The sequence below is a fragment of the Myiozetetes cayanensis genome, unplaced genomic scaffold, assembly GCF_022539395.1.
Source record: "Myiozetetes cayanensis isolate MyiCay16 unplaced genomic scaffold, myiCay2020 scf5-8, whole genome shotgun sequence".
Lineage (NCBI taxonomy): Eukaryota > Metazoa > Chordata > Aves > Passeriformes > Tyrannidae > Myiozetetes > Myiozetetes cayanensis.
This window is the reverse complement of record NW_026087742.1, coordinates 11,307,165-11,379,253: the sequence shown is the minus strand read 5'-3', so window position 1 is coordinate 11,379,253 and position 72,089 is coordinate 11,307,165. Positions and strand designations below refer to the sequence as shown.

Here is a 72,089-nt window from a genome sequence, read left to right as displayed (position 1 = left end):
CCAGGTTGAAGGTCTGGCCTGCGATTATCCAGACTGTTCACTGTCTGTGTGCTCCCCAGCCCAGCCTTCGCCTGCATCAGCCAACACACTTCCAGACAGTGCAGGGAGATGTGTGGGGAAACACACACCCCAAGGGCTATTTCCAATACAAAGCATCAGGTCTACCTGATTTGGGTCCCTCCTTCCACTAAAATCCTCCACCATGATCCCATTAGGCTTTGCACCCTTGGCTTGCCCTTATGTTTTATCCCAGGGTGAACAAATTTTATTAGCATTGTGCAACAGCACAGCCCTCTTGTTATTCCAGATACTTCAGACTGAAAAACTGTATTCTGTACTATATTATTCTGTAGTCAAGGGGTCTGCTGTAGCATAAATCTTACTGTCTCAAGATCATTCATTAAGCAGTTATACAATGATTTCAACATAATACATCTGAGTTCAATCCCCTTAGTTTCATCTTTAATTTATATTAATACCAAGCTGACATTTCCATCTTTAACATTTATACAATTATTTGCTCTCTCATTGTGAACCTAACTGAAGAGTGTGAGGCCCAAAAAAAGATTGCAGTGCTCACTTACATCTTCACACAAGCAAAGTAAGAGTTTTCTTACAGGAAAGGATCCAGCAGCCTCTGACATTTCTAACCTCATGTGTCTGAAAGTGAAGGCTCTGTCTCTCTGCCCCATCTGGAAGAGTCCCAGTGAGGTTCTTCCTGCAGCTCAGCAGTGGTCACTCTTCCAGCCCACCACACCATTTCTATTACAGGGAAATATTTTTCAGATATCTTTCACTGGTCAGGCAACACTCCAAAGGCAAGTAAATGGCTTTATTTAGCTCATACTTTAGTTGAAAACCAGAGGACATCACATTACCTGTCACTGTTCTCACATGAAATTTTTAATGGAAAGCCTGGGCACCAAGAACCTTGCTGCTCATTTTGTGCCATACAAGTGGCACACTTTTAATAGGTCCTAAGTATTATCTCCGATCTTAATTTTTATTGTAGGGAATTTGTAAGGTACAAATATAATTTCAAATCCAAGCTCAATAAAATGTTGCATTGTAAAAGTCAGTATATCTAGAGTGGCAGGAAGGAAGCAAAGAATAAAAGTAATAACAGTAAGTTTCTTAAGTTAAATCATATCTTATGCTTTCCAGATGGAAGCAGAACAGAAATTCCCACCTGGTTATAATTTTCATCTATTCAATATAATTGAAAAGAGTATGAAGATAATGTATATTTCTCCAGACACGTGATGAAATGGAACTGTTTTATAATTCTTGCTTCTCAACAAGAAACTGCCTCCTTTTCTAAAATCTATTCCAACAGAAGTATTTTTAGGCTAAAGCATACACATATATATATATACATAATATTGCTGAACTAAGAATTAAAGTGGGCTGAAAATTGCCTTTTATATTGTAATCATAAATAAAAGATCAACATTATGCTTCCACACAGTCCATAATTATACTCATGTACTCATGAGAGTCAGATCATTTATGACTTGCAAACCTGCTGCAGTCAAGTTACCTGCAATTTAAAATTAATTCTGTATACAGTTAGTAAATATTGACAAAGATTTGGATTAATTATCTTAATTATGCCTTTTCTATTCTTTAGTTAAAAAAAAAAAAAAAACCACAAAGCAAACTCAGATCTCAAAAAGAGGTCAAAATTTTACAGTAAATATAACATCTCCAAAATTCTGATCCTTCCAAAGGAAAGCCAACATCACATTATAAAATACAAAAAATTAAAAAAAAAATAAAATTTAAAATTTCTTCCAAAGGATGAAAATGAGCAATAGCAGTGCAGGAAGTTATGAGGCCAGTTCTGTGCAGAAGAGACTTGTGGTCTTTGGGGAAGTTCAGACAGCTGTCCTCTAAGCAGGCATCCTGCCAAATCCCAAGTTTCCATTTACAGTTTCATTTTTGGGCACTATGCTGGTGACACATACCAGTTCTCAGCTCTTCTAACTGGTCAGCTGAGATTTCCCCCAATATGCCAGTCATGATCCACACCTGAACTGAATTCTCATTGAGCCTTTTGGAGGTAATGAAGTCACCAAAGCCTTGGGCATTTATGTGATCCCCCAGGTGCACTAGATATCAGGTGGATAGGGACTTTGGGAGGTGGAATGATGTGGTAAATTGAATCAAGCTGTGTCAGTGCTGTACATAGCGGAGTGTTGTACAAAAGAGGATGCCAACTACCCAGGCACATTTAAAAGAAATTTTTCTTGCCATATTTTGAGGGGATGGAAAAAGAGACCTATCAAGCCAAGAGTTTGCAACTGTAAATTGCAACTAGAGGCACGCCTGTTCATCCAGAGTTAGACAGGTAGGTTAAGAGAAAGAGAAAGGCTCACTAATCTGAGCATCCCTAACCAGGGCAGGTTAATCTTCCCAGGCCTTTTAAAGATTAATCAAATTTTGTCTCACAGCCATGGATTTTTTTGAGGGCATCAGAACAGCAAGATGTTGTAACACCGAGCATCACAACCCCAAAATCTTTTTGCAGTACTTACTCTCTGTGATTATAATAACAGTGAGCAAGTAAAACTGACAATCAAAACTGAAAAAAAACCCACAACAACATAATAAAAAGGAGCATGGGGAAATTAATAAATGAAACAGATGGCTGTAATGTATATCAAAGTGAGTGACTTAAAGTAAATAATAAAGGCAATAAAATCACCAGCACGATTTTTCCATTAAAGTTATAATTAAAATAAGGGAATGGTTCATGATACTTAATCTTAAATGTAATTAACATCAGTTGGCAAGGGCTGGCTGAATGATTACTATTTATCAATGTGCCTCTACTGTAAAAATAGAAGTGACAGAAAAATGAGTCTTTGTGGGGCTGGTGGTCTGTCTTTGAGCGTTAGTGTGCATAAATGGGCCCCATATTATGTCAGGTTCTCTGTGGCCAGGGAGCAGCTTTGATGAAAGGGCCCTGGGGATCCTGGTACACAGCAAGCTGACGTGCTGACGGTGACTCGTGCAGCAACACGGGTGGATCATATCCTGGGCTACATCCACAGGGGCATTGCTGACTGAGATAGAGACCTGATCATCCCACTCTACTTGGCACACGTCAGGTCACACCTGGAGCTCCCTGTCCAGTTCCAATCCCCACAATTACACAAACACCAGGACAGACTGGAGCAGGTTCAAAGGAGTGAAGGTGATTGAAGGGCTGCCCCATGGGGAAGGACTGAAGGCATTAGAGGAGCTCATCACAGAATTCCAGTACTTAAATTGTGGCTACACAGAGGATGGAGGCTTCCTCTTCACGAGGACCCGCATGGAGGGGACAAAGGGCAACAGGGAGAGGTTTTATTCTGATATAAGAATTTTTTTATACATTGAGAACAGTCACTGGAACAACCTCCCCAGGGAAGTGGTAGAGTCCCCATTACTACAGGTTTTAAAGATGTGACAGGACAGGGTACTAAATAATCTCATGTAGGCTCCCTTTCCTGGGAAAGGTTGTACCAGAGGAATATTTAGGGTCTCTTCCAACCTGGGCAGTTCTATCATAGAATTAACTGGGTTGCAAGAGATCTCTGAGATCATCAAGTCCAACCCTTGATCCTATGATTTTCTGTTATTTGAAAGTCTAACCCAAAATCTCAAAAATGTTTTCAGATAAATCATGTACCTTAATTACACTGTGAAAATCATGCTGCAAAGCAACGATAAAAATAATCCTGCTGCGATAAGAGCATAGTATTTACCAATATTTGCCAAAAAAAAATTATCAAATTTGATGTGAGAATGTGAATTGCGTAGGGGTACACTGGTCCTAGACAAAAAGTAACATATAGAATGTTACTCATCATGCCTCTCAGTGGCAATTTTTTTCTGGGGTTTATGTTTTTGGAGAATCATTTAAATAGCTGACAGCTGAATCTTTTGAAACATCTGTGCACTGTTCTGAAGGACAAGTGTTTCTATAATCTAGCATGAGCAATATGAATATATTTAAAGGTATCACAGTGTTCACTTGATGAATATTGAATATTAAATGGATTTTCATTTTTTAAATATCCTGCTGTTCTTTTTACAGTTCTGAGTAGGCTGAGGTCTCTTTGTTTATCTTTATCTCACAGAAAAAGATTATCCTTTCCCTATTTTCTGCCAACTAAAAGTAGAAAGAATATGAAGAAAATTACGCTTTGGGGTAAAAGTGACCCTTTTTTGACCAAATCTTCCTTCATTGCTCATAGAATTTTGCTGATGCCAAGTCTGATGTGATGGTGTTTGTAGCACAAAGCTATTTTTAAAGCTAGAGGGAATCTGGGGAAGCGATTTCATGCTATTGCTAAGAAAAGATTTGTCTTTTCTCATTCGTATGACAAATGCCTAGCAGATGCGAGAGGATTTTTCCCTTAGATTAAAACTGACGATGCTCCCTCGTAACTCATAAAATAATAAGATGGCTGAATGAAACCCAAAATACATCTGTGTCGCAAATCTCCCCCGTTCTGGTGCCGGCATGTCAGGCAGGAGGCTCACAGTCAATTAGCACCTCAGCACAGCACCCAGCCCCTGGCAGGTGGGTGGGGAGGGAGGGGTTCCATGCTTCATTTGCAATTCCTTTTTTCTTGCTCCTCAGTTACACTTCAGAACTTGTCATGCACAGGCCTAGCAGAACATTTTCTGGCATTTCCTTCCCGGGAATCCTCTGCAGTGTGTGACCACGGTTTTCGAGGACCCTCCTACTATTTTTTTTAGGAGTGCCATCCATTTATATAAAAGCACAGGCAGGGTTGTATAGCTTTATATGCAGTTTTTTAAACTTGCATTAACCCAGACATGAATTGGCTTTTAAGATATTTCTTTTCTGATCTTAAGGGAATAAGAATTTGGCAACAAGTGCAGAAAACTGGCCTTTACCATTAAAAACAAAACAAAACAGAGAAAAGATGAAGAAAGCTGGCACTTCAGATAAATGGCAATTCAAACCCAATTTTTTTTCAGGGTTATCGTTCTCAAATACTATTTCACATAATAAAACTCCTAACCACAACTCATTATAATATCAACTTTCCCCCAGTGCCATGTATGAAATGTCTCTTCCTTACATGTTTCCTCCTATTTTCATTCTTTTTCATGTTGCCTTGTCAACAAAGCTCGGAAAAATGTTAGTTTTAATAGATCAGTTTTAAGGATGAGCTAATAACATGCATAAGCATAAATAAATCTGGTTTGGAGAGCTGGGAGTCAGATGCCTGTCCACTTAATAATCAAATAAAACATACAATGCCTATGTAAAAACATAGTAAAACGTAAGTTCTGGGTAGACAAACAGAACTTTGGCCATTCCTGTTTTAACTAAGAACACTGATCTCAAAGGTGTCTGTTACAATGTGCTATCAGTTCTCTAACCAAGGCTTTTGTAAGTTCTTCTATCATGATAAGCTGCCCTGTGTGGGTGTGCAGTCCATAAAGCAGCAGCAAGAATACAATATCTCCCACTTAAAAATCCTTTATTCTGCATTAAAAACACCTCAATAACATGATGCGAAACTCTGATCCCGTGTAAGCTCACCCTGATGATTCAAGTTTATTCAAAATATTTGTGGAAGTTTGGTATGCCATGAGGCTTCACAGCTACCTGTAGTAGCTCTACAGCTACCTGGAAGGAGGGTGTAGCCAGGTGGGGGTCAGTCTCTTCTCCCAGGTAACGAGGACAAGAGGACACAGCCTCAAGCTCCACCAGGGGAGGTTCAGGTTGGACGTCGGGAAGATGTAACCCCCCCTTTGCACACTGAAGGAAGATGTCTGACAAAAGGAAGGAGCATGGAGCCTGAAGGACGGCAGGCATTGAGAAAGCAGCTCTTCTCCCTTTCAGCCACACCTCACCTGACTGATTGATTCCATTAGATGATTCCCAATTACCTACCTAAAAAGGCTGGTTCATAATGAAAGAAAGAGAACGGTGCTGTAATGGCAGAAGTTTTTACCACAAGTGGGAATTGAATTGTAAAGCAATAAGGCTAAAATCAGGATGCCCAAAGTTGGACTCAAGGATCCATCTACATAATGCAATGGAGATATATAACTGGAGCACAGAAAAAAAGTGTCTCTGAACCCTGAGGTGGCATTTACCTGCAAGGGTACTTCCACACAGGGTGTACCCCACACAAAGCCAGATAGATGTATCACGCTGGCTTGCAAGCTATTTAATTGCAACCATTAGGGCAAGTATTAAGTCTAATGAACTCATCCAGATTGTTTCCTGTTTCGAGATTAGCTTGATCATTACCAGTTTGATGATCTGTGCACAGCTCTTAAATTTTGTGCAGATACACCTTAGAAGCTAGATTCTGAAAGGCATTTAGGGACTTAATTCCTATTTGGTAACATTGTGCAACTAAAGTTTTTGGGGTTTGTTTTTTGGGTTTTTTGGGGGTTTTTTGGCTTTTTTTGGTTTTGGTTTGGTTTGGTTTGGTTTGGTTTTTTGGGGGGTTTTTTTGTTTGTTTGGTTGGTTTGGGTTTTTTTTGGTTGGTTGGTTTTTTTGGGGTTTTTTTGTGGGTTGTTTTTTTTTTTTTAGTTGGATGAATTAATACTACTGAGAAGTTCATCTGAAGGGTTAAAGTCAGGATCTGTAGCTGATTTCCAGTATCAGAGGCTGAAGGGGGAGCAGCCGGGAATACTAAGTGCAATGTACTTGTTGGAAAAGCTCACGATTTTTTTTTCCTGGTAAACACATTAAATGTGGCAATAACATGAAATATAGTCCAGTGTATTTGCACTCAAAAAAACCCAACCCAACCCAAACCAAAAAACAAAACAAACAAACAAACAAACAAACAAACAAAAAAAAAAAAAAAAAAAAAAAAAAGGGTGGAGAGAGGAATAGTGGATCATTTTTCAAATATGATTTTTGTTTCAAAGCACAGCATTTTACTGGAATTACTGGAAATTACTACAATTCCAGCAAGGATGACCCAGGAGTTCAAAATGGAGGAAGTGAATGTGAACAGAAGAAGAAAAGCCCCACAGCTTCTCTCCATGTGGTCACTCCTGCCCAGGCAGAAACAATCTCAGCATCCTGGAATATGACCCATTCTCTAGGGATGTCTTTCCTTTAGCTGGCACAGGTATAACACTATCTAGAAACTCCAGGCTGACTCAGCCTGATTCCTATGGACTGTCTCACTTCTGTAAGCTACAGCAACATCTTAAATCAGTTTATAAAACAGGTGTGGGAACAGCAAGGCTGAATTTACCCCAGTGAATCAGATCCCACATCTGTATGCTCAAGAATCAAATTCTTGACAGTCATCAGTATCAGTCATTTTGGAGGAAAGCAAAAATCACTTGTAGGTCAGTTCTCGTGACCTGATGTGCATATCATCACCTCATATGTATATCATCTCAGTTTCTGCAGATTCAATATTAGTTTGATTGCTGAAGCACAAGATTTAACATGCTTTTGAATTTGTTATTCAATACTACAGTTGCAATTACAATATATTGCAACATGGGAAGAGTTTCCCTCGAAGTCCTTTTAAAGCCACCCAAACAGCAGATTTTGCAGAAACGTGTTGGCTTTCTGTGTGAGAAACCCCACATCCAAACATGCCCAAATCACGGATGCAAACTGAGCTAAATCCATTGAGTCCGTCACCAACCAGGACTATCACACGCTGCGTTTCCGATCCACGCACAAAAGCTGTTCCACCCAGCAGAATTTATAAAAGGGCCTGGAAACACCCCCTAAACCGCAAGATTTTCCAAATGCTTGGGAGCAGGGAGCCTTTTCCTGCCTGGAGGCTGGTGCCGCAGCCGCATCCAAACGCGGTGTCCTGCTGCCCTCCTGCGGGACGAGCCTCCCGCTGCCGACGGAGGGGCAGCCCCGCTCCATCACCGCGGGGCGACGGGAAGGGACGGGACGGGAAGGGACGGGTCCCTGGTTTAGGGCCCCGGGAAAACCATGCAGGAAGGCAGATTTTCACGTGAAAGCTTTCCGTGCAGAATATATCCAATCTTGGGAAGCACTCTCTCTGCTCTGCAGTGGCTGTGCTGTGCTTAGTAACATCTGGGTACAACAAGTGAGTTCCTTGTGACAAACAAACAACAACCAAACAAACGCGTTTCAACTGTTTCCCCATCTCAGAAACGTTCAAGGTCTCTTCTGTTATTGATAACAAGAAGCTATTCATTTTGCTTTCACACCTCTTAGTAACTCAACAGCGTCTTTTAAACTATAAAATCCTAGTAATGTAGAATCATTTCGGTTGGAAAAGACACTGAAGATCATCAGGTTCAACCATTAACATAACACCGGCAAGTTCACCACCAAACCATGTCCCTGAGTGCCACATCTACCTGAGTATGAAGTTCTTCAAACTATAATGAACTTTAGTCTCTCACTTTTTATAAGAAAGACAGGAGAAGCAAGGGGGAAAGAGTGAGGCCTACATGTCTTTAAAGTACCTCCAGGAATGATGACTCCACCACTACCCTGGGCAGCCTGTTCCAGTGCTTGGCAACCCTTTGGTTGAAGAAAACATTCCTGATATCCAATCTAAACATTCCTTGGTGCAACTTGAGGCCATTTCCTCTTGTCCTGTCACTTGTTGCCTGGAAGAAGAGGCCAACCCCCACCTGGTTACACCCTCATGTCAGGAAGATGTAGAGAGTGATAAGGTCTCCCCTGATCCCCCTTTTCTCCAGGTTAAACACCCCCAGCTGCCCTAGTTGCTCCTCATCAGACTTGTGCTCTGTTGCCCTTCTCTGGACACACTCCAGCTCCTCAGTGTCTTTCTTGGAGTGAGGGACCCAGACCTGGACACAGCACTCGAGGTGTGGCCTCACCAGTGCCTGTTGCAGGGGGACAGTCACCGCCCTTCATGTTAGGGTTGGAAGGTTCATGTTCAGCTGCTGTTGGACCAGCACCCCAGGTCCTTTTCCCCTGGGCAGCTTTCCAGCCACTCTGCACTCAGCCTGTAGTGCTGCAAGGAATTCTTCTGACCCAAGTGCAGGACCCAGCACTTGGCCTTGCTGAACCTCATTCAACAGCCTTGGCCCATTGATCCAGTCCAATGTTGCATCTTTCTGCAAATTTTGTTCAAAGGGGCAGAAATGCCCAGATTTTCCATAGGCACCTGACCTGTAAAGATGCCAGAAATGGATTGTAGTGCAGACATCTCATCCCAAAATATTTTATCTGATTTTCACTCTGGGAACTTCTACACCTTTATACCTCTAACTACTTCAGCTAAGTTAAGAATCATTTGTGGAAACTCAAAAAAGTTTTCTTTTGTTTTCTCTCAGTTTTCTTACGTGTTTATGTTTCTTGTTCTTGAGAAATATCAGATGTAAAATAGTATGGGAAGCTTTCCCTGGCCTGACCAACATACAGTTTCACTGGAAACAGAGCAATCTTGGATTTGAGTTGTTTGTAGGCCAAAGCTGTCTGGATAAGCAACCAGTTTGTTCCAAGCCCACCTTGATTTTTAACTTCATGCAAATAAACCACTGCCAGACTCTTGATGAACCAGATACAGGAGCTCCACATATATTCATATATTTGAGAACCCACCTGGCATTTTACAGCTGGGATGCCTTGAGGAAGTGAACCACTTGATAAAAGCAGAAAGACCAAAGAATCTGCAAACAGAGCAGATTTAATCAGTCCAAACTGGACTGAAAAGAAAGATGTGTAATGGTTGGAGGATTAGCCTACAGCCTCACTCTTAGTAGACAAATGTCTGGCAAAATTGATCCATTCCACATCTCTGTTTCTGGGTGTGAAACAATAAGGTTTCCTCAGTTCATAGGGATATTGCAATATAAAGAATGTTAGAGAGCATGACATTTTCAGCACAGTTCACTTACACACGTACCAACATAGGTTACTTACATAGGTACCAACGGTGTGAATTTGCAAGAAATGCCTTCCTTCTGTGTAAAATGCTCCAGCTGGGAGCAGGAATACATCCTGCTTGGAACATAGTGCTCCTGAATACTACTGAGGAAGAAATAATGAGCAGTATTAAATTTTATTGGTCATTAATATATAATGATAAGTATTTCTTCAATTATTCTGTTCACTGAGTAAACTGAGTGAACCCTCTACATTAATTTAAATTAGCAGAAGTGTGTTGCTATAGTGCCAAAGAACTACTTAAATGCAATCTATTCTCTTACTGCAATGAAATAAGTAACTAGTCTTCCTATCCCTATAATCAGCAGAGGGCAGAGCACATCTTGCAAAGCACAGAAGAGGACTAAGAGTCAATAAAATTACTTGAATATTGCAGGATTCAGGAGTTACTATTGAGGATTAAAGTTCTACTTTGTTTTTTCTTTTGCTTTCAACGTTGTCATTTTATTAACAAAATCACAATCTTGTTATGATTCAGTACTGAATGAACATAACCTGCATGTGTTTAAATGGATCAAAATTCATTAAATGAAGGAGGAAGCTTGATATTGATTTGGCTGAAGAAGCATTGATCTGATTAGATGCTAAACAGTGGATTAATTAAGCTCTAGTGACTATTTAATTGCTGAGTTAATTTTTGGTTAGGGTTTTTTTTTTTTCTGGCAGGACTTGTGACCCCACAGGGGACCCAGCTGGAGCAGTCTGCTCCTGAAGGACTGCACCCCATGGAAGGGACCCATCCTGGAGCAGTTCACGAAGAACTGCAGCCCATGGCAAGGGCAAATGCTGGAGAAGCTTGTGGAGAACTGTCTCCCGTGGGAGGGACCCCACACTGGAGCAAGGGAAGAGTTTGAGGAGGAAGGAGTGGCAGAGACTGTGACGAGGTGACTGCAACCCCCACTCCCCACCCCCCTGCACCACTCAAGCAGAGGAGGTAGGGAAATCTGGAGTGAAGTTAAGCCTGGGAAGACAGGAGGGGAGAAAGGAAGTTTTCTTAAGTTTGGGTTGGTTTTGGATTTTGTTTGTTTGTTTGTTTGTTTGTTTAATTGTTTCTCAGTGTCCTACTTTGATCTTGGATTTGGCAATAAATTAAACTAATTTCCCTCAGTCAAGTCTGCTTTGAAGAACTTTACCCTGTTTCATAGGCGCTGTTTAGAATTACGACGTGAGATGCTCAGGCAGCTCCTGCCATTGTGCAAAGTCCTGTCTTTTTACTCACTGGTGTCATGAGCAATGCTGCCTCTCAAGATTTCTTGGACTGGAAAAAACAAATGAAGAACTAATATTCTCTTAGGAGAGGGGACTTAAGTGGTTAACAGATAGAAACAGAAAGCAGCTGCTATTTTTCACAGACAGGTTAGTTGCCTGGGGTAAAAACCTGGTTTGGTTTTGCTTTTTTTTTTTTTTTAATCTCTGTTGGTAATTTTACATATAATTTCTTAAGTCATTCCTCTTCATCTTCTTGTGACGAAGCAATCTGTCAGGAGCTCTAAATCCAGGAATTCCCTGGATCTAAGGTTCAAGACGGCTTTCTAATCGACCCATCCATCCTCCTTTATGGTGACAGAAAAGGAGAACAGGAAATTATTCAACATCCTTTATGGCAGCCCTACTCTGTACAGCAGTTTCGTTTTAGGGGCAGTTTAGTTTAAGCCCCATGTTTTCTGTCATCCTGGAACATGTTGGTTGACCACAAGCATCGATAAATATGCTCCATAAAAATGTTTTGCACTTCTCTCTGGCTTTCTTCTAAGGATTTTAATACACTTTATCAATTTTATCTTCAGAGCCAACAGTTGCCAACATTAAACAGAAAAGTGTGGCAGAGATTAAACCTGATTTGCATGATTTCAACAGTTTTCTTGAGGAGGGGAATCCACATTTGGGTCCCAAGACAAACAATCTTATTAATTGATGTAGAATTTACCTTCCACTAAGTCAGTTATTTCCCTGATTTGTTTTTTCCACACGTCGTTGCTGAAGTAATTGTTCATTTCATCCACAGGAGGGCAGCAAGAAGTTTAAAATCCCATATTTTATATACTTCTGTTATTGCAGAGAGCTAGTCAAATTTTCATTATAGATTACAAGGAAAATTCCACCAAAAACTCTTCATCCCAAAACATCATGAGAAATTAAAGCATCACTTTTCTTTTTTCCTGAAAGGATAATTTTTTTGAGAAAACTGATTTTTTAAATGTTGAAATGTTTCATTCCAGTCTTGGTCCAACAGTTTCTCTTCGAGCACATCACAGTTTAAGGGCTTGGAGTCAGTCTTCCATATAGAATAGATATTCTGAGTTTTCCTTCCATGGTGTTTTAAGAAGAAAAGAGATGTAAACAGATTGCAATTAAGACCATTCGACACCTAGACCATAAAGCCCAATAGAAACACAGGAACCCAGGCCTACCTTTCACATGGCATTTCATCAGGTAGCACAGAATAGATCATTTAAAACTCTCTGAGAATTAAAAATACCTTAGCTCACTCTGTTCTAATCCATCATTAAATACTTTCTGGAGAGCCAATTTAAAAATGGAAGAAAGATTAAAATGTTCCTTAAAGAAGGCTTCAATCAGTGAAAAGTTCCCTGCCCATTGAAAAATGCAATTATATGAAATTCCTAAAAATATTCAATATAGATGATTTTCACCGGAGTTCAGTTAACTCCATTTTGCAAAGGTTGTGAGATCCCGTGACCACCAATGTACAGGTTTATTTTAATACATGTACATTAAAAATTCCTATTCATACTGTTGTACTAATGTAAAGGAAGAAATTGAGACATTATGGCATGCTGAGATAAAATGTTTAATCCAATCAGGATTATAAAACATCCTTAGTTATACATACATGCTTTTTAAAGAAAATTAGACTGACAGGAGATTCTTCAAATGGCTTAGACTACAATTTTTATTTGCATCTAATTACTTTGGGTTTATGTGGTATTTTTAATGAAAGAATATTTGCTTTACTGATTCTAGTAAATCAGAAATTATAGATCTTGATATAGCTCAGTCAAGACATTGAGCAGTCTAGCTCAGCTTCTTACAATTGGTGTCTCTCGTTTCTGTCAGTAAGTTGAGGCAAAATAACGTAAGAAACTTAAAGGAACATTGATTTCAGAACTAAAATTGACAACATAAATATTTCAGAGTGCTATCAAATCACTTATTCTGTCAATAAGTACATGAGTTAGAAAGGGCTATGGCTTATACAGTCTTCCATATTATGCAAACAAATACTCTGTGAATTGCAATGGAAATGAGACCACTCCTCAAAGAAGGGTGATAGAAACTGAGCTGCATTTGCTATATCTCTTTAAAAATCTGCTTTTCTGTTTGGTTACTGAGCTTCAGAAAAGTCACAAACTGTATTGATTCATCTGCTTGAACAGGAGGACCTTTTTTTATTTCTTATGGATCTTTCTTTCATATAACGTGTCTTAAAGCCCTCACACCAGTTCTCTTCTGGAGTGTGGTCAACATAGCAGAGACCTCAGCATGTATTCCAAAATATTACATGTCCAAGTGTGTTCATATGAATCTAGTCCCTTAACATTTCAGCTACACTTTGAACTGCCTCTTCATCACCTCTACTCAGATACAGGGAAAACATTTCCATCTATTCATCACCTTCTTTGTTCACAGTAGAAGGCTGTGGTTTGGCCTTCAGCTTGGGCTGACAGCACAGACTTGGTAGAAGGGTTCTGAAACAAAATGACATTGTTTAGGAGTTAGTCTCTCACTGTGAATTGCTTAACCTGTGGTGTCTGAGGCCATCCTACAGGACAACACGGTGGCTGTGTGCTTTGTTTTCACTGAAGTAATATGCCAGTTCCTCACTCTGCCTCATTGCACATCTTCCTTTGATGGAAAAACATCTTCTAGCATTTGGGATCAAAGGTTAAAAACTCAGTGATAAGATCTGGCTTTGGGAACCCATCAGAATAAAAGCTGTGGTGTGCATCAGCATCACTTCAAGAAGGACATTGAGGTGCTGGAGCGTGTCCAGAGAAGGGCCACAGAGCTGGTGAAGGGTCTAGAGAGTATATTATGAGAAGCAGCTGACGGAGCTGAGGGTGTTTAGCCTGGACAAAAGGAGGCTCAGGGGACACCTTATCACTTTCTACAACTACCTGAAGGGAGGTTGTGGCCAGGTGTGAGTTGGCCTCTACTCCCAGGTAACAAGTTACAGGACAAGAAGATTTGGCCTAAAGCTCTGCCAGGGGAGGCTCAGGCTGGACATCAGGAAGAATTTCTTCATGGAAAGGATGGTTAAGCTTTGGAACAGGCTACCCAGGGAGCTGGTGGAGTCCCCATCCCTGGAGGTGTTCAGGAAATGACTGGACATGTCACTTAGTGCTGTGGTCTAATTGACAGTCAAAGGTTGGATTTGATCATCTCAGAGGTCTTTCCAAACATAACTGATTCTGTGATCCTGTGATCACCTTGGTTTCCCTTGTTATTTTTACTAAATTGACATAGAGTCACTGAAGGGTCACAGTTTATTTCTTAGGAACATGAGTATTGCTCGAATTAATTTTGCAGATGTTGGCACAGAAATATCACTCTGGCAAGCATTGCTGGATGTTTTACATCTGACCAACCACCTTATTCACCTCTGGGTTCCATCACCCTGTAGTGTTAGATTTCTCTTTTCTATGTTCCTATACCCAAACAAATACATAAGATGACCTTTAAGAAGTTTGCCTGCAAATTAGAAGAAAAACAGCAATAGACATGTTAAACTGTATTTTTTTTCTGATTGGTAGTGATTTAGCCTGGATCCCCAAATCACTGCCAAGAAATGAGAGAGCACATATTTGCCACGCTTGGATTGGTATTTCTCAGTTTAGACAGCAGCACTTGAAGCTGCACTGTCAGTGGCAAATACAAAAAGCTTAACTCGAAAAGCACTGAGCCCTTTTAACGAGCCCTCAAGCATGTCAAACATTGTTTGTCCAGTTCCCAAGAGCACACTCTGACATATCTAAAAACTGGGACTTTTGTCAAAACAGCCAACTAATGTCCCCATGGGCCTTTCAGATCATAGTGTCAGTGCTTAGCTCCAAGTGTGCAGGAGCTGCCACAACACATCAAACACAGGGTCCATCTGGTCCAACAGCCTGTCCCTGACACTACCTGGCAGTGGAGGCTTCAGAGGAGTCTCTGCAACCTCAGTCACCAGTAACCTGTCCAGCAAGGCCTTGTTCTGACCATCAGGCAGCCAGTGACCACTTGTGCATGAGTGACTATTTGTGTGTGAGTCCATATGTCCCAGGCACAGAAGAAGTTTGAGCTTTGCTTTTTCTTTCAATCTCCTTTAATGCAACTCATGGATCTATTTGTTTTGTTACCTTTCCTCTTATTTTTAAGTAAGTTGTATAAGTGCCTGCATACCACTATATCTTTTGGCAAAAGTTCCATGTAAAGATACTGCGTGAGTTTTAAACTATTACTTCTTATTTTTGGGGACAGGAAGTTTCTATACCCTTTGTATATCCTACATGCAATTCTTTACTATACATTATGCCTTTGTCCAGCCTTCTCACATTTGGTGTGCAGTGTAAAGCATCTGACCTACTCATTCTCTCCCTGTAAAAAATTAAGTCATTCTGTAATGAAGTGTCTTGATCAAGTTTGCTGTAATTCTCTATATTTTTTATTTTGAACATTTCATTTCCTATTTTTCTTTGGATTTTAAAAATGCAACTAGATGTCAGAAGACTACTTGGGACAGCTTTAGCAGAAATTATAAAGCCCATGGATCTATACATAGAGCTAACTTACAGATGGAGATAAATTTTATAATTTAGCTGTTCTGAAAGAAGAAAAGGCCTAATCTGTCTTCACTGCTGCTCATATTCTTGTGCCTCAAAGTGATTGCCATTCTTTCTTACTCTCTAGTCCTCATTCTTTCTGCTTTAGAGATAAATTCTCAGCCCTATTAAAACCAAGGGAATTTTGCAATTCAGCAGAGCCAGGATTTGACACTTCAGCTGAAGATGCTGAAGAAAGTGGAACATCAACTGTGTCTCAAGAGATGATACAAGTAGGTATGTTGACACCTAAGAGAATATAAATAAAATTTACATTCTCTGCTCAATAGCCTTTTGAAGCACCAGGGTACCTGATTCCAAAGGTGCCTAAACCATACCAGTAGAGGGCCACAAAGATGATGAGGGATCTGGAGCATTTCTCTTATGAGCAGAGACTGCAGGAGCTGGGCCTGTTTAGTCTTGAGAAGAGAAAACTGAGAGGGGATCTCATTAATGCATATAAATATCTCAAAGGTGGGTGCCAAGAGACTGGTGTCAGACTGTTTCCAGTGGTGCCCAGTGACAGGATGGGGAGTAATGTCCAGAAACTAAAAGGCAAGAAGTTCCTTCTCAACATAAGGAAAAACTTCTTTACACTGAGGGTAGCAGAGCCCTGGAACTGCCCAGGGAGAGTGTGGAGTCTCCCTCTTTGAAGACAATCCAAACCCACCTGGACATGTTCCTGTGTCACCTGCTCTGGATGACCCTGCCTTGGCAGGGGGGTTGGACTGGATGATCTGCAGAGGTTCCTTTCCAACCCCAACTATTCTGTCATTCTGTGATGTGGTTTTCCACTCCTTCCTGCAGCTGCCAAACGTAAAGTGATGATCTCACAGCACACAAAGCACATCAGTTTCAGGCACAGTTTAATTTACAATTTATATGGTTTATATCAAAGAGGTATCACACAGAATACTGAAGAACAGAAATTCAGGTATCTTCTTCCATGCAGGAAAGTGTTCTGAAACTGTCCCCTTCTATTCGAACAAATACATTTCCTACATTTGTTCTAATTTCCTGCAAATTGAAGCCTTTTCAAGGAGAGGCAGGAAGGGTCCTCTGTTCTGAACAGGTCTGATTGTTAAATAGTTTGCAAGAGGTGAAACTTACAGATCTACAACCTCTCAGGCAGAGGAAGAAAATTATTCTTTTTTTTTTTTTTTTTTGTTAGCTTGGTGAAAACTCTAAATATTGGGTTACTAAATGAAAGAAACTGAACTGTATCTATCTCCTTATGTGCACTTTATATAATAGGCTCTTCTTCATAAAGTAGAGACCTTGCAGAGAGCTTGAAGAGGAAGAATCAGACCCATGAAACACAGAATAAATTGTTTAAGGCCAAGACAAGAGCAGATCCACTTATTTTCCAGTGTTTTCTGTGTCCATTTCCTGCTCTGCACACAACGGTATCATCTTGTGTATCTAATTCTTCTCATGCATCACAGAGGAAGCCTAAGATCCCAGCTCTGGATTGTGATTTTTCTGGGAGAGAACAGGTGCCCTCAAGGCTATATGTTGCACTACTACATGTTGTACAATCAGATGCACTTTTATGTTTCTACTTTTTAACTTCTTTGAAGTAGTAATAATAATAATAATAATAATAATAATAATAATAATGACACAAAGAAGAAGCCGGGTTTTATCAGATGTACTGATATGGCTAGGGGAAAAAAAGGCCTAAATCCCACACCTATAAGCTCTCCAGGTCTAATGTATTCCTTCTCCTCATAAATCTTGCCCAAGATACTCTTGGAATAGTGCATTCATATCAGGATATTTTGAATGGTTCTAAAAAAGAGATTTATCATTGTTTTTTAAGCAATTTGGTCACAGACAGGTTCTCCCTTAGCATGTAGCTTTATCACAGCTCTTGGCCATTCCTGGATGCCGTAACATATTCCCTTTTATGAGATCTGATAGTGGAGAAAGAGCACTTTGCTTTTGTTGTCAGGTACACCACAGTTAATCCTTTTTACAGAGGTCCTGCGTTTCTCTCCAGATTAATCACAGCTGCAGTATACTGGAAGGTAACTCACAGTGCAGAAATAATGTACCTGAATGGCCAAAATGTAATTTAGTTATGTCAACAGCAAGTGAGCAATGTTCAACCCCGAGAGCAGTAATGCTCCAAATGTACTAATAATAATAATGGCCAGTCTTCGCGAGCGAAGATCCGGGGAAGGTCTTTCCACCTTCCAGCCTGCGCATTGGATTTTTTAGGTGAGACACAGTGTGCGCGGAACTGAGCCCACCCTTTAATCCTAAGGTTCATCTGCTGGGGCCAAGCGAGCTTGGACGGTGGCAGCGAGGTCCTTAGGACGTAGGTGGGTTGCCTTTAAGGGCTAACGAGCCCCACCTGCCCGGGAGTGGCCCTGACCGGGAATCGAACCCAGGTCTAGGTGGTGATAGCGCGGCACCTTTACCACTAGACCACCAGGGGCTCCACCAAATGTACTACACGGTCCAAAACAATTCCAGGGATAGTTTGGATCAAGCCCTGCTTGCATTTGCATCATTTTTGCTATGGTGACATCCTTGCATGAGAATAAGTCAAAACAGATTTGTATATCTTCTGCTGGATGATTAGTAATAAACACACTAACGAAGGCCGTGTGTGCAGCGTTGTGCCTTCATTCATCGAATGCCTCTGAAGGAACATTTGCATTCAAGCCAAGATCTTTGCTTGAATGAAAAATTATCCCCACAGGAATCAAATGAGGCTATTTGACATGAGCACAGAAATCAATTTAGTATCTCTCTCTGCCAAGGGACTCTGGGCCTAGGCCTGCTGCTGTTGAACTCATCCGATAGATAGGGCTCATTATCCTGTCCTTGTAGGAGATTAAGGACTACTCCTACAGTCCTGCAGAAGGCTTCTCATTGGCACTAAGACCTAAATTCCTGATAAGTGACTTTCATTTCTACACAGGCATAATATTGCAAACACTTCTAATGGTATTTCCAACACCAGAGCAAAATCCTGCCCTCAGAATTTCAGGCTCTGGGATCATGCTGTGGCTGTGTGAAGAGAGTTTATCCTCAATGTGAAATTTTTCTCTTCCCACTGTTTCAGTGAGGAGAAATTGCAATTAATCTACTTCAATATCAAAAGAGAAAAAAAGTAATTACAAAAATTACAGTAATTGGGGCATTCAGCTAAACTTCAAAGGACATTCTTTTCTTTACCATCCTTGCTGAAATGTACTTTCAGGTTTCCTAAGGAAATGCCCTCATCACATTATTAGTCTTCTTAAAAAAATGAATCCCAAACAATATTATGGCATGAGTATAAAGTCACTGAAATCAAAGGATACAAGTCAATGACTCTGTTATATTCAAAAGTTCTTGATCTTAAGAAAAAAACAACAAAGGGTTACATAAAATAAAATCCATATAGTTGATGTTGTAAATTAAAGTATCTTTGAGCTTCCTGCAAATCCAGGGCCTGAACTGAAATTTCACTGAAATTGAAGGAATTTTTTATTAAGTTAAATGACTCAATGTGATGTAATGCAATATCCAAAAGTGTCATGAGAATAGTGCTTCCATGACCAAGAGAACTTTCAATCCGAGGTTCCTACAGAAATATGTCTCTTTTTTTAAATAATCTCTCCTTACTATTACAGCCCTGGTGTCTCTCCCATTTCTTTCCAGTTCCCTGTGCCAGTCCAGGTGTGCTGCAGCAGTGCACTGACTGCTGTCAAAAGAAACAGATTACACCTCTGTTCTCTTATATTTTCCTCAGTGGGAGAATTAAGGTCTCCCTTCTGCTTGAGCACTGGTTTTCACCAAGCATCATGTATTTGAGACTTCAACACTATTCTTCATTTTGATCTCAGTTAGTAATTACTTGATGATGATAACAATAATAATGTAATACAGTTAAAAATCCTATAAACACACTTTTTAAATCTACTTTTTTTTTTTTTTCTGGTGTTTTCTCCCCTGTCACTGCCCCTCTGATTCACAAGGTCAGTGGTTTCAGTCTGGGTGGAGGGGTATATTGAGCCATCAGTGTTCTGACTCCTTTGTCAGGAAGAGTTGGATGTTGATGGTGTCTTTTTCCTCCCCTTAGGATCAGCTCAGGGTCATTTTATATGTTCGCTAACACTTTCAAACTTGGTTTTTCTTCACTGGTCTGCGCCTCATGACACATTTCAATTTACTATATACGCTGTGCTTTATATAGTTTTACCTTTGTGCTTATCGCTATCCTAAAATCAGTTTAGTTTAGCTCTGAATCTGCTGGGTGAGATGTGCACGATCTTGGGGTCTCCATGGCCACCCTGTGCCCCAGCTCTGACCACCACAGGCTTGTGCAGCTCTAAGCAGTGTCCTCTTTTCTACTTCTCAAGGTCTCTGCTGTTCTATCATTTCTTTGTGTTAGTCTTAAATACTTTGTTTTTTGCAGAATCACTGCTTTTGACTACTATCTCAGTAAAATTACAGTCAAACCATACAAAGATAACCAAGGACAAAATGCATAGGCTATAGCTGACTGGTCATTTGAAAGATTGCTGCTATGTTTATAACATGTAAAGACAAAGTTCCAGGCAGGCCAAGACAAGTTTAAACAAAATCTGACACACCTTCATCCTGAGTCTTGCAAAATCAGTACAAACCCTGTTGCTGAGGCCAGTTACTAGTAACAGTGTTTTTATGAAGCTACTACACTGCGGTACAGTCACTGAAATCTTTTGTCTTTAGAAAACAAGGTAACGTGGAGAAAGGGAAGTAGTTCATTTCCTTTGTGAATTGCCTGTTTTCTTTACCATAGTTCTTTATTTATATATATATATATATATATATATATAAAAATTTGTAAGTGAATTTCTGGGGTGGGGGGAAAGGCATTTAAAAGGCTGGCACAATTAGGAAGCCAGCCTGAGTACGAAACAGAAAGCAAAGGGAATGGCCTGAACTTGTGTCAGGGGAGGTTTAGGTCGGATATTGGACAGTTGTTCTTCACCCAAAGAGTGACGCTGCTGGAACAGGCTCCCCAGGGAAGTGATCACAGCACCAAGCCTGACAGAGTTTAAGAAGCATTTGGACAGTGCTCTCAGGCACTGGTGACTCTTGGGGATGGTCCTGTGCAGGGCTGGGAGTTGGACTCAGTGATCCTTGTGGATCCCTTCAAACTCAGGATGTTCTGTGATTCTGTGGTTCTGTTTTTTCACCTGTTTGGTTATAACCCAGACCACACAGGTCAGGTTTGAGCCTGACAAAGGGCCTAAAGTACAAAGGGATGTAGGATGCCCAGGGAAGAAACAGCAGTAAAAGCCTTGAGCTGTCCCCAGATTGCTTCAGGACCGTGGGCAGGCTACTAATAATAAATAATGGCCAGTCTTCACGAGCGAAGATCCTGGGAAGGTCTTTCCACCTTCCAGCCTGCGCATTGGATTTTTTAGGTGAGACACAGTGTGCGTGGAACTGAGCCCACCCTTTAATCCTAAGGTTCATCTGCCGGGGCCAAGCGAGCTTGGACGGTGGCAGCGAGGTCCTTAGGACGTAGGTGGGTTGCCTTTAAGGGCTAACGAGCCCCACCTGCCCGGGAGTGGCCCTGACCGGGAATGAACCCAGGCCTCGGAGGTGACAGCGCCACGCCCTTAACCACTAGACCACCAGGGGCTCCTACTAAAGCCCAGAAAAGACTCAGGAGGCTCAGGTGTGGCCAGAGGTGTCTTGAAACACAGGGAAGCACTGCAGTATGTAAGAGCTTGTGTATCCAGTATGATCACACTCTAAGGAGTCAATGATCAGATGATGATCAGAGCAACTGATCTTCCTCTCCCAGTGCTCCTATACCCGTAACCTCCTCTGCCATCAGCCCAGCCAGCAAACCTGTCTTTTTTTTCACACCCAGACACCTAAGGCACACCTCCCATAAGCTCAACCTCCCATTGCCTGAGCTGCTTTTAGCCGTTCTGTGGCTGACCCACTGCACTCACTGGCTGTTTGCTGCTCCCTATCAGGCAGTGGGATCTTCTCTTTGACACACAGAATCCTAGAATGGCCTGGGTTGGAAGGCACGTTAAAGCTCAATTATTTACAACCTCACTGCCATGTAAAAGGGACACCCTCCACTAGACCAGGTTGCTCAGGACTCCATCCAACCTGGCCTTGAACACTTCCAGGGATGGGACATCCACAGCTTCTTTGGGCAACCTGTTCAAGTGCCTCACCATTCCCACAGTAAAGAATTTTTCCCTAGTATCTAATCTAACACTCTCTTTCAGTTTGAAGCCATTCCCCCTTGTCCTGTTACTACATGACCTTGGAAAAAGTCCTTTTCCATGTCATGGCACAGTACCTAGGGTACTGCCAGGGGAGTATTCCGATGGGAGGCACCACCAAGCATCAGTCATCTGGGAAGAGCCATGGGCAAAAAGCTCACCAAAGGCTCCGCCCTTCAAGAGACCTCTGAATCAGGAGGGCCTTGCAACTGCATCCTACTGATCCCATTTCCATAATTGAAAGACAGATCTGTTGTCCCTTAATACGGATTTTTATGTTAATCCTTCGCAGAAACTAAGGCAGCTGTACAAACACTTAAGGAAGACGAGGGCAAAGGAACTGGTCTGGGAGAGATCCCTGGAAGAAAAAAGCTGAGTGTTTCCTTGGCACTTAATTTCCTATCTGGAATGTACTTAAGGACTAATAGGAAATAAACATAGTTATGGGAAAGAGCAGTTGACTGTGAAGCTGTTTAAAAGTAATAGACACTGCTTTTCATGGCCTTTTGTGAGATGTGAGTAACACGTTGAGCCTTCCCATATCCTCAGAAGGTCCATTTAGACTAAGAGTGAGCTCCCTGTGGTTTTATAGGCTCTAAAACCTCATCTCCAAAACTAGTGAATTACCAATTAAAAGCCGTAATGGCAGCTGCGGCAAAGAAGCCATGATAGGTAGTAATAAGATCTTTCCTGTTTAAAAAAGGAAATGAAAAGCACATTTGATTTCAAGAAACAGTGATGCTCGTAAGACATTAGGAATAGCTTACCTCAAGCTCCGTGTGGAGCAGATGGAAAGAAAAATAGTACTTCAGCTTTGGGAATGAGCCCGCTGTGGGGCTGGTCTTCTGGCAAGATCTACTTCATTATCTGTGGAAATGTAAAGGTTATGTCACCACTACAGGGGAAAAAAAAATTGAGTGAACTTCAATTTTAAAAGACAGAGCCTCTCATTTTCTTTAATTCAGCTGCAGTAAAATTAGCTGCAAACTTAATTCCCTCTTATAAAAGGGTGCTCAAAAATCTAAGCTTTTATCTAAAACAGATTATGTTTCCGCACCTCTGCTGTGAAGAAAGTTGTCCAAATGTCACCTTGGTCTAAACCAATAGAATATCGCTCCCTTTGAGCAGCAAATACAGTTTGAAAAAGCAGACCCGATTTTCAGTTTTACTGATTTTTTTTTCACACTGCTGAGGTGTTGCAAAGGTTTCTCAGAGGGCAAGGACGTGGCCCATGCACAGAAGAGTTCCTCTTTTGAGCTCTGCTGTTTTCTGCTGCCTTTCCCTCCATCATCTGTGTCTGATGCAGAACTAAAGTAGGTTGCACAACAACAAAGCTGCTTCCAGGGGTCCACGAGAATTTCTTTTGCAAACAGGTATCACCAACCACATCACTGTTAACGTTTCCTGTACACAAAACATTAATTGAAAAAAAAGATTTGTAGGTTCTTGTCTCTTGCTGCAGTTCTTTGCCCCAAAATCATTTACCACAGTCTGCACTTCACCAGCTTCAAAAAAAAAAAAAATTAACAGTTGTGTTGGTCTATCTACTCTTGTAACTTACACTACCAATTAACTGGACAGTTAACTGGAAGTTAATGACCAATTTTGAAAAGCAAAATCGCTTCTGTGTTCTTAATTTTATTCACTACATCATGTAGAAAATCTTCCTTGCTGAAATTTTTACAGCACTTTCTCATGCAATTTGATGTAAAGTTATCACTTTAAAATAGAATAATAAATAAATTAATAAATAAAATGTAATGTTATATTAAAATTCGTCTCAGAGTTTCCTGATGCTGTAATCATTAACTTTAACTTTCCTTCATAATAAGCTTTTTTTGTTTGTTTAGTTCCATGTGATGCTGTTTAGGCAATTAATTTTCATTTCACCCAGAAGGCCATACTCATAAAAGGATGTTTATTATGCCCCCATCCTGGTGTCATGCAGAATTGGAGGAAGACAGTGTGAGTGACAATTGCAGTGTTATGCACACAGGAAAACACTATAAATAGAGCTGCTAAACTTAGGGACACACCTGCTGTGCTCTCAGAATTTAATCCTCATACAAGGTGCTGAGTACCGTGAAGCAGAAAGCTTATAGAAATCACTAAGCAGTGAGATGATCCAAGCCCTGTTGCAGAGTGAGGAATGGGTGAGGGTAATGCCAGTGTTGCTGCAAAACCCCTGTAAAGGTGTTATTTCAAATCCTACTGAAACACTGTGTGCCGAACTCCATGCATGGATTACAGTGCTTCCTTCTCCATGCTAAAAAAATAGAAGACCAGAAGGTGACTAGTGAACCACACCACCACCTCCAGCACAATGTGAGAGATGAATAATGTGAATTTCTCACCAAGTGTTTCCAAAAGCACCAGCCCTTCCCCAGAGTAAGTTCCTTTTGGTAACTGCCAGAGCAGAAATTCCCTCAAAACCAATATTTTAAGCCAGTATGTAGATCTACAGAGAAAAATCCCCTTCTAGGTACAGTCAAAAGTTCTTTTTCTTTTTCTTGACTGTCAGTTTTTCAACTAGTGAAGTGCATTTGTGCTTTTCATTAGGATTTTGTGAGTCTGCCCTTTGGCTAAAAGTAAAAACAATGTCACATACATCCCAGAAACTGAGAATTAAATAAAAATGTCTGGTGGCGTGAGAAAAACAGGGCTGAAATGAGAAAAACTGGTGAAAGGGAAACACATATTGCCAGTACCGTAGCTTCATCTCCATTTGTGTGTTTTATGTATGTATGACACAATCACAGAATCACAGAATAGCCTGGGTTGTGAAGGAACCTGAGAGATCATCTCGTTCCAACCCCTCTGCATCATGGCATGCAAATATTCCATAAATAACAATGACAGCTTTCCAAATCTAGTTTTCACTTCTCATAGTTCCTCTGGCCTTTATTGCAGTAATGGAGATTGTCACCAGGAACTGTAAATTCACTCAGGAGCTAAAGAGAGTCTGAGAGTTTTGCAGTATTGATTGGAGGCACGTTCTGTGGCAATCACCAGTATATCAAGCCAAACAGCTATTATGCCTTCCATAGGTCCCATGGAACCTACCTGGAAGTTTATGGAGTTCTCATTTCCTAGGATGGAAGAAAATGCATTATGAAGAGAATCACAAGGGGCTTCCAAACTCGAGGAAATAGCACAAGTCAGACAGTTAAGAAATAAAGCAGGAAAAGGTGGCCATAAATAAAATGCAGCTGGCAGAGCTGGGTGCTATAGTGCTTCATTGACAGTTTCCCAGGGAGAGATAATTTTGCACAGCAGGTCAGAGTTGAAGGAGGAAGAGAAGGCAGGTTGCTCTGACTGTCATCCCATGAGTATCCATGTGCCATCTTGATTTAAAATTAACATCATTTGGGGAGATTAATTTGTAAGTTACACAGTGCTTTATACTAATCAAAATATGTGAAGAAAATTAACACAAAGTCTTTAGTTCTCCTCAAGGGAGACACTTTCTAGCATTGTTTCCAGTTGATTTAGCTTTTAAATGAGTATGGTTATAATTGGTAATTAAGCTGGTTGCATTTTAGGCATACAAATGAAGACGAAAAGTGGAGTTGCAGCTTCAGAGGGGAAAATGAGAGTAAGCATATGGGAAGCAAATGAGGCTAATATGACACAATTCACAGCTTCATTAACATCAGCATGCAAGTCAGGCAGGATCCCCTTGATGTTAACACTTCCCTTGCTGAACTTCATCCTCAGGTGACAAGTTCTGTAACTAGCCTAAAGAAAGTAAAGAGGTAAAGGATAGTTATGAGATGAGAAAGTGACAAAAAATACAATACTCACAAGCCTCACTCATGCTCTGAAGTGTAAAGATAAGCCAAAGTCACACCACTGAGATGGGGAAGATCTGGAGCTCTCCATAGCTTACATGACATGTGAATCAGTGTTGTGTCTGCTACAGCTATAAAGCAGCTTTGGATACCACTATTCATTGAATTTTGTATGATAAACCACCTCAGTTTTCTGGATTTGGTCCAATTTTCTGATTGAGCAGCCGGGTGAGCATTAACACACTGGCTGAGCAGCCAGGTGATTTGCAGCAAGAAACAGGAAGTTTCCGCACATCCCTGTGAGAGAGCACACAGAAAACTGAGAAAGATAACAATTGAATGGACTGCTACCCTTTGGGCCAAAACCCACTGAAAGTAATAGAAATCTTCCCACTGAATTCATGAAGTTTTATGTGAGCGGGCTGTATGATTATGGTAGCACCAAAATTTGGGATATTCATGATAGAAGTCACTTCCCAGTAGTGGACTGTGATTTTCACTTTCTTCCAGCTATATCTTACTAGTCCTTCCAACTAATTTCTAATAATTTTGGTTCCTCCTATCTCTATTTGGTCAGGCAGTCCCCCCTAAATTTTGGCATTAATTTCTCTCGGGTGCTTTTCCCAGTGTCAGCTGTCAGGAACAGCTACCTTCAGGATCCTGTTACATGCAAAACATGCTGTCTTGGCCTCTCCTACACTCAGCAATAATTTAATTCTACTTATGAAATAGACTTCTAAATGCTTAAGATCCAGAAAATCTCCAGGTCAACAGTCTTTTTCTGCTAGGATTTTTATAGCCGGTACAAAAATATGTCCTAGATAAATATATCGGTGAACGAGTGAAATAGATTTTTTTTAAAAAAAGCACTAACCAGAAATATTAAAAGCTGACAGAGCATCTGGCAGACTTGTGAAATGTTAGATCTGAATCCTATATGTCTTGTGAATATAAACAGGATCCAAGTAAACCTGCACTGAAAGGGAAGAGAAGTTTCATTCAGACTTTTTTCATGGTCCTCAAGATTTCATCAAGACAGTTATTACCTCTCCCTTCAAAAAACGAATAGCAGTGTTATTTGACACACCTCTTCACTACTTTACTTTGCCAAAAACCATCCTAAGGAACAAATTTCAAATAGTTTCTAAAAGTAAGACCATTCCTTGTGGCCAGAATATATCATTCCACTTTTTTTTTTTTTTTTAACTTCCCAATAAAGCTATGCCTTAAGGGTTTTTTCTGTGTGGGCTGGTGGGAGAGATAAAGAGTAGCAAAGAGAAATGGAAGGTAGAGTCAGGGAGTCAGAGGAAGAAATAATGAAAATATCTTCCCCTCTGCACACACTTGTGTCTGCTTTTTGTAGCCAGTGCCCTTGGCTGGCACAAAATTGACTTTCAATTAGTAGGCATTGCATCACTGTGATGTAAGAGGTGGCCTTGTGGGCTGCAGATAAAGTCAAAAGTTAATAACTGCATTGCCAAAAGATATGCCTGGTCATTTAATGTTTCAAATTGCATTCTGATTTGGGAGGTCACATACTGTTTTACTGAAATAGAGCCAGAGCTGCATGCCAGTCACTGCACAGCTTGCTCAAGTAGGTCAGCACTCCTGTGCTGTCTCTCCTTTCAGCTGCTCTGGTCCATGGAGTATAGCTTTTGTTTACTGAAATACAACTTTATGTTTGACATACATATTTACAGGTAGAAATCTCCCATAGTTCCAGCCACCTTTAAGCCTTTTGATAATCACAACACAGCATTTGCAAACTTTTATTCTTTTCTCGATGCTGTAATGTATATCATAGTGACATGGAGGATTGTTATGTTACGGATTTGTCCATCTGAAACACTTTGCCTTTTAAGCTGTTGCATGGAGGAAGGAAGAATCAAACTACATGGAAAACTAGTAATGATTTGGGATGCATGATAAGTATCTTTATGCAAGCCACTGATCCCGAGATGCAAAGTCTTAAATGCATGAAAAATGTAAGAACTGGTCTGCTGACAATTATGTGGTGAAGCAACTGAATACACTGGACTTATTTAACTGATCTTTACTGTCACAAGTTTCCTATTCATGACATCAGGTCTTATTAGGACATCATGTAGTTTGCAAATATGCTACTGCAAATATTTTGCTGTTGAGGGGACTCTTTTGGTGGCTTGTAAACATGAACAGGCTGCCCTGGCTTGAAATCTAAACAAATAAACCAAGAGAGGATGGGGAGGATGGCTAGGGCTGAAGAGGAAGTTGAACAAACTATTACTGCCTTACATAGACATCCATATATGTAGGTAACAATTTTTTAATTAATTCTCTACCCATTATAACATCTTCTATTTTATTTTAACATATTTCTAGACATCATCTAAGATAAAGACATTTTGGGGAATGACGATTTTTGTTTTCCCCAGGAATTAGGAAGCAGACAGAAAATTAATAACAATATAGTAGATGCTGAGAAAATAAGCAGCACTAGGACGATAGCTGATGTTTACATGTAATAATACAATTTACATAAATATATTTTTATTTCCCCTAATATTGTTATATAGCTACCAGACCAGTATCAAGCTATATTGATAGTCAATAGAATTGGATCACAAATTCTTCATTATCCTGGACTCTGTGAGAGCACTGGTATCAAGGGATGTAAACATTACTAAATTAAAATGGTACATGACACATTCACTCATTCTGCTGACATGGCCCTTGGCAGAGGGTAATGAAAAATGCCCCTCCACAACCTCTGTTAATAGTTTTTAGACCTTTCTCCAATTTCAGCCTTATTTGGCAGGAGACAAAAGTCTCAACATTTTTTTTTGCAAATTTAATGAAAGTGGGCATTTAGGGTGAAGAGATCTTGACAGTGCCTCTACACAGGAAAAAAGTGCAGCGTGAAAGTATAAAAGATTCATTAAGTACTAGAAATGTGTGAGAAGAGAGATGTTTTTAGTGTCTCAGCCCTAAGACAATCTTCCATTACTTTATTTCGTCCTACACACCAGAGTTTATTCACAAGGTACAATCTGTAGGAAATTTCATTAGTACCAACGCTCAAAAACTCTGCCAATTCCATTTCCTGGGTATTTCCATATTAATGAAGTTCAGCATGTGGTTTGGCAGTAAAAAAGGTAGTTAGAAATCCATTTTTGGTCCAGTTATACAAGCAAGTACCTTATCAGAATAGATAAAAAAATATAATAATTTTTTAAAAAATGCTGTTATATGTATGAAGATATTTTAGGGTTAAAAAAGAAAAAGACATTATACTCATTAAATGGAACCAGCAGGCATCTGATTTGAAATGGGATTAGTTCCCCAATCCTGCTGTGCTGTTTTCATGTACATGGATGGATTAACAAAACAGGTTGGGTTTGGGCTTTTTTCTTTTTCCCTTATTTCAGTTCAGGACTATCAGCCACTACTTTTTCCTGACTTTGTGGACTAAAACTTTTAATGACTCCATTAATGGAAACTAGGCCACTGTCAATAATGACCCTAATACTAACTGACAGTCTTTGTAGATTGAGGCTCGGCCTGCACATAGAGTGATGTGTCATTTTCACTTTAATTAAGTAAAAAGACACAACTAAACACAGACTTTCCATTAAGTTTATTAGACACAATGTGTATTTTGGCCAGCTGCATGGGGCACCACCTGTATTTTTCAGAGGCTAATAAACTGAATCAATAAGATAGTCAGAAATCTAGTATGTTCTGGGATGGATTTTGGAAACCCAAAAATCATCTGGAACTGAGTCTGGTGAGGGATATGAAGGGCAACAAGTAGAGCTCCTACAGGTACATCAGCAGCAAAAAGACGACCAGGGAACATGTGGGTCCATTACTTAATGAGCAAAGGAATCTGGTGACCCGGGACATGGAAAAGGCTGTGGTATGCAATGCCTTGGATTACCAGTAAAAACCAGCCTGCAGGAATCCCAGGACCAGGAGACTACTGGGAAACTTTGGAGCAAGGAGGGCTTTACCCTCCATAGAGAAAAGTGTCAAGTTAGAGAGCACATAAACAACCTGGACATACCCAAAGCCCTGTAACCTGATAGGATCCACCTGGACATACCCAAGGCCCTGTAACCCTACGGGATTTACCCATGCCTGCTGATGGAGCTGGATAATGTCACTGTGAGGCCATTCTCAGTCACCTTTGAAAGGCTATGGCAATCAGGAGGGTTTTCTGAGAACTGGAAGAAAGCAAATGTCACCCCTATCTTCAAGAAGGGCCATCAGGAGCATGAAGAGAACTAAAGGCTGGTCAAGCTCACCTTGATCTGTGGGAAGATGATGGGGCATTTAATCCTGGAAATCATTTCCAGACACATGAAGGACAAGAAAGTGACTGGAACCAGCAAGGATTTAGGATGGAAAAATCTAGTCTTCTTTAATAAAATAACTAGTTCAGTGGATGGGGGACAGGCAGCGATGTTCTTTATCTTGACTTCAACAAGGTTTTCAACACTGTCTTTGGAAACATCACCATAGGGAAACTGATGAAATATGGACCAGATAAAAGTATATGAGGTGGACTGAAAAGTGATGGAATTGAGCTCAAAAAATTGTGATCAGCAGCAGTTCATCTGGAAACTAATCCCTAATGGTAGACCCCAGGGGCTGATGCAGAGCCAAGACCATTCAACATCTTCAATAGCCAGCTGGACGATGGGACAGTGGATCTTCAGCCAGTCTGCTCTTGGCACAAAACTGGGAGGGGTGTACTGTCCTTAACAGGCTGGAGAAATGAGCTGATGGGAACCTCGCAAAGTTCAACAGAGAGGTGTAAAGTCCTGCATCCCAGGAGGAATAACCCTATGCACCAGTGGAACCAACTGTCTGATCTGCTCTGGGCAGGTTTTAGACCAGGAAATCTTCTAAGGTAACTTCCTGACTTGGCTGGTCCCTGGCTGTGTGTGTGATTAGAACTGCTGCAGAGTGTGCCAGGCCCAGATGATTCTAAAATTGACAGCCCACATCCTACAATGGGGTTTGCCTCCCTCATTTTCCATTTTCTCCAGTGTTCAGGCATCTAGGCTGAATTAAAAATGTGGGCTTTTTAACCATTTTTTTAAACCACTTTTCTAACACTGAGGTATGGCACTAACTCTTCCCCCTGCTGATGTAGGCAGCTTTTGGATACACAGTTAGTGCAAATACACTAAAACACACCCATCAGAGCTCGAAGACAGGGCTAAGCTAACAACCTGGACAAAGGGATCCCGACAGCCATGCTGCAGTAAAACTGCCTCTTACATGCATAGACAAAAAGCCTTCATATTGCTGCACAGTGCTGCTTGCTTCTGCAAGGGCATTCCCTCTCATGCTCTATTGACTTTTTTCATTGAAGCACTTTTAAATATGTGTGCGTGTATTAACACATGAACAGTGACAGCAACAAGAGGTATAAGTAGCAGCAGCGTCACTGGATAGATGAGTTTCCAAAGGGGATGATTCTGCTGCAGCAGTAATTGGAATTAGTGTTGCAGTGAACAATTCAGGCACTTCAAGCAGGTATGTGTTTCTTGAGGCAAGCATTACCATCACAGAGGAATCCTACCACTCGGAGAATTATTGTCATCCAAACAGAGTAGGGCAGAGAAGAAATAATTCAAACAATGTCGTTCAAAGGAGAAGGTGGTACTAATTTTTGACAACCTTCATTAAAGGATTTTAGTTCGTTTAATTTTACACTGGCAGTTGATTTTTACTTTTTTTTTTTTCCCCTTCTTTTTTTAATCTATTGAATTTTTACTCTAGGAAATAAATGGAGGAAGGGACCACTTAATGGATCAGCCCCTTCTGTGGTAAAGTACAGCTTATGATAAAAAAAATTGGGAAGATAGTAGTATGAGGATACTTTTGTCCTTGCATTTGCTGCTACAGAAGACTACAGTACTAGGACAGTGTACTCTGTATTCTGATAGCACAACTAATGCTATTGCTTCTCTAGGTGAGTATAGAGCATTTGCTAAGATTTTGAAACACCAACACACTTTAGAAGTGCACCTTAATCTGTAGATTAGATAGTGATTTATATCTCTCTGCTCTCTCAGACAGGTAACTACCTTATTGTATACTATTGTATACTATTGTATACTATTGATATTTCAACATGTAGAAAGATCACAGAACTTTCATAATGCTGTAGGTTTCATAATCCTGTGTTGATGTTGTTACAATATATTATCACAAAGATTCTCCTTATCAAAAATCAGGACTTTCTGTGGTTCTTAGTGACTCTCACACTTGAGGAGCCAGCAGCACTGCAGCTCTTCCCAAAATTTCTCACGTAATATTATATACCAATTAGCCAAAATTTTCACAAAACTTTTACTCAAGCAACATGAGACTGCAAACTCGAGATGGTTTACAGAAGAACACAGTTTGGCAGTCGTAAGGCTTGTTAACAACTGCATAAGTGTTTGTAATAAAAGGAAGACTGGAGTTTTTAGGCTGCAAAAATACAAGTAGAACAATTGGATAAATAGTGTTGGTGAAGAGAGTGGAGGATACAGAGCACGATGACTGCACTTTACGTGTTCAGCTCTGAGCAACAGCTCCAGGCAACAATGCAGAAATAAGTCTTGGGCGAGTTAACAGCACAAACTAATTCCTTTAAAGTTTGTGAGGAACTTCCAGCAAAGGAGGAGGTACTTTGTAAAAAGGCCAAAGGTGATTCTGTGAGAAACACACTAATGAGACAGTGAAGACCAGTGTTACTGACAGAGTATGTGGGGGCTGGTGCTCAACACGACAATAAAGCTGAGTCAGTGCAGAGCCAATTGATCAGAACCTTTGAAGAGGACAATGAGTTTGCCTTTCATGCTGATGAACCGGAAAGCCAGAAGGGAGGCATAGACATTGTGTCAGCAAGGAAGATAATCCTCACAGTGCAGTTCTGAATGAGCTCTCGGAGAACACTGTGGAAGTCGCAGGAGACGCAGAGAGAAGCTGGTAGTAGCTGAGGTGTGAAGTGACAGGGACGCTGACACAGGCAACAAGGCTGGATTTCTCAATTGACATGTAGGAAGAAACAAGGTACTATAGGCGCATTCTTCATGTATAACTCCAGAGAGGCTGCAAGCAGTATTCAATTTAAAGGCCTAAATGACTGAAAGGGCAGTGCAGCTTTTACAGGAAAAAAAAGGGAGAAAGAGAGGTTTGTGACAGAAAAAAACAGGATCTGAATGTGCCGTGCCAAGTATAAACTGTCCTCAGGGAGGTGGGGAAAAGGTACTGATTTTAACAGGGTGTGAAAAGACAGGCCAGCAATAGAGATGGAGAGTTGTGAATCACCAGAATTTATATGAGTCAACGCCAAGTTCCTGGATAAGAGAACTAGAGACAGGGCTCACAGCTGTGAGGACTTCGGGGGATGTATTACAGATCCTGTTTAAAAGCTGATTAGCAAGAATCAGATGCTTTAAGAAAAATAGCCAAGAATTAGAAGGCGCGTTGGACAAAACACAAAAGCCAATATGAAATCGTGATTTTGGACATGATGGGATGACTTGCACTGTCAGACAATACAGAGAAGTCAAGGGAGAATAAGGTCGATTAGGAGCGCTGAGATTTGGGCAGGAGGAAAGCATGCTCAGTTTGGGACAACACTTTGTATGATGTATGTAGACATCCACAACTTCTGTAGCTTGTTTGATGATCAAGAAAGAAAATGAGGCTGTGCCAGAAACAAGGCTGTGGCAGCAGACAACGCATTCCATTAGCCTTGAAAGAACAAGTGTAAAGAGCTTTAAGGAGCATTGTTGACCATTAAAGGAGCAAGAGGCATTGTAAAAGATATATTAAATCTATGGATGAAAAAGGAATGCACAAACACTGTTTAGAAATTAAGTGTTATTTCATCATTACAATTAATCAATGAGATCTTGGTAGGATTAAGAAATCTTGAGTGCATTCTGGATTAAGAAATCTTGTGTGTGTTCTGAATAGAAAATCAGGATAAGCTACTTACTGGAAAGTCTTTCACCAGAATATGAAGGCAGAGAAGTCACTCCCTTCCTCTTTCTCCCATTCATGACTTGTTTGAATACTCACATACTGATCTATCACATCTCTGATCCACTGCAGCCAGCAACCTGCTATAAGCCTTTGTTTATAGGACACAAATTGTTGGTGCTCCGCCCTTGTGTGCTGTGATTCAGGAGTAATTTTAGGTTGGCTCAGCTTCCTTCATTTTGTGGCCTATTAGATTTGTTTTTCTAACCTGAAAAAATACAGGGCATGACTTTCCACAGAATATTTTTTCACACTAGCTCAGTATTTAATTTCAGGGGCCAATCATGAAGCCAAAAAACAGTGAGTAATCCATCCTTTTCTAGCTGCTTTACTGAAATTACATCTGTGAATTAGACCAGTAGTAAGCTTTTAAAATTTTCCTTAGCAGTATCTCTTCAAGTCTGGTGCTGAGTTGTCCTCTGAGTTCGAGGAACAGCCTTACACCTCCTGTCATTGATAAATGAACAAAACCAAACTTCCACAGGAGAGGATCTCAGTTTGATGAAGGCACACAATTCAGTGAGTGTGAGAAGAAAAAGAAGGTAGAAGAGCTAAAGTCTAGTGGTGTGCCACAGCACAGACAGGACTGCTCAGAAAGATGCAGTGGAGAAACTGTGTGGTTTCATATGGCAGAACAGGAGGGACATGCAGGAAAGGGGCAGGAGAAAAACACAAGAGGATGAAGAGAAAAACAGAAGAAGGCAGGAGAGGAAAGACTAAGGCTGTTTTTACCCACGTATTCATGCAGTTGGCTTAAATTGGCTCTTGACACTTCTCACTTGAAGGTGTGGGCAACCATGCAGTGAACTGGACAGAAATCTGACTGATGCTGGTTACTTTTCAGCATAGAGTACAAAAAATAAATTAAAAAAACAGGGTGAAAAATGGATAGAAGCAGGGAATATTCCAGCTGGCACTGCTGCCAAAAAGAGAATCATGGGATCATAGCCTGGATGGAAGATACAGCAAAGGGAGCAGATAAAGGAACAGGTCTGGGAGCAAGAGATAAAACTGGTGGGTACATGAAGTTTGATGTAATTTCAGACTGTTGGAAGGTCATTCCCACCTCAAAAACCCTTGCATCAAATCTAGAAATGATATAGCTGAACATACTGGACGTTTCAACAAGCTGATCAAGACAGGTTTTGATTTTTCTTTTTAATTTTGTTTTCTTTTCTTTTGTATCACCTCAGTGACTCATTTCACCTTGCAGCAGCCATAGGATCATCAGATCCAACCAAAAGGAAACGGCAGGAGAGAGAAAATGGAACTACCTCTTTTCAATTAGGTTTTATGCCACCAACTAAGGGCAGTAAGACCACTCAATAAAGATTTCAAACAGTACATTATAGCAATGGCTGCCTACTGAGTGAAGCTGAAAGAGGACTGGGAGAGTAAGAAGAGACGACAGGTCACAAAATAGAGGAGGGGTTACAGGATAGGGGATACAGTAAATTATTCCTGTCTTTCAGGTGTGAAAGGCGAAATAAACTAGGAAAGGTTAGAGCAAGCGGGAACAAAAAATCTGTTAAAAAAAAAGGACAGCAACAAGTTAAAGAAACTATGAAAAAAAAATCTTAATACAAAAAAATGCAGAAGAGTTGGAGAAAATACATGTATTTATTGGCTGTAGACAAAGGAATATGAAGATCTGCCAGAGTGTCTGAAAAAGCCTCAGTCGTCTGACCTACCGAGGGGAAAAATATCCCCAAGCCCAGGAGAGAGCAGGAGGAAGAAAGTAGAGAGGGAAGAGAAAGAAGTCAGGTTGATTTCAACGTTACTTTTTAGACATTTTCATGTTGGCAGACCTACTTCACCTAGACTGAGTTTCTAATTCAAAATTTTTATCAAACTTCTCTCATTTCCTGGGTCTCCTTTAATATATACATGGAAACCAACACAGATTTCAGCAGTGCCAATACTATTTGTGATCTCCACTGGGGATCTCCACTGCAGTATTTTTGAAAACACCCAAGAAACCCCACCTCTCCCTACACTCCTGTTTGACACTGTATTTGCCAGTAAAAATGCCTTTTAGCTTTAGAACCCCTAAATGTTTTCCTCAGGAAACTGGAATTAAGTATGCCCGTAAAACACTGCCACAAACTTTCATTTCTAACATTTAGGTATTTGGAGTGGAGACCCTGATGAAGCTCCAGCCATGATTTCATGGTACAGCGCTCAGAGTACTCATTTTCATCTGTACATTACCCCTTCAGCTGCCTTCCCACCAACGGGAAGGGCTGCACTGTGAAGTAGTGTGAATTGATCTGAGGTAGAATTAACACTCTTTCTTTAAACCAGCGATCCAGTCCCTTGTGTCGTCTAACACACACTGAAACACAGAGAAAAAACAGTGTGGGAACATTATCAAGCAGCTGGGGGAAGGTGAAGCACTGGGAATTACTGAAACATGATCACTGCCAAAGCCTCCCTATAAAAAAAAAAAAAAAATGTAAACTCAGTAGGGAAAAAGAAACATAGATTTGTTCGCTACTAAAATAATTTTCCAGTGTAAGTAAACTGTTAGCTAGAATAACATTCACTGATGAACCAAGGGCCTTGGGAGGAAATGCGTATGTATGCCTACATATAAACCACACCACAGGCAGCAGTAAAGATTTTAAAATCTTTACCTCAGTATTTGCTAGGATTTTTCATAAATTTGCGCCTGAAACATTAGTTCTCCTTCACTATTTTTACTGCAAAGACTTCTATACTTTAGAGCAATATTTGACAAGAAAAGAAGCTCAGTTACAGAGAGACATAGTCTCCCACATGTAATTTATTAACAAGATTCATGACTTTTTTGCCCTTGGATTTCACAGCAGCTGCTGCTGCACTGTGGCAATAGGCTGTTGAGACTCAATAGACATCAGATTCTGGAGGGGAAAATACTTCAATAATTATAGATTTTATAAACCTCTACCATCATTTGTCCAGTCTCTCTGTTTTCAAATCTTCCACCCCAGGCTGACACCTTTTTTCTGTCTTAATACTGCATCTGCAATGAAGTCAAGGTGCTGCTCCTTTGCCACCCTTCATATATATCAAAAGAGTAGATGATGAGGGGACAAAGAAATGCAATCCCATTCTCACCCTGTGGTAGAAACAGTTTGAGGAAGTTTTCAAGGAGCTTTGGGATTAAATACACTCCATCATCCCCAACAGAAGCAAATCTAAAGTCAACTCACTACCTAAGAGCTGTAAAGGATGGTTCCGTAGCACAGTCTGGGATTTCTTTTTTCATAGAATCATTGAATGGTTTGGGTTGGAAGGGATCTCAAAGACAATCTCATTCGAACCCCCCTGCCATGGGCAGAGACACCTTCCACTAGATGAGGTTGCTCAGAGCTCCATCCAGCCTGACCTTGAACATTGCCACAGACAGGGTATCCACAGCTTCTCTGGGCAACCTGTGCCAGGGCCTCACCACTCTCACAGTAAAGAATTTCCTCCTAATACCTAATCTAAAACTACTCTCTGTCAGTTTGAAGCCATTCTCCCCTGTCCTGTCACATGCTCTTGTAAATAGTCTCTCTCCATCTTTCTTGTAGGCTCCCTTCAGGTACAGAAAGGCTGCAATTAGGTCATCTCAAAGCCTTATTTTCTCTAGGATGAACAATCCCAATTCTCTCAGCCTTTCCTCATAGCAGAGCTGCTCCATCCCTCTGATCATCTTGGTGGCCTCGTCTGGACTCGCTCCAACAGGTCCATGTCCTTCCTGTGCTGGGACCCCAGAGCTGGAGGCAGCACTGCAGGTGGGGTCTCACCAGAGCAGAGCAGAGGGGCAGAATCCCTCCTCCCCTGCTGCCCACACTGCTTTGGATGCAGCCCAGGACACGGGGGGTTTCTGGGCTCCCAGTGCACATGGCTGGGTCATGTCCAGCCTCTCACCCACCAGCACCCCCAAGTCTTTTCTCGGCAGAGTTGCTCTGGATTTGTTCATCCCCCAGCCTGGATTGATACCGGGAGTTTCCTCAACCCAGACGCAGCACCTTGCACTTGGTGTTGCTCATGAGATTCCCATGGTCCCACTTCTCAAACTTGTCCAGTCCCTCTGGATGGCATTCCATCCTTTTCTTTTTGACAAAATTCAAGAAAACGCCACAAGAAAACACAATGAAAGAAACAACCAGAGCAGCAGAGGCATGTTTTGACTGAGGAGGTTCTAGAAGATTACTTAGGTCTCCCATAAATAACCCCACTTTGACATGGAGGAATGTGCCGTACGTAATTTCCATCAGTTGCGGAAATTCTCCAGATGATACAACCGGTCTCTTTCCAGTGGTGCCAGCCAACAGGACAAAAGGCAACGGGCAGAAACTGATGCACAGGAAGTTCCACCTAAACACGAGGAACAACTTTAGTGTGCAGTCACCATGCACTGGAACAGATTGCCCAGAGAGGGTGTGGAGTCTCCCTCACTGGAGGTATTCCAGAACCCTCTGGACACAACCCTGTGCCGTGTGCTCTGGGATGACCCTGCTGGAGCACGGAGAATGGACCGAGTAGTCCACTGTGGTTCCTTCCAATTTGAGCCATTCTGTGATCCTGTGACCAGTTGGGATTTATGTGCGAGGCGCAAGCAGAGACCTGGCTGGGTTTGGCTTTACGGCTTTCCATTCCCGAATGGAATCGATATTCCGCCATTCTGCGCTTTTTTTTTTTTTTTTTTTTTTTTTTTTGGCACTCCTAACAAAACCTAATCACCCGGGATCCCAGGGATCCCTTGCCTTACACACGACCAGCTAATTAAGTGTAAACATACGCTGGGGAACCCGCGGTAAAGAACCCCTATCGCGACAGAGGCAGCCCCGCGACAGCGCCCGCCCGCCCACCTTCCCCTCGCACACGCCCCGCCCGCGCGGGAGAGCCCAAGCGCTGCGGGCGGGGGGAGCGCGGCCGCTCCGCGCCGCCGTGCCCGCCCGGAGAGTCGGCAAAGCCTGATCCCCTCGCTGCTCCCGCCTCGCCGTCCCGCTCCGCTCCGCTCCGGGGCGATCCCGGCCGCCGAGGGGAGGCGGGGAGAGGCCGCGGGGCCCGCGGGCCCCCCCCGCGCCATTGGGGCCGTGGTGGCGTCCGGAAGCGGCGGGCGGTGCCCGGCGCCCGGAGCGGCGGCGGCGGCGCGGGCGGACAAAGCGGAGCTCGGCCGGGGCGGGGGCGGTGAGCGGGCACGGAGCGGGGGGCGGTGAGCGGTGAGCGGGCACGGAGCGGGGGGCAGGAGAGGGGTAGGATGAGGGGTAGGGCTCGGGACAGGGATAGGGTACAGCTGGGGCTGCCGCGGGGCTGGCGGTGGCGGAGCGTCCGCGCCGCGGGAGGGAGGCAGCGATGGTGGAGCTGCGTGGGAGAAGGACGGGACGGGACGGGACGGGGCAGTCCCCGGGGGAAGGGAGGGGGAAGGCTCGGTCCGTGCCGTGCGGCCTGGCCTCAGTTTCTCCGAAGGGAAAACTTTGCCGGGACGCTCCCGCCCTCTCTCCGCCCGGGGGGGCCCGGCGGGGGCTGATCCCGGGGCGGCTCCCGGGATGGCTCCCGGGATAACGATGCCGTCCCTTGCCGCCCCCTCCGCAGGGCACTATGAACGAGGAGCAGTTCGTGAGCATCGACCTGGACGATGACAACGTGTGCAGTGTGTGCAAGCTGGGCACCGAGAAGGAGACGCTCTCCTTCTGCCACGTCTGCTTCGAGCTCAACATCGAAGGTGAGGAGCTAAAGGGGATCCCCCCTGTGCCTTTCCCGAGCACCGCGCCGGGCTCGGGGCTGAGCGCTGGCAGAGCTGCTCTGAAAGCTCTCATCTAGTCTTAGCTGTGAAAACGTGTAGCTGTAGAAAGTTTTCCTGCTGGCCAAACTAGGTTGTTTTTTCGCTCATCTCCGCTAAAGGTGAGTGCTCGCCTGCTCTGGCGCCTGCTTCTCCTGATGTGGAGGTGAGCCCCCCTTCCCAGAGCCTTTGAAATGCACGTGTGTTAATATCATCATTCGGTGTTAGATCTCTGATGTTAAGTTTCCGACCTTTATTCAGGGGGATTGTTCAACACTTAGAGGGTGTCTATGTATAAAACTAGCTTAAGATGCAAATTTTAAAGCATAATCGTTTGGGTGGTGTTAGAAGCAAATCAGTGTTTCACTTTCATTAGAAGTACTGAGAGTATTATTTCCTTTTGCTTTCATACGATGTGTAATAATATGTGTAATATGATAGAACTGGGTTCATTGTCACAGCTTCTTAAAGTCTGCAAATTGTAAAGCAGGAATTTTGTCCGTGTTTTAAAAGACTAATTGTGTAAAACCATTTTCTTTTTAAAATAGTATTTTTAGAATTTGAAACCTTGTTTTGCTAGAGAATTTACCCATTTCGTTGCTCTTCATGCATGAATGAACAGTAGATTACCTATTTCCCTTTTTTTAAGTCAAATAAGGGTTTGTGGGTTTTTTGCTTGACTTTGGGGAAACAGAGTAATTTGTTCCAGTTATATAGAGTGGTCTTCACCAATTGTACGTGGTAGTGATTACCTAAAGGGATTTATGTGGGTGTGGGACAATTAAATATGATCTCAGCAGTGTTATGTGATTAGTCCCATTTCTTGATGACATTTTTGTTTCTAGAAGAGGCAGTGTATTTCAATCTGAACAATACTTTGATACTTCAGTAATAATTGGAATGCATTCTGGTTTTGTTTAGAAGAGACGTGCTTGTGTACTTGCGCTTTCTGTTAAAACTCGAGAGCAGCTGTCCTATCCTAACACAACCTGTCAGTCTGAGTTTTCTTACTGCTTTAAAATATTTAGACTGCTCAGTGTGGAGTGAAGATGTTTCTCTCTGTAGGCTTTAAAAACATATTGACACGATGAGAATTAGGTACTTCCACTACATTCTGAATCTGGTTTTGGTTTGAAAGTGCTGAAAGAGATAAAACAGAACACGTTAAAAAAAATGCTGGACGGTTCCTGTGCTCTGTTGAGATAAGCTGTGGATTTGTTGAAGTTACTTATTATGACTTTTACAAAATGATCATGTGTTTTAGGGGGAACAGCTCTTTTTTTTTTTCCCTCTAAATAGCCTTGAAATAGGAAAGACTTAATCTGTGCAGCAGACTACTTTACATAATCTTCTACATTTTCAGTTAATTTTGAAAGGAGACTACTTGAACAGAATAGTGATGAAAGCTTCCCTGAAATTACATGGACCACAATATTCCTAATCTCTTATTTTGCATAGTGAAAGAAAAGTATTCATATTTTTGATCCCTGTAGCATCAAAATACCTCAATTTCTGATAACCTGTGTCCTTTGTGCCATTTTGAAGAGGTGTACTGTCACTACTTATAGGGACAGGAGGCTTAAAGGTGACAGAGGCTGTGTCAGTGACTTTATAAAGAATCATTATAAGACTTTGTAGCTGAACTACTGCATGAGCCAGCTCTTTACCACACCTACAGTCACATTTCCCCGCTTTTGACATATCTCTGCATTCCTGTATTTTCTTGTGACAAAGACTGATTTTGATACATCTAAAGTAACAGTCTTTTGGCAGCCATGGATAATTCACTAATGCAGAATGTTACACTGTATGTTTTCATACTGACCTCCTGCTTAGGTTTTACTGAAGTTCAGATGCATCACAACATAGCTCCCGTTAAACAGAATCAGCTGTATGTTGTATCAGCTCTGTAGATGTGTTATCCCCCACTTACAAATGTCATTCTCACTCATAGCTTGCCTTTTAATTTAACGTCATATGTAAAAATCTAAGCAATTAAAACCCATGCATATATAGTTAAGTAATTCAGGAAATTAAATAGGCTATTCTAAAAAGATACTCATGCAGCAGCTAGGACAGGCTTGCTCATTTTTGGTGTGGATGTCCATGTGGAACTGCTCCCTCAGAGAAGCAGGAAATAGCTGCTGTTCCAGAGCAGGCAGGCTATTAGTCACAGCTCAGCATCTTGCAGGATGCTTGAGTACTCCCACTGTTTGCAGCACCCTGTTAACTTCCATGTGTTAAGTGCTGTCTGATTTAATTGGAATGTACAGCACCTCTTCCATCTTCCCTGACCATGCAGTCAGCACTAGGAGGTGGGTCACGATGGAAGGGAGCACTAGAGGTGTGTAATGCAAGGGCAAGCAGTGGGCTTAGGCAGTGTTAGGTTTCCAGTTGGACTCAATGATCCTAAAGGTCTTTTCCAAGCAAAATAATTCTGATTCATGAGTCTGTGTATGAAGGTTTCCCAGTTTCCTTTTTTAGAAGGGCATCATATTCTAATGCTTTAGCGAAAGTGATGAGAACAATTCCGTTTCCCTTCACGGCAGCATCTGATTGCTTAAAGCTTTATATGGCAAATCCTGTGCTCAGAACTGATCCAGCCTAGGGCTTAACCATCTGAACCCCCCTCTGAAGCGGTCTTTTACAAATTTATGTGAACAAAACACTACAAAAATGTAATTTACTTTGCTGCAATTAATTACAGTGTCGTTTAGTGCTGGTGGATCTTTGTGTCTTCTGGCATCTGTGGGTTCAACAGCTGTCCAGGTTTGCTTGTGTCTCAGTGGTGATGTTGTTGATTGTCTTGGGTCAGTAAGAGGAGTAATTAGAAGTGAGGTACTTGGAGACCATCCTCGTCTGTAATAGTGACTCAACAGACTTCTTCCTGGGTCAGCACTGTGACACAACTCAGCCTGTACCTTCCTGGCATTGAGGTGTTCATTTGTAACCTTTATTATGTTTGGGCAGTAGCTTTGTAATGATACATAAGTGGTGGGGGGGAAATCAAGTTGCTCTTCTAGTCCTTTGTAGAGAATACTGCTGTACAGGAAGCTTAGTCTGTGGTCTGTCTTAATGCAGTAACTGCTGAGTTTCTGAATGAGGAAGTCAGTTACTGTGTCATAAAACCTTTATATTTTTTTATAAGGTATCAGGTCTCCATCATGAGTTTTTTAGTGTTAGATTTTTAGTCTGTTAGTGAATTAAAATGATGGCTTAGCCTAAAATGTGATTATACTTCTTACTGAGTTCAGGTAATTCACAGAAACTGCTGGTTTGAGAGCAATTTGGAGATCAGCTGTGGTGTCTGTCCCAGAATTTATTTAGGAGGGATGTATAAGGATTATAGGATCTGTTTCTCTAAAGCTGATGGAAAGAGTGGTAGCAAAGGGAGAAGAAAAGGGAACATGGACATAAGGAATAGCTAAAGGCAGGATGCAGGTTTAAACTTTCCTCTTTTATATGTCATCAACTTTTCTTGAACAAGGAAAGAGCAACATTCTCAGCGAAGTTCAGAAGTGCTGATTTTCAGTCTAAAACGAGTGGGGGAAGTGTTTTCTCTGGAAAGGACAGTATTTTTTTCCCTGTTGCCCTGGCTCATCCAGCTCACTGAGTTTGAGGATTCATGCTCAGGGAAGCTGACTGGACTAAGCCACTCATAAATACTTCTATTACCAAAGTAGCTTTTGTGTCTGAAGGATCATTGTCAGTTGATTTAACACAGCAGAATACTAATGTGCTTCTTAAAGTTTAAAATATGCAAAGTACTAACATATGAAATACTGAACATTTTGAGAAGTGAAGCTGATTCTGTCTGGTGTCTTTAAATTTCCAGAAGGGGCTTAGAATATCCTGAGTGGTGTGGATCTGCTGGAGTTTGAGGTTGGCTTTTACTTGCCTTGTGCAGGTGAACACCAGAGATTGTGTATTGTTTGTTTTTCCAAGTAGGTGTAGTAATACAGTAGTAATCAGTGGACTGAAACAGGAAACGTTTTGAATTCATTTGTGACTAGTTTGCATAAGCCAGGAAATCATGTGTTGTGTGTTAGCTGGGACAAAGTTCTTCATTTTAATTTCATTAGAATATAAGGAAATTATTAACTGAACTCTCATAGCAGAGAGAGACTACTAACAACAGATCTGCAGTTGTACCTGGAGAGCAGGGGGAAATACATGGACACTCAAAAATATGTACATGTGTATGTGTAAGAACGGTCTGTAAATGGATATATCAACAAAACAAAATCCTCTGCCTGAATATGGTGTCCCTACAAGCTGCTCTGAAACTCCAGTTATAGAGGGTTTCCAAGTTGTGGATGCGCCATCCCTGGAAGCGTTCAGGTCAAGATCAGGTTGGACTGGGGCTCTGAGCACCCTGGTCTGGCAGGAGGTGTCCAGAGGGGTTCGATCTTTGAGGTCCCTTCCAACCCAAACCATTCCGGGATTCTTCGTGACTGTCTATCCTGTGTCTCACGGCACACACAGAGGCAGCAGTTGTGGTGCCTGTGGTGCTGCTTAGAGGCGTTCAGGTTTTTGTCATAATATATCTATAAACCTGGGCTTATACTGGTATTTCTTGATGCAGAATTATTTAAAAATCCAAGTTTCCTCACATTCAAGGGCTGTAACAGAGACAGACTGTAATAGAAGTGGAAAACGTCATTGTTTGAGCTGTTTTTCACTCTTTTGCTTATCTGGTGCTGCTTAACTACAATAACATCTTGGAGAATGCTGGCTGACAAGCAAACTGGCTTGCTTCCATCTCTGCTTAGAGTTGAACAGCTGAATAGCAAATGACAGTTCCTGTCACAGGTCTTGTAATATAACATGTAGTAGTAGTACTGGGTATCTGTTCCCCTGGTTTATGTTGAGACAGTCACATTTCCATGGCCCTTTAAAGTTCTATAGACTCAGCATTTGAGGCAAATTCAGCATCAGGTTGGTGCATCCCAGTCTCCAGGCTGAGCCAGAGATGTTATAAACAAATCTGTCTTATCACATGGATCACATGGCTTTTTTTTTTTTTTTTGAGGTCTATAAAAGCTTGTGTAATATCTTCATTCTGTGTTCTCTGTGTTCATCTCAAAAAAAGAGAGAGTGGGGGGGAGGGAACTCAGTTGTTAAGAGCTGTAAACACTCAAATTTCACTTTTTTTCCTTTTTACACCCTACAGAAGAATATCTCACTGAAATAACATGGGTTGTAAGGTGTAGCTGAGAGAATTGTAAACTGCTGGTTTAATTCTGTTCCAGAATATTACACATTCTTATTTTTTCAGTGTTAATGAAATGATAACCAGTAAAACAGATTATCTTGGCAATAAAACCTGAAAAATTCCATCTGTCCTTTAGGCTAGACAGATGAGAACTTATTTCAAGGTAGTGTTTGCAGCCCAGGGATATGACTCATTTCTACAAACTTGAATGGACTTGTGGAACTAGCTACAGTTTCCAGTAAAGCGCTTAACTACAAATTCAAGTCCAAACATGGTTGGAGATGTTATTCTTAGTCTTCCAAGTGCTGTGCAAGTACCACTGAGTAATGTGGAGCTGTGTGGCTAGTTCTGAAAGTACATTTTTGCCTTCTTTGTCTGTGAATCTGGGAGGTTTCTGCATGCAAACAAGGTAATTGAGCAGCTGTTATAACATACAGAAATACTGGCTCATGCTTACACTCTCTTCTAGGTTAGTTTAACTGTTTTGTTTTTTTAATGAAATATGAGACATTTTTAACACATGTTCTGTAATCAGAATGTATTGCTTTGTCTAATATGGAAGAAAACGCTTTTCTCAGATAGCAAACTAGTTTATAAAGAACGTGATTTTTTAAAACATGTTTAAAGGGCCAACTGAATCTCTGTTCTGTCTTAGATGTCTCTGCTATGTGCTAAAATACAAATGAGCTGATAGAAATGAAGTGAGAGACTTGTGTGCATGCTTGATCTATGGAATGTAGTGGCTTTATCATATGAGAGCAAGGAGAGAACTTCCATTTATGAACAAGATAATATCTAGTCTTTATGAAGTGTCTGGTTTTGGAAGTTAATGAATGGCATTGGCATTTTCCTTCCAGCCAGTCTAATAAGTCATAAGATTTAACTCTCAAATGAAATTGTGCGTATACACTTAAAAATAGCAGTTGGCTTTTAGTCTTGTCTGGCAGGTACACTGGAGATATGTCTCTAATGATACTGTTTTTCAGTGTTGGTAGAATTGCACAACTGAAGAGTATCCGTTTTCCCCACTCCTTGTCATTTAGAAGTGTGGATGACTTGCTGTCTTAGGTCATCATGGACTGCTTTTTATTTAATGTATCTTGAACAGGTCTTGGAATCTGCTTTTCTAAGAACCCCCCTCTTTCAGCACTCTTGCTGAGCAGACTAATATGCAGCAGTGGCTTAAGATAGACAAACATGAACATTTAATGTCTTCTGCAGCAGACAGTGAAACGCTTCACGTCTTGGCTCCGCACACAAGGTAAACCAAACTTGAGCTCATCTGATTTTTGTGTTCCTGGTGGACACTAGCAGATGTTCAGGAGCTGTTCCATGAGCTGGCTGAACATCCCTGTTTACAGAGGGTTGCACTGAGGTGGACAGCTGAGGGGAGCAGCAGCTGCAACATTTCACAACACGTAGTGAAAGCTGGGGCTCAAAGCAAGCAGCCAGAGACAAGCACTGCACAAGGGCACTTCCCTACTTACAGGATTAAAGGAAAAAAGATCAGTGTCTGTCACAAATCTTTCTGGAGTTAACTGTTTAGAATGAGGAGAATTGTGCCTGAGAAGCATTTCTTCACTGGCTATGAAGGCAAGTCTCCACAAGTAGCTAAAACTGTAGGCGTATCTTTTTCTAATTGTTCTGACTTAAACAGGTAATTTCCCCCGTGTTGCTGGTGCTGTACAAAGCTGTGTTGTGAAGTGCAGCCACTCCCCTTTGTCTGTCCTTATTAACCACGTGTACCTTACCCATTTATGGAGCTGTGTGTGCAGTGGGCACCAGCATTATACTGAGAAGGCAGCTTTACTTTTCCTTTCTCTGTGGTCAGGTGTAAATCTTACCCATAAAGTATTTGTAAATTCTTTAAAGGGGCTGTAATTAATTAATCTCGTAGTACAAACTTATAATTGGCTATTCATTGTCTAGAAGTGTTCTTTTTAATTTTAGTTCACTCCATCTTAAATTCAGGGGTTTTTTTCCACTTGAGCTGCTCAAGCTAAGGTTATTCACCATTGCAAAAACAATTATTTTCTAGCATTATGTTAGAAATTGCTAAGAAGGGAATACAGGCTTTCTTTAATGTTATTTCCAACTGATGGGGCTGAAAGACCAAATAAGAAGTTTTTTTTTTAAAGAGAATAGCAAACAAATAAAAAAAAAACCAGTGTTGTGTTGTAGATAAATAAGCACGCTAATGATCACTGATTTATTTTTTCTGTGAAAACATTTGTGTAGGGATGTGAAGTATTCAAGAACAGTCCTTTTAGATTGGATTTGGTTATTATTATAATCTCGAAATAAGATGACTGTACTAGCCAGCTTTATATAAATGTGAGCAAACGTTTCAGTTTAGTTCTGTATCTTTATCATGGAGAAGGGTTATACATGGTTCTCAATGAATCAGTTGCATAGGCAGAAATAAAGTCTTTGTAGGTTTCTTCCCCTCAAAAAAAAAAAAAAAAAAAAACCACCAAACCCCCCCAAAATTTTAATATGATGGAAACTCATTTACTTTCAAGTACAAATTCTTCAAAGCAGGGTAGAATTTATTGAGATGTGTTTACACACCTGGTTATATGGTAAATATTCTCCCTGCTCTCTGCTACTTTACAGGTATGAATAATTAGAACTTACAAAAATGTGTACTAAATTGCCTGATTGCTGGTCATTCATTTACAAAATTGCTTCACAGGAGTGGATTAGGACACATGTTGACTTTCTACTTTGCAAAGCTTAGAAATTGAAATTGTCAGTTTTGGGGTTTTTTTGACCTAAATATTGGGTACTTAAAGAGGAAGTGCTGTTCTACAAGTCAACATACAAAAATATTGCTGAGTGAAGTGAGATATTCTTCTTTCATCTAGGACAAATGGGTTACTAGAATCAGAAGCAAATAGGGGGTAGTAAGCACTTATATTGTTTTATGATTTATCTGGAGGTTTGACATCAGCCTGTGAATCTTGTTCATTTGAGGAGTGATATCTGGCATGAGCTTGTTTCCTAATAGCATTTGCTGTCTTAGTTAGACATGGTCTTCTAGATGATAATGAATTTTGCTGGATTTTTTTTCCCCCCTGTGTTTTCTAATCTGGATGGTTGTGGGCTTTTTGTTGCTTTTTGAGTAGGTCTTTTTCCTTCTCTGAAAAAATAAATATGAAGGGTAGGGCATACTTGGATATAGTCTGCAATCCTGTTCTTGGAAAGTAAGAGAAGGAGCAAATGTCGACATAACTGTAAACGTGGTGGGGGAGGGGGGAAAGTGCTAATGGTTGTATGATTGTGGACTTGAAGAACCAGACAAAAAATAAAGTTTGAGGTGGATATCAGCAAACAGGAATGTTGAGGTGGAACTGAAACCCTCTGAAAGTGCCTGGAAATGACAGCAGCTGTTCATCAAAATTATAGTATTGCTTCTTGTATTGTAACAGAAGTCTTACCGTGCTTTATTCATCTCTCTCTGTGTATAGTGCTGAATAAAGGAATGAGTGTTCTAAAACTGCATCCTCTTTATATATCACTTGATCCACACCACTTTGCCAGCTGGAGGCATTTTCTGCAGTTGTGATGAAGGGAAAGATGTGAAATAATCTGAGTGGGGTATGAAGTCTTTACCAAAAAGAAATGGACATCTTTTCTGCCTCATAAAGCTGATGGTATTGCCCACAACAGAAGGGTTTGTTTCAAAGGATCGTAGCCTTACTTGCTTTAATACTGGTGCATGATTGCTGTTTGTGCTGGCGCAGCAGCTGCTCTCGGTGCTCAGCTCTTCCAGAAGGTTGTGGCTGATGTTATTTGTGTTCTCTGGGTAGGAAAGGACTAATTGTCACCTTAGGACAAAAGAGAGATTGACTGACATTTTTTTTTTTATTTTTGGGGCGGGGGGGTGTTACAGTAGAAATCCAAACCAGTTATGTGAAAGCTGAAGCAGATCTGTTAACAGTTCTGTACAAGTGTTCAGTTCCTTACTCTATTGAAGAATATTTAGATGAGACCCTTCTGGGGTTTTTTCAGTGCAGTAAGAGAAGGGGAAGAGTGTAAATTCTGGTCAGAAGGGTTGTGTGTGTATTCTTGTACACTGGAAGTGTTTTGCAATAACCTTCTCTGTGTTCAGAAATAGGGACGTTAATGCCAATATGTGGCATATAAATGCAAAGATTAGACTCTTGAAGCAATGTGTTCTTTTTCTTCTCTAATAATTGCTAATCTCAGGCACTCAATATTACTGAGTTCTGATAAAATAGATTTCTTTGAGCAGCATGCCTCTGGAGTGGGAACTCTTAAAAGATAAATTTGTCAGAAAGACAGACTTGAGTAACCTTGAGCTTATGACTTGGACGTAAAATTCAGATGGGGCTTTATAAAGTCATGCTGCACTTGTTCTTTCTCTTGTGTAACAAATTGTGTGTTGGCTGTTTTGTGTGGTTTCACACTCTGTTCCTATTGGACGAGTAGCATTTGTTCTCATTGAAATCATGAGGCAGCCTCAAAGGAATTTCTGGTTTTTAAGTGATACTGCAGTATTTTGTCATTTGTTGTGCAGGTGGTTTTTTTTGTGATTGCCCCAGCAGCAATGGTGTGTATGCTTACAGATATGTAGCCTGGCCTGCTTCCTCAGATGTGCCAGGCTGAGCTCCTGACTGTGAGAGCCTAGGCCTGTGGAACCAGCTCTAGAAGCACTTCATTAAACTTGTAATTACTTTTTTTTTCCTGTTTTTAATAGAAATAGGGCAGATTCCCCAGATCTTCAAATATACTTACTTCAGACAGGATTACCCTGTCCTGTGATCAGAAGACGTTAGGTTCATTCATTCTCCTTACGGTCAGATGTTTAGGTGGGTTCCTGAGCATTACTGAATAGAAAGTTTGTGCAAAATGTGGTTTTCAGCCAGTCTGCTGATGTTTTTCTGTAAGTAAAAGAAAACACTATGAGCAGCAGCAGTGAAGAATGCTGAAGAATCACTTGGGTAAAACAAATAACGTTGAACAAATCACTCTGGGTCTGTAGGGTTTGCAGTGTCCTGAATATATTTGCCTTATAACTTCTCCTGACAATGTTTGCTCTCCCTTGATGTCTTAAAGATTTAATGTTTCCAGCATGCTACTTGGGTTAAGCAGACTTGCTCTATTTAAATAGTGCTGATAAGTCATGAAAACAAATTACTTGTCTTTCCTTGTTTTCATTAGAAATGTTTATTTGGAGTTTTTTAAGCATCTGTAAATATAGAGAGGGAAAATAGCATTGCAAGTAGGCAGCAGATCATGTAGAGCTTGAGAAAAGTTAGTGAATGTGTGTTTCCTGAAAGAGGTTGAAGACTATTTTGAGGTGCAAAGTGAGAATCTTGACTGTGCCTGGTGAAGGCATCCTCTGTCTCTGTACTTTGCTTCAGAACTTCCTCCTTAAAAGGTGCCTCTGGTTAATATGTGGGTTTTGTTTTTTCTAATAGTTATCTCATGAACTGAAGGAACATCTGTTTTCATGACCTTTTTTCCCCTGCTACCAAGAACAAAATAAATTCCACTGCTGTTCTCTTTCATTTTCCACTCTTTTAGACATTTTGCTCTGTAAATTGTGTATGCTCTTAGAAACTCAACCGGAACAATAATGCACTCGAGTTTCAGAGCTGCCCAAGCACTGGAAAATCAGCAATTTATAATGGCTGATTCCAGTGTTTGACCTCCCCAACTTCAAGCACCAGTTACCAGAGAAATGATCAAAACGAAGTGCTTGGATTTGTTTTCATTAGTTTTGTGTTAAGAATTTTACCTTTATAGCTTAGTTGTGAGAGTACTTTGGGATTCTGTGCCATTTGATAACTTAAAAAGACAGTGTATCATTTGGTAATCATTTGGGATCACAGGCTTAAAGTTTACCTGGAGAATTTCAGAGGGAAAGTCAGATATAACTGAGAATTGTAACATGCAGCTTTCTGTTAATTGCTCATTAGTGTCTCGGTTGTCAGCTTTTCTTACCTGTTGCATTTAATGGTTTTTATTTTAATAGTCTTTGATGTGCTTAAAGGTAAAATGGCTGCAGCTTAGTTGGTGTTGCCTAATTTCAAAGATCAAATTACATTATCAAATGTAATGGTTTAAATACTCTGGCATTGAACAGGTTCAGCCAGTGGTTCACACGTATGTTATTGTTATTCACATTGAGGACCTTGACTGATAGAATTGGTTTCATTATATTGGGAACCTCCCAAGTAGCATACTGGTTATTGGGATAAATGTCAAGCTGCTCAATACTCTGGGCATGGATTCTGAATCTACTGTGTAGGTGAATCTGGAGAAAAATAAATATCCACTGAAGTTGCAGAAAGTAATTTTGTACTGGGGTACTATTAACTTTTTGAAATAGTCATTTCTCATACCATCTGTGTTCGCTCACCAACTGTAGATCTTCACAGATTGTGTTCCTTTTTAAAAGTGTCAATCACTATCAGTTACTTTGAGGTTTAAGTTACCTGCTGTAGCTATTTGAATAGTCCTTGAAGGAGGACAAGCAAAGAGGAGAATAAACATCCATCTTAGATGATGTGGTTTAACCCCAGCCAGCAAATCAGCCTCACACAGCTGCTCACTCACTTCCTCCCCCCCCACAGTGGGATGGGGGAGAGAATCGCAACCCGTGGGTTGAGATAAAGACAAGTTTCACAGGGAAAGCAAAAGCTGCTCACACAAGCAAAGCAAAAACAGAAATTCATTCAGTGCTTCCCATGGGCAGGCAGGTGTTCAGCCATCCCCAGGAGAGCAGGGCCCCGTCACGCGTGACGGTGACTTGGGAAGACAAATGCCATCACTCCAAACAGTCCTCCCTTCCTCCTCCTCCTCCCTGCTTTATATGCTGAGCATGACACCATATGGTGTGGAATGTCCCTTGGGTCAGTTGGGATCAGCTGTCCCAGCTGTGTCTCTTCCCAGCTCCTTGTGCACCCCCATCCCTCTCAGGGTGATGTGCGAGGCAAAAAAGGCCTTGACTATTTCTGTCTGCTCAGCAATAGTGAAAACATTGTTTTCAGCAGAAATCCAAAGCACAGCCCCATACTAGACTGTGATGAAAATTAACTCTATCCCAGCCCAAACTGGCACACATGAAATGAATTTCAGGACAGTTTAACGTTGGCAAACATCGACAGTAGTAGAACTTGCTTCTGTAGCCAGGCTGCAGGCTTGTACCAGTGCAAAATAATAACCTATGACTGAAATCTGAATTATGTTTGGCCACTTTGATGAGACAAGCCCGCACCCTGCAGTATTGTTTGAGCAGATGGCTCATAACATTATGCATAGGAGATGGGAGCATGTATGAGTGCTGTCAAAATGCTCTTCAGTATCATTCTGTAGAACTTGCTGATACACAGTTGGGTTTATTCTGCTTCTACAGCTTATACACTTGTGTGTAGGGGTGATGCAGTGTGAGTTAGCAGTTTGCTTCATCTGTGTTGCCATCCAAGAGGCACATGCTGAAGTCCTGCACTGGAGATTATGTTGTGCAGAACACTTTGTGTGCGGAGGACTCGAGACTGAGTGGAACTTCAAAAATTTTAAACTACAAGATAACCTTGTTTGCTTCAGTGATAAGTCTGTTAGTAGGAAAGCGTCACTTACGTTTTTGTTTTCTTGGTTGCTTATGAGTAAAGATTTTAAAAAATCAGCTGAGTAGATGGTATTTTGTTGTGTCTTTACAGGAGTACCAAAGTCGGACCTTCTACATACAAGATCTTTAAGGGGGCACAGAGACTGCTTTGAAAAATTCCACTTAATAGCAAATCAGGACTGTCCACGATCAAAGCTCTCCAAAAGTCCATATGCAGAAGTAAAAAATATCTTGAGCAAAAAGATTAACTGGATCATACAGTACGCACAAAACAAGGATATAGACTCTGATTCTGAAAGTTCAAAAACCTCCCAACACCAGCTTTTTAGCTTCAGACATCAGACTGATAGAAAATTACTGCCACAGTTTGACTCCCCAGTACCTAGATACTCTGCAAAATGGATAGATGGGAAATCTGGAGGCATCTCAAGCTGCTCACAAACTCTTCTGGAACAAAGAGAATCCCCTGATTTCAGACTCGGTGCTACCTTCTGTTGCAGCAGCGTTTTGTGGTCTAAACACAACCAAGTCCAGAAAGCTGAAAAAGCTGAAGGTGATTCACTTGCCAGTGTTCGTAGGAGGCATCCTCAATACAGCAAGGAGGAACGTGAGTATTTATCTATTTACACCCATCCTAGCAAGCAAGGGCATTCTTTTGTGACCACTTAATGTCCCCACGGGTCATTGATTCTCATCCTGAAATCCAGGAGTTAAAATCTGTGAAGAAAAAGGCTATATGGCTAAGCAAATAGTGTGGAGGGTTTGGTTGGTGTTTTAATTTTCCTCTTCGCTCTACCCCAGTGTCATATAGGACATGTCTAATTTATGTTAAAAAAATCACTTCAGTATGTCATTCCTGGGAGTTGCACAGCCCTGCCTGTGGAGGTAACTCAGCTCCTACAAATCTCTCTCTCTTATTAAACTTGTGTGGTGCCCTAAGTTACATTTTAGAGAGAGCTGCCCTAAGCAGCAGGGAAATTAGAGGTCAGGTAGCAGAGCAGACCTGTGAAACAACATAAAAAGTGAAACATTCTTAATAGTAGCAGACTTTCCTTGTGCATTTTGCTGGATTTTTTTTCCTTCTCTTTATTGAGCACAGGAAAATAGGAAGGCCCTTGTGCCAACCATGTCCTGTTAAGGGCTGTTGCAGTAGACCTGAGCGATCTTCTGATGACCTTGGTGATATTGAAAATAACAGAGAATAAGTTTTCCTGTTAGTTAAGAAGAAGATGACTAGAAGAAATCTTTAGGAAAATTTGGATATTTTAGTGTTTCTGGAATCAGCCTGCATGAAATGTGTTAGGACTAGAATCCTACACATATCTGCAGTTAACATCCTTATTTTAGAACAGTATTTGGTCCTAAACTGGAGTGCATCCACTCTTACTTTTGTAGATGAGGAGAGTAATTGGAGAGGGTTTCTGAATTTCAAAAGACCTGAGAAAGAAAACAAAAACACTGGTAAAATAGTCTGTTGAAAAACAAGGTAATAATGGAATTTGGAATGTCAGAAGACAGTGAGAACAGGTAGTGTAAAAAGTTGGAATTAGCTTCTTAAGGCTCCCGTCTTTTTAACAAACTGACAAATCTGTCCTTGCAAAGTTGAGTCATTTCTCATTCTTTATGAAAGGAGCTTACTTAACTGCTGTATGGTGTGTCATGTTGCATTTGTAGTGAATGAGTAACCTTGAAGCCATAAATCAAAGCAGATACACTGTGCTGTTTGACCACCTGTCTGCTGGAGTCATAAATTGGGATTGCATAAATCAGGACAGCAGTTAACAGAGGAATTATGAAAGCTTGACCTGCTTTATGGGGTTGTCTGACTGAAGTTAGTGACTTGGAATTTATCTCTCCGATTTTTGATTTTGGGACGGGGGGATGTAAAGCTGCTTTGAGCACAATAACAGGGTTTTTTTCTTTCTGTTATGACTGCATAATGCACTTTACCTTCAAAAGACATTCATTTGGAGACTCTATGATTATATAAAATTTATATGTTGAAGGAAAACTTAGTCATACTGCCAGAATGAGGTACCTTCTTATTGCTGTAGTGACATAGTCACTGTAGTGACGTAGTTGTCTACTAAAGAAAAAAAAAAGAAGGTTAATGTAACTGTAAATAGCTTGGCCATTATTTCTAAGATTTGCCTGAGCTATGGATAGAATAATGTTTTATTTAAATTTAGCGTTCTGTTCCTTTTCCCCTTTTCCTTAAGTGTCAGAATAATGTGACATGAAACAGTCCTGTCCCCAAACACACACATGAAATGTGTGAACTGGCCTGTCTGCTAGCTGATAAAGTGTTGATGAAAATAATGAAGAAATGGGAAGTAACATCCTATCACTGGGTGTAAAAGGCGGGCAGGGGAATGAATTTTTAGCTGTCAATTAGTATAGTAAATTCTGTCAGGGTTTTTGTGGAGTGTAAAGGGTGGTAAGATGTGAGAAAGGACTTCTCAGTTGCATTGATAGCTGAAGGAGCACCATTGTGCCTGGCTGATGGAAGAGAAAGGTGAATCTGTTTCACTCTGAACTGGGATTATGTCTTGAGTACCAAGTAGGCTGTTCTACTGCCATCCTCTTTGGTTTGGCAGTACTGTCAGCAAGTTAACATCCCACAACTGCAAGCTGTGAGAAAGTTTGAAAAAGAAGGCTTAGGATAATCAAATAATCCTGTGGGTAGGTAAAGCCCATCTTTTTCAGAATTTTAAGCTTTAAATTTGCCACATAGAAACCTTTTGCACTGGGAAATCTCAGAAAAAAAAAAAGCTGCAGTATAGGTTTTTCTCAAGTATGCAGCGAGAGCTTTGCTAAGCTGAAGCAGAAACAGCTCAGCTGAAGTGTAAACCCAGTATTTTAAAATTACAAGGTCTTAAAACCTGTTTGAGTGCCCTGTATCCCCCTGTGGTGTTCAGGATTGTCACTTTCCACTGTGCTGCCAAGGGCATCTCAGCAGCAGGCCTGGCTCCACCTGTGCCCACCACTGTAGGGTTGAGGGAGTTCTAGGAAATAGGCCAGTGCTCCCCTGCTTGCTGCTGTTGATCAAGGGCAGTGTAGAATTCTTTCACAGCTTCCCTCCTTTGAGGCTTAGTATGTATTTTCTACGAGGATGATCAATGCACACAACCTGAGATACAGAAGGGCTTTTGAATGATGCAGAGGATCTTTTAATTTTCACCAGGGGCACAGAAGGAAACCTCTGTTTTTATATGCTGGTCTTTGTTTGTCACTGAGGTACTCAGTGGAAACTGTGTATGTTATTCTTGTGTGCATAAAGCACAGAGCTTGACAACTAAAACAGGTATCCATGTGCTGAATATTCTGTCAGAGGCTGCTTCCTGCAGGCTTGCAAACATGGCAGAAGTGACCTTGGAATTGTCCACTTGCCCACATTTAAACAGATGTGTTTGCAGGGGTTCCACTGGGGAAATCCTGTTTTGTGGTCTAAGGAAGGTGAAGCATTTAAATGTGTCAGGCAATTCTGGTACTGGATCTAATTCTGGATTCTACTTTTCTGAGGGCTCAAATTGCCACCTTTTTGACATTGAAGAGGGGGCTTTCCTATGGATTAAATTCTTGTCTATCCAACATTAAAAAGGGAACTTTCAAACTTTCCACAAATGACAGATAAATAATGTTGCTTCTTGACTTACTGCCACACATCTGATGATTATTAGGATGCCAGTAGGAGAAAACTTTAGAAAATAGGAGTCTGCTTAGGGATGCTTATGTGACTTTGGTAGTTGTAATAACAGATTTTATTGTTGCAGTGACTACAATGACTCCAGGAGAGTTAAAGCAACTTAATGAAAAACTGCTCAAGCAAATCCAGGGTGAGAATTTTTCAATACTTCTTGGTTTGGGTTTGTGTTGCATTGCAATAAAATAAGTCTGGTTTAAAAAAAGAAATTCTGATTACCTTCCTATCAGTTAAGTTTTGAACTGAAGTCTTTTGTTTCATGTGGCAATGTGATATATAGAGATTTATGGGTGCTTTTATTGTTTAACCTGCTTTGGTGTTGCAAACTGGCATGGTATTTTCTTTAAGATTTTGACTGGAATCATAGAATTGTTAAGGTTAGGAAAGACTCTTAAGGTTATCGAGTCCAGCCATTAACCCAGCACTGACAAGTCCTCCACTAAACTGTGTGCCACATCTATGTCTTTTAAATACCTCCAGGAATGGTGACTCTACCGCTGCCCTGGGCACCCTGTTCCAGTGCTAGACAACCTTTCCATTGAGGAATGTTTCTTAATAACCAATCTAAACTATCCCTAGTGTAATGTGAGGTCATTTCCCCTTGTCCTGTCACTTGTTACCTGGCAGAAGAGGTTGACTCCCACCTGACTACACCTTCCTTACAGGTGGTTGTAGAGAGAAAAAAGGTCCCACCTGACCCTCCTTTTCTCCAGGCTAAACACCCCCAGCTCCCTCAGCTGCTCCTCATAGGACTTGGTGCTCCAGGTCCTCCCCAGCTCTGTTGCCCTTCTCTGGACATGCCTGAGCACCTCAATGTCTCTCTTGGAGTGCGGGGCCCAAAAGTGGACACAAGATTTGAGGTGTGGCCTCTCCAGTGCTGAGTACAGAGGGACTGTCACTGCCCTGGTCCTGCTGGCCACACTATTGCTGATACAGCCAGAGTCAGCTTTGTTTTGAGCTATGAACTGATCCACCTTGGCTCAGGTTGCCTCAAACTGGAACCTAGTGATGCTGTTCAGTTCCCAATCCATGCAAAGCTGCGCTGGAACCAGAAAAAGCAGCGTCCTTGTTCATGAGCCTGCTGAAATGTCTGTGCCTCTTTCCTAGGGTTGTGTGTCACTCCTTAACTCTGTGACAGTGCAGGGAGCGGGTGCATTAACCTGATGATGTTCTTGCAGATGTGTTTGAAGAGCTGACGCAGCAAGTCCAGGAGAAGGACTCCCTGGCCTCTGAGCTCAACGTGCGTCACATCGCGATCGAGCAGCTGCTCAAGAACTACTCCAAACTGCCGTGTCTGCAGATGGGCCGAGCGGGGATGAAATCCAACGTCCCCATATAAAGGGATGCAGCTTCTATCCCCCTGTAAAGCCAACTGTCCCTGACACCTTCGGTAACCATTTTAAGTACGGCTGCACAGGTATTTAGAGGCTTGTGAGAAAACTTGGGCAGCTTTCTCTTTGCATTCATAATCCATGAGAAGTCTTATTCCACTTTGTTTTTAACAAAAAAAGGGCAAATATTTTAGGTATTAAAATCCACTGTAATAAGGTTTATTCACACTTGGGGATTATTATTTTTTTTTCCCATAACTACGCATGAACCTTGAAATTAATTCTGTGTTTTGTTTATAATAGAATTGTTTCCAGCAAAGAATGACCTGAAGCTTGTAAACCTGCCTCCTTCATACAGAGGAAAAAATAAAAATTTGAGTGTTTAGATCAGGTCTGATCATGTTACATCCAAGAGAGCTTTAAGGGGAGAACAGTATTAATGAAACTCATGTTTTCTTATTTATTATGAGCAATATTTTATTATTGAAATTTTATACTAAATAAATATCACTATTTTAGGTACTTTTCCAGATCTCTTTATAAAATGTCTGACTTATTCTGTGTAACGTTTATGCCTTGTGTATGATTGTTTATCCTTTTTCAGGTCTGTATCTTTCATGATACAATTTTAAAAAGTATTGTTTCCCAAAGAGATGAATTTCACGTGTTAAAAAGCTCTAGTGGTGTATCACTTATTTTTATCAGCTTTATAACTGAAGGATTTGGTTCATGAGATGTTTTAAAAAAAGCACAGCACTTCCTTTAAATTTACAAAAAAATACATACTTTGATTTTAATGCATTGAAGTTGAAGTTGTTTTATATGTGTAAAATTTTCAATGCTGAAAAATTACTTTGACGAAACTCAATAAATTTGTAATACTACACTGCCTTGTTATGATTTCTTTATTAAGTTGGGTCAGACTGTGATAAAATGTTTTAATTTTGAAATGTAAGTAGTAATGATACATTATAAAACAGAACAGCCTCTGCTTTTCGTAACTTCTATCATTCTGCTATGACAGGAAATCCTCATCTTTGCCAAAAATTTTGCAGAGCTGCGTTTGAGTAACTGAACGTTGCTGAGTTGCACTGGAAAAGTCAGGGGGAGGGTAGGAGGGTTGAAGATACACATATACACACACACAAAAGTTAAAATCTTTATGCCTTTAGCTCTTTATGTGAAAACAGGGGGTAACTTACATAGCTGAGCTGAAGGAGTGAGTAGCATGAAGAAGGAGTAGGTTTGATTGTAAAATAAAGCTGAGAGTCCAGAGCTGCTGGAGTGCTGTGTCTGATTCTGGGCTCCTCAGGACAAGAGGCACATGAAGCTCCTGGAGTGGATCCAATGGAGGGCAATGAAGATGATGAAGGAACTGGAGCATCTCTTATAAGGAAAGGCTGAGGGGGCCTGAGAGATGACTGAGAGGGGACTTCATCAAGGTAGACAGCTGTCTGCAGGGAGGTGTCAGGGCATGGACCAGGCTCTGCTCGGTGGTGCCAAGCAATGGGTGCCAAACAATGGGACAAGAGGTAGCAGGCAGGAACTGATGCACAGGAAGTTCCACCTGAACATGAGGAATAACTTCTTTGCTGTGCAGTGACTGAGCACTGAACAGATTACCCAGAGAGGGTGGGGAGTCTCCCTCACTGGAGATACTCCAGAACTGTCTTGGATGCAATTCTATGCCATGTGCTCTGGGATGACCCTGCCTGAGCAGGGAGGTTGGACCCTTCCAATTGGAGGTTGGTTCCTTCCAATCTTAGCCATTTTGGGATTCTGTTACTCCTGTGAAAGTTGCCACTGTGCAGTCTGAGGGGGGCTGGATCTGGACTCCCCAAGTGTCCGGTCAGACTGATAAGGGTGCATTTCAGTTCAACTGGATCGTGAAGAGAATTAAGTTCTACTCAACACTTCTGCTCTTTGCTTTTGTGGGAATTAAAAGCATAACATCTACACTTTGAAGTCCTCCCTACTACATTTTGAAGGGGTTTTTGGATCCAGACAAGGTTGAGGGGGGTTCTTTCGTTTCCTAGAGGGATTATAATTAGGAATGATAATTTTGGGAACGTGTAAAAAAATTTTTATTGTCATGACTTGGAGGAAAGGAAGGCATATACCTAGTACATGTACTTAAATATATAACTCCTTTTTTTTTTTTCCCTTCAAGCTCAAGTTGCAGAAGGGGTCGGCATGTGCCCCAGCTGTCTGGCAGTGCTGAACTGGAGTTCCTGCTGCACATCTCTGCAGCCCAGAGACTTTTAAGAGGACAGACATGGCTATCAGAAAATGGCCTACCATCACATGCACGGGGTTCCTTTCCTGACTTTCACTGGGACATCTATGTGGTGTAAATATTGAGTTGAATTTGAACTGTTTCTATAGATCTTGCCTTAAATTTGAGTGGTTTCTGTATAAGAAGTGTTGGTTTTTAACGTTTTCAGATGTGAGTTGCATGTGTTTTAAGTGGCGAACAGGCAGAGGGGGGAAGACGTGCATTTGCAAAAGTGGTATTTGAGGCCATGAACACCTATCAAATTGACCCGTTGGAACAAGTCCAGAGGAGGCCACCAAGTTGTTCAGAGGGATGGAGCAGCTATCCTGCAAGGAAAGGCTGAGAGAATTGGGTCTGTTCAGCCTGGAAAAGAGAAGGCTTTGGGGTGACCTAATTGTGGCCTTCCAGTACCTGAAGGGAACCTGCAGGAAAGATGTAGAGAGACTATTTACAAGGGCCTGTAGTGACAGGACATGGGGGAATGGCTTCACACTGAGAGTAGGTTTGGATTAAATATACAAAAGAAATTGTTTCCTGTGAGGGTGGTGAGGCCCTGGCACAGGTTGCCCAGAGAAGCTGTGGCTGCCCCATCCCTGAAAGTGTTCAAGGTCAGGTTGGATGGAGCTCTGAGCAACCTGGTCTAGTACAAGTTGTCTCTGTCCGTGATACGGAGTTGGAATGAGATGATCTTTAAGGTCCCTTCCAACACAAACCATTCAATGATTTTATGATTCTAAGATTCAAATAAAACCCAGTTTGAGAGCTGGGTAAGCTTAAAGCTTACCAGCTTACATTTGCATTATAAGCTATTGCTTATTTAAAATATTAACAAGAACTGGTCAGAAACTGGCACACTTAACAGAAAGATTTTAATTAAATGCTCTCTGAAAACTGGTAGAATTGCTACAGTGTGAGGATTGTTTGTTTTTGGGTTTTTTGCAATTGCTAGTGGTAATGGGTAGAAACTGAATTATTTTCTTTTAACAAAGGAATATATTACAAATAAAAACCTTCACCAAAACTGAATCCTGAAACCATTTGTTACTTTATTTGTATTGCAGTGCCTGGAGACTCCAACAGTGAGAACACAGCTGCATCTAAGACTGCATTAGGCAGTAATTAAATTCACAAAGAGGCATCTTGATCAAAATGAGATCCCTGTGATAGAGCATACCACAGTTAGATCCATTTAAGAGCTTAATCTATTATTTTCATGCAGGATCTTTGTTTTTTTTTAGGAGCAACTCCATTAGAAAAATTTGCTCTCCCTGTTTCCTAATTTGGGATCTCATGTTGGGCAGGTGTAGCCCATCTGTTAGCCCCCCCATGGATAATGCCTGTGCTGGTTTCCATGCCAACCAGTACGTCCAGAAAGTGGGAAGGGGGCTTGGGGCTTGTTGCTGCTTTTTAATTAATCAAACCCTTGGAACAGAATTGATTTTTTTGGTTGGTTGGTTGTTTTTTTGTTTGGTTGGTTTTTTATTACAAATATCTCTGACGCATAAGACAGCAGGTTTAGATTAGATATTAGGAAAAAATTCTCCCCTGTGAGGGTAGTGAGGCACTGGAACAGGTTTCCCAGAGAAGTTGTGCATGTCCCACCCCTGGAAGTGTTCAAGGCCTGGTGGGATGGGGCTCTGAGCAACCTAGTCTAGTGAGAGGTGTCCCTCTCCATGGCAGGGATGTTGGAAATAGGTGATCTTTGAGGTCCCTTCTAACCCAAATTTTTCCATGATTCTATAACACTATCTGGATAATGCAACTGTTTCTGTCAAAATGAGAAATGCTAATTACTTGTGGCAAACATACAATAGATTGCACAGGCAGTTGAATTTGTTTTGCAGTTATGAGATACTGATTTATACATATTTAAATACTGGATTTAATTTTGAAGGAAATGTAATAAAGCAATCTGTTACTTTTTTTTTTTTTCAGATTAGCAGATTGCTTATTTTATTAATTTTTCCCAGGACTTTTGGTTCTAAGAATGAATAAAATGTCATTTCTGTTTTTTACTGGATATAAAATTGGTGACATACAACTGAAACAACATTAAAGAAGCTGTGTCTGTAGAAATAGCATTGAGGTTATTAAAGTTGGTTGAGTTTTATGTTAAGAAAACTTCCATACAATAGCTGTGGTTCTAAAACATCTCAAAATCATGATGCTTCCAGCCAAAGACAGTCAGGGCTTAAATTCACAATGTCTGCAAGTAAGTCTGTTTTTTTAAAAAGTCCCTTTTTTATTGTGTTGTGTGAAGCAGCCCTCTGTTCACTTTTGTTTCACAGTGATTAAATGTGTTAGCATCTCTTGGCTTCAAGGTTCAAAAAATTGGTTTCATAAGGATGGTATGTTAAGACAGCATGTTGGAAGGAAGGGAAGTAGGAATGCCAGTGGCCATGGCTCTCAAAGTAGATTAAATTCTGCAGTAGAGTGGAAAAAACAAAGATGCTACTAAATTACTATTGTTTGGTAGTGTAATAATAACAGTAGTCAGTGGTAGATCCTGTGGCGAAATGAAAAACAGAACTTATAGTGAGTTTTTCACCTTCCTTTAATTTTTATCCCATACAGTTCCCATTGCCATAAAGCCCTTAAACCTGCAGGAATGTCTTACAATCACTGATTAATCTGCCATCTGCTTGAATGTTTATTTAAAGGACTGTTTTCCTCAGTTACTGAGAAGAAATTAATTTGCCCTTTGAACATGTAGTTATGTAGTTAATTCTTTTCTGTTGGCCCTTCCTAAGGTAGCCATATGAGACACTTCCCAGTCCTTCTCTGCACAAGCATCCTCCTCTGCTCACTGGCACCTCCACCCCTGACTCAGCAGGAACAGTGTGAGAAATGCCATCACTCTTCTGTTGGTATTAACAACAACGAAAAGAAATCATAGTTCATTTCTCAGTGCTTGTAATACCTGAAAATTTACTCTCTTTCCCCTCTGACATTCAGGTTACGCTCCTGGTAACCCACCAGTACCTTCCCTGCTCACCTCCTCACCTTCCTTCTGTCCTGGGCCACAGGTGTTTAACCCCCAGTTGGGTGTCAGAAAAGGTGCTGCCACATGAGACAGCACCCTAAAAACGAGAGGAGGGAAAATTACAGGCTGAAGTAGGATTGTTGGCAGAGTAATTTATTGGAAGCTCAAGGACTCAAGAGTAAAGCATGGACGTGAAAAAGGTAGGAAACTGGGGAGAAACTGGGTGTCAGTTTGGCAACATAATTTTTTGAGCATTTAGAGTTAGTAAGACAGTAAGAATAGGAGCAGTGAACGCAGGTCCTTAGGCCTGGGCAGCTGTGACCTCCCATCCAGCTCAGTGTGATGAATCTTATCTCTGAGCTGGCAGAAAAAGAGCCTACCTTAATACTAAAAAAATTCAAAATACATTATTTTGGGGAAGATATTACTTAGCACTGATGAAAAATATGAATGATTCTTAATAATCACCTAATGCCTAACAAGGGAGCACTTACACAGATCTATGTGCCTCTGTCCTGTTCTCTACATCTACTTCAGTAACTCAGGAAATCTGCTAATTTTGCCCAGACTTAATAGACATTTGATGGAAAGCTAAAATAAAACCTCAAAATCTTTAGAAGATGATGTGGCTCAAGGAGATTTTCTGAACCCCTCTACAGGAGTTCCACTTATGAGGAAAGAAAGTCGGCAGGACTGGGTCAAAACACAGGCAGAGGGAGAGCAATTTGGGTGTGTGTGTTTGGGAATGCCCCAGCCACGAGGAAAGCTTTGCTTAGGAATAAGGAGGAGTCAAGAGGCTAAAAAAGTGCTTCACTCCCCTGCCACTGCAACTGTATTGATGCTTTGAGATGCTCCAGTGCTGGTAACAGCTGAGATCATCACCCTGGTTTCCAATTGATTTTTTGCTGTGGGTTGAGGTGGCATCAGAACAGCTCCTGCTGGGTTACTGAGGCAACCCCATGATGTCATCCTTTCAGAAAGCATTGGATCTATAGGTCATCACGCCATCAGAGGGAGGCATTATATGAACTAGTGGTGGTTCACCTCAGAGCACCAGCAGTGCCAATGTTAAACTTGGGCAGGGGCACTTGGCCAACTGCGTGGAATGACAGAGAAACACCAACTCACCAGCATTTACATTTAGCTGCAAGCTTTTCTTCTTAAAATTACTGAGGTTGCACACAAGAAACAAGGTTAACAAGAAGAGTGCTTAATAAATCTGATGCAAACCCACCAGTAATCTTTGGAATCCTTTTGTATAGTCATAACTTTCAGCAGGTCTAAAATCTAAACGGCGCCTTTTCCAGTTCTTTAAAATGTAGCCTGTGTATTAGGCTAACATAAAAAAAAAAAAGTCCTCACTGCAGCAGCTAGTTTTACTCACAACAACAGAATAAGTCATGCAACTAGCCTGTTTCCTGAGGCACTATATTGACTCTACATCAAAATGCCTCTGAGCAAAATCCTCAGCAGTAATAGAAACTCCCAAGACTGGTCCTGGAGCAACTTGTTATATGAACCTTCATTACAACAACTTCAGGACCTTCATCCTTATTTTTATTTCAAAAGTAGATTGCAATGCTGACAGACTAAGCAGAAATAGGTTACGGGACAGAGGTAGCCTTTGCAGTCTAAGTCATGTGGTGCATCTATTTGGCTATATTCATAAAATTTATGAGATACATTCATACCTACCTATCTATAATGAGAACTTGGGTAAGAACTTTTTCTGCTGCTTATTTGAACATTTATTGTGCTTTTCTGTGTATTTTGAATACATACAAGTCAGTGTGTTGGTTCTGTGGTCAATCAAATAGCAGCCTTCACTGACTGCTGTTAAGGATAGAGGAGACCTCTGTATATAGCATACATATGTAACAGTGGATGTTACAAAGCATGGATTATTGTATCCCATAAGTGAAGAAACATGGCTAAAAACTGGGTTTCTTAACCAAGGGTAGCCTAACTTCTTTTTCATTTAATAACACCAGTTTGGTACAGGGTCCTGAGCAGAACAGTTCCAGTAATTCCTTTTTAAAATATTTTTTCTTCCTGATATAGCAGAAAAAATAAGTACTCTGTGAAGCTAAATGCCAGCTTTAAATGATAGGACTTCTTTAATCCGCCTAAAGAAAGATGAAATTACCAAAAAATAGTTTTGCAGTTTTCACCTTTTCAATGATTTTTGCTAATCTGCTGAAGAAAAAAAATACTGTGGGAAATCAGTTTAAGGGGATTTGGGGAGGAGAGGTAGTGGTTTTTGTGGCTTCCAGTAGGTAAAGTAATTAGAATTCAAAATCCAAGGCAGCCAGACTTCAAAGTGAAAAGATCATAGAGTGCAAATTATTCGTATAGAGCTGTGCACTGAAATAAACAATAATGTCCATCTTTCCAAAGATAGCTTTAAAAGGTGATCCTGAATAGATGTTTATGTAGGGTGCATTTTTGAAAATCAGTTTTGCTCCTATCTAGAGGTTTGTTTGAAGTGCTGTCACTTGAAGTTCTTTGTGTAGTTAATCTTGAACAAGGTCTTTGTACAGGTGACTGTACTTAAGGATAGTTGGTCTTCCAGTGTGGAGATAGGTGAAGGGATAATACAGTGTGAATTTGCAAATAGCTTTGGAACATGCAATGTTTCTGCTCACTCAGCTTGATATGGGCTTCAAAGAGTTGGATAAGCAGCAGCAGCCTCCATAACTGCATCCAAAGCAGTGTGGGCAGCAGGGGAGGGAGGGGATTCTGCCCCTCTGCTCTGCTCTGGTGAGACCCCACCTGCAGTGCTGCCTCCAGCTCTGGGGTCCCAGCACAGGAAGGACATGGACCTGTTGGAGTGAGTTCTGAGGAGACACCAAGGTGATCAGAGGGATGGAGCACCTCTCCTGTGAGGAAAGTGTGGGAGAATTGGAATTGTTCATTCTGGAAAAGAGAAGGCTTCAGGGTGACCTAATTGTGGTCTTTTATTATCTGAAGGGAACCTACAGAAAAGATGGAGAGAGACTATCTACAAGGGCCTGTAGTGACAGGACAAGGGGGAATGGCTTCAAACTGAGAGAGAGTAGGTGTAGATCAGATTTTAGGAAAAAATTCTTTACTCTGAGGGTGGTAAGGGACTGGCACAGGTTTCCCAGAGAAGCTGTGGATGTCCCACCCCTGGAAGTGTTAAAGGCCAGGTTGGATGGAGCTCTGAGGAAATGGAGAGGGAGAGGCAGAGGGAAAGGAGAGGAAAAAACTTTAAAAACTGCTGAACGCAATCATGGGAAAGATGCACTCACCTACATGCCTGACAAGCATGCAGGTCAAACTCATCTCCATTAGCCTGAAATCCTCCTGTATATTCTTTTTTCCCAGTAGCAAATGAGCACGTATTTTTTCATTACTGTATGTACTTATGAAGCTTTCCTTTAAGCAGTTCCATCCAAACTGCTTTCTCAAAAATTGTATTTTCTCTTCATAATCAACTCTTGAGAAGGAAAGGAAGTTAATTTTGGGGGTCATTATGTTGCTGGTGCTTTATATTGACAGGTGAAGAAACAGAAAGGAAAAGGCATGGTCTTTTTTTCTTTTTTTTCTTTTGCTTAACTTTTGACAAAAGACAACAAGATTTCTTACAGCAGTAATGAACAAGTGATCACAGCCCCGGAGGAGGCAGGCAGCATACATCCCCATGAGGCATAAGCTGGCTGGTCTGGCCTTCAGTGAGCTTCTGTCAACATCAGCTACCTCCAACACTTCACCCTGAAATGAGGGAGACGAGGAGGGGTGGAAGGAAGTCTGATCTTCTCCAGCATCTCCCCTCTCCCCTCCAAATCAAGCTGTAATTCTGTGGTTTTAGACAGCTCCATCCGGAAAACAAGAGCTGGGTTTGTGAGCAGCAGGCATGGATGGGACTGGCTCCCTCCAGCCTCTGCTCCCAGCAGGGCAGGGCTGACAGTGGCCTTGTCCTTGTGCTGTCCCTCAGCACCCACCGCCTGCCCTTGGGCTCGCCAGGGATGGGGCTGGGGTTGAAGAACTGTCCGTACCGAGGGCGTGTGTCTCTGCTGGGTCACAGTGACCCACAGCAGAGCTGGCAGAAGGCCTTAGGCTCAGCCACAGAGACAAGCCCTCCCTGTTGCTCGTGAACAATTGCCATTGTTTTGTTTCAGTGTGACAAATGGCCAAGGTCGTTGGCTTCGTGCTTGTTTTTGTACTTGTTAAAATAACACAGCACTTAAAGAGGAATTGGAGTTTTGGCATATGAGTCAAAGAAAGACAGGGATCCAACAAAAGCCGACCGGCTATTGCTGCCAGTAATGTGACAGTGTCCTTCAGTGCCAGAAAAATACAACCAGTAGCCAGATGCTTTCATCCATTCCCTTATTTCTGCACCGTCCTATTCAACCACAACAAATCTGCTAATTAACTGCATTGATCAAAATTAAGTGCCTAATGTTTAAAATCATCATTTTAGTGTTCGGTGCTGCATCATGATTAATGTAATCTCCTTGCTAGCTCTGTTTTTGTACTGCAAGTTGCTTAACAGAGAAGTTTTTCCACACAGGAAAAGTCATATGACAAAAATATTCTTTTAAAGGCAGATAATTTATACTCAGTAATAGTTAGCATTTATTTGTAAGTAAAACACCTGTGTGTCTCTGAATCTTAATCACAAGTACATTCATTGTTCTATCTGGCCAAAGTGCTTTAAAACAGTTTCAGCAGTGACAGTGAGGCAGCTGGTTCAGTGTCATGGAATCACAAAATGGGTTGGGTTGGAAGGGACCTTAAAGCTCATCTCGTTCCAATGCCCTCCTTCCAGCAGCCCAGATCACTCAGGGTCCCATTCAAAGATGACTGTGAATGTTTCCAGGGATGGGGCATCTACCACCTCTCTGGACAACCAGTTCCAATGCCTCACCACCCTCACTGTAAAAAATGTCTTTCTTATATCTAATCTAAATAGAGTCTCTTTTCAGTTTAAAAAAGACCTCTCATTGTCCTATCACAACTGGCACAGCTAAAGTTTGTCCCCATAGTTTGTCATCTTCAACAAGTCCTGAGCAGGTAGTGACCTGCCAAGGAAGTGACCGTGGGGGTGTGTTACTTCATGGTGAAGGTTAGTTTTGCTAATTTAGCTTTTATATTCTTCGTGTTGTTATCAGAGAGGCAGATCCTACACACTGCATAGCTCAATGTGAAATGCAGCTTTTCTCCCTGCTAAAAGCACACAGCTTAGTCATCATTTATATTATTTCTACTTCAGTGCATCAGTTCTTCAGCACACAGTGTCATTTTCTATAGGGCTTTGTGGACATTTCAGTTTTGTTTGCTGATCACAGACTCTTTTTAAGGTGTGACTGAAGCAAGACTAATCTTTAAAACCTTGTTTGTAGCTGCATATTATTCCTTGGAAAAAAAATTACACATTTTAATAGCTGATATAAGCAGGGAAAATAGCACTGCCCAGCACTGCAGTTTCCAGACTGCTCTTATCACAGCATGTTCCCTCAGGTGCTAGTTTGTCTGCTGGTGTACACTTCTCAAGATGAGGTGTCTGCTTCAGAGCCTGTCCTTTCTCACTGCCGGTGGCTGCAGCTCTGATGACCTCCTGTGCATATGCACGCTGCCACAGAGTCGTGGAACCATCCCTGCAAGGACGCCTTCTCCTACCCCTGAGAGTCTGTGCCCAAAGCTGACCAACCTACACAGCCTCTGAGACACCCCTTGTGCTGCACTGAAGAGGTTGCCCCTCCAAACGCAGCTGGCAAACAAACTCAGTCTGTACCAGGCTGAGTCCTCCACCCAAGCCAGGTGTGCTGTGGGGTTTAACTGGCCATGTGGGTCGGCTCCACCTGCTGCAAAGGGACCTTCTGCCCACACAGGCCTTTGGCCACTGAGGGGGCAGGTGAGGGACATCTGTTCCCATCGTATTCACAGCTGTCCACAACAGAAACAACCACCACCATAATTCATGGTGTTAAATGAAGTCAAAATTAACCTGGCTCAAGCAGAAAGAAAGTGAGTCAGAGGACAGCTGAGGTGAGTTGCTAACCCACAAAGCTGAGGAGGCTACAAGGTCCTGGCAGTGCTGGAGATGGGCTGGGATCAATGGCTGCTTCTTGCTGCTCTGGTAAAGCTCCCCATACGTGCTGTCATTGTCATTGTGCTTCCACCCCTGAAGCAGACCAGCTGACACCACTGGGTATGAGGGGGAGCCCTTGGCGCCAGCTCTTCTGAGGGCACAGCCAAAGGTTCAGCTTCCACGAGACAAACTGGAAAAACCCTTCCCCTGAGCAGCCAAGTGTGGTGAACGCTGGACTCAGACTAGCAGTGGGGATGAACCACAGTTGGGAATTACCCCAAAACAGGGCTGGAAGCTGGTCAGGATGAACAGAGCCTGCTGGTGTGTTCTGGGCACCCGAGTAGTCCGTGTTGTTTCTCATACAGGAGCAGACAGACTGGTCAAACACTGAGTAAGGTTAGAAGACAGTATCTCTGGTAGCTCGTTCAGTAAATTCTATCTATTGTGGGAATGAGGGGGAGGAGGAGGAAAGCATAAGAAAAAACCATATGTGATGGTCTGAGCAAAGACTGTCTCATCATGACTAACCACAAAGGGACAAACCACACTGTGCTGCTAACTTTAACTCTGGCATGGCAAACCAGAATGCTTCATTTTGCAAACTTAGTTCCACATGCTATATCTCCTACAGTGCCTTTTTGCTGGTTTTAAGACACCTTTAAAAATTTTGAGCTAAACCAGGAAAAACTAAAGATATTCCCTTCTTGCGTCATATTCAGATGCAAGATCAGATCTATCCAGAAACATGGAGCATGTTGATACCTTTGCTTACACCTGTGGGAAAGATAATTTCATGGTGCTCTAACAGAGCCCTCATTCCCAAGCCTTTCTTGAAGCTCACCCTGTAAACAGGGACTAAATGACAACCTGGAAATGAGTAGCATGCACTGACTGCAGGTCCCTGAGCAGCTCTTGCACTCACTGTTGCTCTCTCGCGTGCAGACACTCACATACACTCACCACCAGGGATCAGCTGAGGCAGGAATGCATCTCTGGAGATCACCTGGTCCAAACCCTGCCCAGAGCAGGACCAGCCAGGGCAGTTGCTCAGGGCCACGTCCAGATGGGTTTTTAATATCTCAGAGGTTGGAGACTCCACAGCTTCTCTTCCAGGAGTTAAACACCATTACAGAAGACAATTGTTGTCTCACATTAAATGGAATTTCCTGTATTTCAGTATGTGCCCATTGCTTCCCATCGTTTTGTCACTGAGCACCACTGGCAAGAGCCTGGTTGCCTTCTCTTTACTTTCCCCATCAAGTAAATGATTCTATGATTTATACACATGGTTCAGATCCCCTTGAGCCTTCTCAGTCCCAGCTCTCTCAGCCTCTCCTCATTGAATGGATGCTCCAGTCCCTTAATCAACTCTGTGGCAACTGATTCTCCAGCACATCTCATGTACTGGGGAGCCCAGCAATGGACTCTCAGGCTAAAGCGCCTTCAAAGTAATAAAGCCAATTCCTGACTACTGACCTTGATCAGTCTGCCAGCAGGCTGAGAACACACTAAGTTTTCACTGTCACCTCTTGTCATGGTTGCACTACCTTTCATTATTCTTTGGCTCATTGTAGCCAAACCTTGTCAGAGCAAGGCAGTGAAGTTGTCTTCACCTATAGCCTCTCTTTCTACCCATGTTACTGAATTTTTCGAGGGGTGACCATGTGCAAATCCATTAACCAGTAATCTATCTGTATTTGCTTCTTCAACTACAAAAGGTTGCAATACTGAATGAATTAGATCGTAAAGTTTAATCTGTTTATGTCTGAGAGCACGTACAGCTGATAACATAGAGCATGATCGGTAAGTGTGGTGCTTTGTCACCCATAACAGGATGGTTTTCTCGCTGCCTTGGAGAGGTAAATCTGCTTGTGTTGCTCTTTAGCTCGAAGGTAATGATAACTACCCTCTCCCTCCACCACAACAGCTGCATGAAATTAGCTGTAAATATTCCTATTATTTTTCCTTTTATATGAACCAGCTGTTTTATATCACAAGTCTGTATGCCACTTCCATTTGGAACTGCTGCTCCTCAGAGCCAGTTTTTACCTCACAGTAAGTCTTGTGCTAAGAAACACACTGAAATTGGAAGCCCTGGGCTAAAACACTGATAGAAGAGGAGGAAAAGTAATATTTCAGTCCTCTCTTTCAAAAATCCAATATAAACTCTCAGCCTAGCATTGGCATTTATGAAAGCAGTGCAGAGCAACTTGTCTGTTGTGTCACTTTCCCTTTATAAACTCTGAAAGGTACAGTTGGAAAGGACAGAGGAGTCATTTGCAGGGAAAAGTTGAGATCTATCAAGATAGATCAGGCACACTGGGGGATGACAGTGTAATTGAAAAGACATCCTGAACACTGGAGTACCTGTTGTTTTCAGGGCTTTTCTTCCCCATTATCAAATGGAGGATGCTTGACCTTACCTGCAGTGCTGCATCAAGCTCTGGGGTCCTCAGCACAAGAAAGATATGGACCTGTTGGATGGAGTGAGTCCAAGAGGGATGGAGCACCTCTCCTATGAGGAAAGGCTGAGAGAATTGGGGTTGTTCAGCCTGGAAAAGAGAAGACTTTGGAGTGACCTAATTGAGGCCTTCCAGTACCTGAAGGGAACCTGCAAGGAAGACGGAGAGAGACTTTTTACAAGGACCTGTGGTGACAGGACAAGGGGGAATGGCTTCAAACTGAAAGAGAGTAGGTTTAGGTTAGACATTAGGAGCAAACTGAAAGAGAGTAGGTTTAGGTTAGACATTAGGAGGAAATTCTTTGCTTTGAGCATGGTGAGACATTGGAACAGGTTTCCCAGAGAAGCTGTGGATGCCTCATCCCTGGCAGTGTTCAATGCCAGGTTGGATGGAGCTCTGAGAGACTTGGTCTAGTGAACGTGTCCCAGTCCACGGCAGGGGGCTTGGAACAAGATGATGTTTAAGGTGCCTTCCAATGCAGGCCATTCTATGATTCTCACCCAGATCCAGAAGCCTTCAGTCAGCAGGGATGCAACTCCACCGAGACCTGCTCCCTTGGCAAAGCAAGAGCCTCTACGTACAGCAGCTTTTGAAGTGGGCTGCCTTGTGCTGGCATGGTGCTTTCCCAGCCAGCTGAGCCAAGCAAAGGCATCCCCAGTGCCCTATCTCCCCTCCTTCAGCACTGGAGTGCCCTGTCTCCCCACTGCTGCCAATAAGCCAGCCCTGGCCATTTCCAGACCCTTCTGGGAGCTGCTCCTTTCAGAGGCAGAAAATCAGCTGCAGCCTCTGCCATGTCCTGCTGGCTCACAGAGAAGCACCCAAGCCTGGGCAGGGCAGAGGGAGGCCGGGCAGACAACAGGAGTGGGTTGGCATGTTGGTGCAGCTGGTCGGCTGACGCTCCATGCCTGCC

At 41.6% G+C, this 72,089-nt stretch overlaps 1 protein-coding gene across 2 annotated transcripts; it reads left to right on the top strand.

The window, feature by feature from the left end:
- Positions 1-38,832: 38,832 nt before the first annotated feature.
- CUNH21orf91 (chromosome unknown C21orf91 homolog) lies at positions 38,833-58,287 on the top strand. 2 transcript variants are annotated; one of them, XM_050331577.1, is made up of 5 exons: positions 38,833-38,960; positions 39,366-39,495; positions 52,459-52,974; positions 56,141-56,203; positions 57,249-58,287. In XM_050331577.1, exons 2-5 carry the CDS (start codon positions 39,372-39,374, stop codon positions 57,407-57,409), a joined length of 864 nt encoding a protein of 287 aa, XP_050187534.1. In that variant the 5' UTR covers positions 38,833-38,960; positions 39,366-39,371; the 3' UTR covers positions 57,410-58,287. The 2 variants fall into 2 exon arrangements, with proteins under 2 accessions (XP_050187534.1, XP_050187535.1); XM_050331578.1 differs by lacking the exon at positions 38,833-38,960 and adding an exon at positions 38,967-38,985.
- Positions 58,288-72,089: the final 13,802 nt, after the last annotated feature.

Excerpts from the sequence above, each read along its gene's own strand:
- CUNH21orf91 (XM_050331577.1), top strand. The coding sequence starts at position 39,372 with ATGAACGAGGAGCAGTTCGTGAGCATCGACCTGGACGATGACAACGTG. Across the intron at positions 52,975-56,140 it reads TCAATACAGCAAGGAGGAAC|TGACTACAATGACTCCAGGA; the intron begins GTGAGTATTTAT and ends TTATTGTTGCAG. Across the intron at positions 56,204-57,248 it reads ACTGCTCAAGCAAATCCAGG|ATGTGTTTGAAGAGCTGACG; the intron begins GTGAGAATTTTT and ends ATGTTCTTGCAG.